Here is a 72,089-nt window from a genome sequence, read left to right as displayed (position 1 = left end):
ACTCCTACAGTTGATAAAGACCTTTAGTAATGTGGCAGGATACAAGATCAACTCCAAAAAATCGGTAGCCCTCCTATACACAAAGGATAAAGAAGCAGAGAGGGAAATCAAAGAAACATCACCTTTCATGATAGCCACAAATAGCATAAAGTATCTTGGGGTAACTCTAACCAAGGAAGTGAATGACCTATTTGATAAGAACTTTAAGTCTTTGAAGAAAGAAATTGAGGAGGATACCAGAAAATGGAAAGACCTCCCCTGCTCTTGGATTGGGAGAATCAACATAGTAAAAATGGCAATTCTACCAAAAGCAATCTATAGATTCAATGCAATTCCCATCAAAATCCCATCAAACTTCTTTACAGACCTGGAGAGAACAATAATCAAGTTTATATGGAAAAACAAAAAACCCAGGATAGCCAAAACAATCTTATACAATAAAGGAACTTCTGGAGGCATTACCATCCCTGACTTCAAACTCTATTACAGAGCAACAGTATTGAAAACAGCTTGGTATTGGCATAACAACAGAGAAGTAGACCTATGGAATCGAATAGAAGGCCTAGGTATTAAACCACAAACGTATGAACACCTGATTTTTGACAAGGGAGCTAAAGCTATACAATGGAAGAAGGATAGCATCTTTAACAAATGGTGCTGGCATAACTGGATGTCAACCTGTAGAAGAATGAAAATAGATCCATATCTATCACTATGCACAAAACTCAGGTCCAAATGGATTAAAGACATCAACATTAATCCGACCACTTTGAAACTGATAGGAGAGAAAGTAGGAAGTAGTCTACAAGACATAGGCACAGGAGACCACTTCCTAAGCAGATCCCCAGGAGCGCAGACAATAAGAGAAACAATAAATAAATGGGACCTACTGAAACTGAGAAGCTTCTGTAAAGCAAAGGACACTGTCAGTAAGACAAAAAGGCTACCTTCTCACTGGGAGAAGATCTTCACAAACCCCTCACCAGCAAAGGTCTGATCTCCAAAATATACAAACAACTCAAGAAACTAGACACTAAAACTCTAATTAACCCAATTAAAAAATGGGGTACTGAACTGAACAGAGAATTCACAACAGATGAACTTTGAATGGCTAAAAAGCACTTACGGTCATGCTCAATCTCCTATGGGATCAGGGAAATGCAAATCAAAACAACTTTGAGGTATCACCTTACACCTGTCAGAATAGCCAAACTCAAAAACACCAATGATAGCCTATGCTGGAGAGGATGTGGAATGAGGGGAACACTCATCCATTCTTGGTGGGAATGCAAACTTGTGCAGCCACTGTGGAAATCAGTGTGGCGGTTTCTCAGGAAACTGGGTGTCAGCCTCCCTCAGGACATAGCAATTACACTCTTGGGAATATACCCAAGAGATGCCCAATCATACTACAAAAGCATTTGTTCAACTATGTTCATAGCAGCACTATTTGTAATAGCCAGAACCTGGAAACAACCTAGGTGCCCCTCAATAGAAGAATGGTTAAAAAAGGTGTGGAACATATATACATTAGAGTTTTACTCAGCGGTAAAAAACAATGACATCTTGAATTTTGCATGCAAATGGATGGAAATAGAAAACGCTTTACTGAGTGAGGTAAGCCAGACCCAAAAAGAGGAATATGGTATGTATTCACTCATAAGTGGATTCTAACCGTAATTAAAGGAGTTTGAGCCTATTATTTGTGATCCTAGAGAAGCTAAATAAGAAGGTGAACCTGACGAAAATCATGTAGCTATCCTCCTGGAGATTGGAAATAGACAAGAGTGCCAGGTAACCTCGGGTGCATGGGGGGTGGGTTGGGGGGCTGTTGGAAGGGGAGAGGGTTAGAGAGAAGGGAGTAGGGGAGGAATGGGGAAAGATCGGGGGACTGGGATAGGGGGGAGGGAGAATGGATAGATATGGGATCAGGGAAGTATATACCTCAACTAAGGGAGTCATTTTGATGGTTTACAAGAGACTTGAGTATAAAGGGGATCCCAGGTCCAAGGAGAGATCCCCAAATTGTTCTCTGGATAGAGGAGAGGGTGCCTGTACCGGCCTTGGCCCACAACCATACTGATGAACATTTTGCTCCCTAGGTCCAAAGGAGAGGCAGAAGGAAGGAGAACGTGAACAAAGAGGGCAAGAGCAGAGGAAACCTTCATCCGACGTTGGATGGCGATACAGACGGAGACCCATATTGGAGCACCGGACGGAACCCTCCACGGTCCAAATGAGGAGCAGAAGGATGAAGAAAATGAAAAAAGAAATCAGGACTGCGACGGGCGCCATCACCCACTGATACAAGGAGACTGATCTAATGAGAGTTCACCAAGGCCAGCTGGACTGGAACTGAATGAGCACATGATCTAACCAGATTCTCTGAATGTGGCCGGATTCCCTGGATGTGGCGGGCCCGGAGTCTTTCTGAAAAGCCATTGACAATGACACTGGGACTTGTTTCCTCTGCATATACTGGATTTTTGGGATCCAGTCTGTTTGGATACTCACCTTCCTCGACCTGGAGGGAGGGGGGAGGAACTTGAACTTCCCACAGGACAGGAAACCCTGACTACTCTTAGGGATGGAGAGGGAGGAGGAGAGGGAGTGGGGGAAGTGGGAGGGTGTTGGGAGGAGGGGCGGAAATGGAAACTTTTATAATTTAATAAACTTTAAAAAAAAATTCTGTTTTCTGAGTATTTCAGACCTTTAAATCATGACTTGCTGCAGTTGTGGCTACCCACAGAGGACTGCAAATGCACACATGCATGCATGCATGTACACACACACACACACACACACAGATACACATGCATTTTCACACTCACTCACACACATGTACCACAAGAAGGAAGAAGAAGATGAACTAGCTAACAAGAATAGAGGCGTCAATGGAGTGAGAGAGGATATAGGAGAATGAATTGAACAAATGTGAATAAATTATGAAACTGACAAAAATAAAAAAAAACAGCAAAAAAGAAATTATCCTGGTACAACTTCTGCCTTGAACTTAAGTGAAAAATTTTCTCCATATTTAGCTAGACAGCTGCATCCGTACCTAAGAAATCTATGCCTTCAAATGCTGTACATTCAAAATCTAGAAAGTAAAATGTATTTTTCCTTACAATTGTATTTTTAATTAATATCACCACATATTTAACCAAAGTTATTAACATGTTTGCATTGTGCATGGGAATGGATAGTATAATTATTTATCTTCAAGAATATCATGTACTCTGACTACATTCACATTTCAAAGTCTTCTGTCCTCCCTTTTCCCTCCTGTTAGTGCCCTTTTTCCCAAATAGTTCCTTCTTCTATGTCTGCATCATATGGATGGATTAATGCTTGTGTTGCAATAATTGTTTTGAGGTTTACCACCATAATCTGGCTTATATGATTTCTATTAATACTAAAATTAAATATTCCCATTGAAAATCACTTTTTTGTTGCCTCTACTGATGGACAATTTTTGGTAAACACTGAAAATTCAATGAAAAATAAGGTCAACTAATATTACATAAAATTAAATTAATATTTTGACTATTTTGCGTCTTCCCTCAATATTATTTGTTAGCAAAGCTACTTTAAAAATCAGTGTGAAGGGAATCTTCAGCATCCTCATGTATATGACGTACATTTGTATTGCTCATAGAATCTTGTGAAATTTTTTAATAAGGCAGTAAAAGATCTATAATAAAAGATGGTAGAAGATGTAATAAACAAAATCACTGTGAATTTTGACTTCAAGTTAAATCATAAATACACAATAATTTGGGACTAAAGACTGGTCTAACTACAAACAAATTTTTAAAATTTGATGAGAAAACGTAAGAGAATGTTCTCTTATCTTTAGAGTACGTTTCTTATAATATATTATGTTACTGATCAAAAAACTACCTTAGAATTACTCTACTGGGAGGATTTTGTGTGGTTTCAATGACCATAAACATACGTGGAATCATGGTAAAATCACAACAGTCAGATATTCATTTTCCAACGCTGTATATTTTGAGGTGAGAATATTGAAAATCTCTTTCAACTATGTTGAAATATATAATTAACTGTTCTCACTTTCTTCATTTTACTTTGCCATTGTGTGTGAGAATGTGTTTCTCATCCGATCTAACTAGATTTGATACAGTGACTGACAAACTTCTTGTCCCCCTCTCATTCTACCCTTTCTATGTGTTGGTAACCATTCTTCTAACTTCTGGGATGAACTTTTCTAAGTGTTAGATATGAGTGAGAGCTAGAAGTTTAACCTTCTATGCCTGACTGTTTTCTCATAGTTTCTCCAGTGTCATCATATTTTTATTTTCTAATGATCAGATTTCGTTTTTCTAGGCTATATTGAAGAAAATTCAGATACAATAAAGTAGAGCAAAGTTCCAAAGGATCCTCAGAAAAAGTATCCTGGGAGAAATGACAATGAAGTTGAAATTAAGATTTAGAGGATGAAGATTATCTCACTTCATTTTGCAGGATTTGTAAGTTCAGGATTAGTTAACATGGCTGAGCAGGGTGGCATGGCACCGTTCTGTTACATGTTGTACAAATCATTTTCTCTGTAATCCAAGGGACATCTCATTTGTGAACCTAGGTGGCCTCCTGAGCATTGTACTAGCACAAAGGAACCACGGCTACTGGCTCTCCAGAGTGCCTCCTGTGTGATGCAACAGCATCCTCACTGCATTATAGGTTACAGGACAGTGTCTCATATAGAAAGGATAAAGGCAAATGAGAAATATTGAACACAGAGGAATGGCATTTAACCTTTATATTTGAAGGATAACAAACAGATGTCTGAACAGGTTGATTTGCTAGTTATGAAGTAATTATTACTAAATATCTTCTTGTTCGAGAAAGAATTATGTTATTTTCTGTAATGGGTCACGCTCTGTTATGTTACTCGTGATACAAATTGCAAAGACTATTCCAAGAAGACAGTTGAAGAAAAAGAAGTTTGGACAGTAACTGTGGATAAGCTTCCATGTAAGCATGGACAAAGGCTTTAGGTAAAAATTGAAACAATCTATGGACTGCTTATGAAAATATGCACCATGTTAAGCGCTTCTGGTCTAGCCTAAGAACTGACTGTCCATCTACTGGATTACTGTAAGTACTTTCTTGTGCTCAAAGTCTAAAGAATGAGATGACATAGGATGGGAAAAGTGGAAAACTAACAGGACTAGAGTTAGCAACTATTGATGAAACATTGAAGTTAAATGAATCCAGGTGACAGGGATCCTTTTAAGGCATCTACTATTCATGACTAGGTGACTAGTGATGCACCAAACAAACTATCAGCAAATATGTACACCTAAGAACCTAGGAAAAGGTGTCTTAGAGGAAATGGCTTTGCTTCTTTTCTCTTGAGACAGAAATACACATTGTCATCATGGAGCTGAACTTATAGGAGACAATGATATGGTTGTAATTATTGCACATATTTACCAAGGTCAGACGTGTTATTTTTATCAGTAAGGTTTCTTTGCTAAACTATAAGAAAAAAAAGTGTGCTAATTTGCCTCTCATGGCCATAGCTGTGCTTAAAGTACTGCCCTGTTATGTACAAACTGTCAGTTGTATGCTTGATTACCTAGTACCAGACAAAGAGGTTAATCCTGTTTATTAAAAGATAAAGAAGAACATAATTTTACAATCATCTCTTTCCCTGAACATATTAAATCTCAAATTTAAGCCATCGATACTAAATTTTCAAGTCCTCAAAATGAAACTCAAGCACATTGTCAGTTCACTTTTTCAACATGTAATGTGATAGAAATAGCAAAATTTTCCAAACAGAAAAGTTTTTATTCATGTCATATAGCTATGCCATGTGCCTCAGTCATTACACTGTAAAGACAGTTGATGTTCTGATGGTAGCTCATTATCAATAACCCTACTGATCACACATCCTCTTCCTCTCTCCCTAGGAGGGCAACTTTAATGCAACCATTCTACTTCTGCCTCTCTTCTTGTGTTTTTAGTATTTCTGTGTCTTAAAATCAACCACCCCTGCACTTGGAAAATTTTACAAAATGAAAGGCCACCCAGTCCTAAAATAGAAAATGAAGAAGACATTTAAACATGTATATTTCCTCTTGAAAAAGGAAATATGTATAAATTTGACTTTGATGGGTGTTAAAACATATCATGTCTATGACATTGTTTGCTCTTACTATAACTTATTTGAATGCTCAACAGTTTAGTTATGGCTGTTTAGTTATAACAAGATTAACATCAGTGCTTTAAATGATGTTATATCAAAATATCTTCTAAAGGTTGGAGTATTGGCATATTTTATATTTAAGTCTTTATAGATTATTTTAGCTTCTCAAAAATCATTGGCATAAACTATATATATATATATATGCCTTATTAAGTTCATTTTCTGAAGAAAATGATAAATATGTCATGAGGCTTAATTAAATATTCAATTGGCAAAACTCCCCAATTAACAAATGTAATGTATTTAATATTTTCTTTTGCAGAAAATGTTGCTGGTGCTCCATGAGATGGGTTAGTTTATCTGAACCTTTTCTAGAATTTTGGAGATGTAGGTTTCTAGATTCCACACACAAGAACCTTAGAAGAAATGCTTTGCAATCCTATCTCTGCATTTTGGAGATTATCCTAGTTATTGTTAATTGACCTTAAAACATCCCTAGGTTTAGCATGGTAAACAATACCACACATCACTACATTTCATTTTTCTACTTGGTTGGTATTCCTGGCTTGGAAAATTTTCATTGCTTCATCAGCATTCCCGTCTGCTTCCTGCTTGTCCTGACCTTGCTGGGGAACACCATAATCCTTGCTACTGTCAAGCTAGAACCAAGCCTCCACCAGCCTATGTATTTCTTCCTTTGCATGCTGGCAATGACTGATATGCTTCTTACGTGCTCCACGGCCCTGAAAATGCTTGATATTTTCTGGTTTGATGAACATTGGATTGAGTTTGATATATGTCTAACACAAATGTATTTTATCCACACACTTTGCATTTTTGAATCAGCCATCTTGGTGGCCATGGCTTTTGATCGCTTTGTGGCCATTTGCATCCCACTGCATTATTCGACCATCCTTACATCTTCTATGGTTATTAAACTGGGCTTAGTTGGGTTGAGCCGAGCTCTGTTCATGGTTTTGCCATGTCCTCTTCTAATTAAGAGGCTGCCCTACTATACAAACTATGTTATCCACCATGCCTACTGCGAGCACATGGCTGTGGTGAAGTTGGCCAGTGCTAACACTCTCATTAACAGAGCATACGGAATTTCAGTGGCTCTTTCGGTGATAGTGTTAGATCTGTTGCTTATAGCCACATCCTATGTAAAAATTCTCCAAGCAGTGTTCCGTCTCTCTTCCCAGAATGCCCGCTGTAAAGCCCTGGGCACCTGTGCTGCACATGTCTGCACCATTCTTGCCTTCTATACACCTGCACTGTTTAGCTTCCTAACTCATCGCATTGGCAAGAATGTATCTCCAAGTGTCCACATCATCTTGTCAAGCCTATACCTTCTAGTGCCCCCTACAGTCAATCCCTTGGTGTATGGTATCAAGACAAAACAGATTCGGGACCGAGTGCTTAGCCTCTTCTCACACTTAAAAATTACAGAGTACTAATTTTTTTAAATAATATTTGTGAAGGAAGAATGTGTCATGAAATAATAAGGCATTAACTTTTAATGACGAATCAATTCCACACCAGTTAGGTTTTAAAGGGGTATTTATTTTGGGGAATAAAACTTACATACACATAAACCGTCAGGAAAGGAGCCTAGTCGCTGGAGCAGGAGCTGGAATCAAGCGCAGGAACCAAGAGGCCAAGCCGAGGCTTGCTGCTCTTTTTTTTAAAGAGAAATATGCCATGCTCCAGTGGGCTGGTATTTCAGTGGCTATTGGTTGATGGAGTGGAAGGCGCTCCCGCAGCACTGTGGGCTCGTACTTCAGTGACCATTGGCTGAAGAAGCAGAAGATACTCCAGCAGCACCTCCCCCTTTTGTTTAAGTAAGAGAGTTCTAAGCCTACTATGAAATTATATACAGTAAGTACAAACCTACAAAATTATATATAATAAGTACAAATATCCTATTCTAACTAGCTAAAGTCTTGTATAATAAATAACTTGGCCAAGTCATGAGAGGAAAGTAGCTATATTTATCTAATCTTCAACCCCATAGAAGATCCGAGAAGGGAAGTAATGTTACCTGAGTAATTAGGAAGTACAAAAGAAGAACTTCCAAAACATGCAACAAATCACAGAGACAACTGGCTACCTGGGTGATCACCAAAGACCTGTTTGCAGCGTTGAAGCAACCAACTTTGACTAAGGCCTAGAATAACTGACAGATTATTTTTAACAGGCAAGAGATTTTTCAAAACCATCTTACCCTGTCTTGGCAAGATTTAACAGTTCTATTTATCCATTTCCGGATTTTATCCATTTCCGAATTTTATCCATTTCCGGATTTTAACAGGCAAGAGATTTTTCAAAACCGTCTTACCCTGTCTTGGCAAGATTTAACAGTTCTATTTATCCATTTCCGGATTTTATCCATTTCCGAATTTTATCCATTTCCGGATTTTAACAGGCAAGAGATTTTTCAAAACCGTCTTACCCTGTCTTGGTAGGATTTGACAGTTCTGCTTATCCATTTCCAGATATCGTGTATTTGTCAGTAGTTGAGGTATGGGCAGTTCCTTGCCCAGAGGCTGGTTTTGTCAAGAAGACAAGCTCCAAGTGGAATGTCTTTGGTGCTCAACAATCTCTCAGGAATAGGTCGGTGTTGCCAGGAGTGATTGTGTCTCACTACACAGAACTCTAAGATTAGATCAAATTCCATTTTCTACAGCTCTTCGAAGAGGTTTAAGAAGATTTATACAGATATAATCTCTATGTATCTAAAGAACCTGATTAGTCTAACCATAAATATGACAGACATAGATGACTATTGATCTACAATTCTTAACACGTATCTAACTTAAATACTAAGAGAATAAACAACTGTGCAATAAATGAGGACAATGACCTCCAAATGTAAACAATAAATAACAATACATAAACAATATATGAGTATCTTAATCAGAGGTAGAAATGTACACTGCAATATGGTATACATATATCAATACAATATATATCAATACATAAAAATGTTTTAAACAGGTAGAAGCATGCATACATACAATATTCAATATAATTTAACTTTGTATCCATATACAAAAATCTATGCCTATGTAATTATCTATAAGCAATAACTCACAAATATCATTATTATCTATCCAATTTTCCCTCTTTTTTTTTCAGAAAGATTCCTGAGCTTATAAAATTCCTTTCCCAACTCTCAACCATATACTAATTATAATCAATCCTTAAATATTGTTCCTAAACCTGAGGACAAACTTTGCTGAGAGAGGGGACATGGTCCTCTAGAATTATTTCCAGCAGTCATGGGGGTAAGGTTCTTTCTGAAGGATCCTGTGAATGTAAAATGATGGTTAAATTTCAAGATCAATGTCTTTTAAAATTGCAAACAGTCTCTGAGTATTTTGTGGAGGTCTGGCCAGAATGTTGTACAAGATGTGCACCATTTCAGCTAACCAAGTTGGAATCATCTGTGCAGCTGATACCCGAAACAGGACTTGTAGTAGCACTATCAGTATCATGACGTCATATCAACTAAGTGTAGTTGTTGTTATGAGGGTCCCATCTTCTTCCTGGAAACTTCAAATACCAGTGCAGAAAAAACTCATTGTTCATTGTGGAAAACTTAAATATTAATTATATAGACATATACAAACATATATTCAATGAAAGGTATGATATACATATTCTATGAAAAGTATGATAGATATGAAGAAAAGCAAAGATGTTTTCTAAACTCATATTTCTTTCTATCTCATATCTTGGCTCTTGACATAGGACAGAAACTCCAGAAACTCTGGGTTTTTCTCTTAACAACAGGCTTGGAATTAGAGAGGGACCGAGCCAAGAGTCCAACTCCAAAACCAGCTCTATAAATTCAGAAATATGATTCAGTATATTCCAGAGCTTCATACTCACAGAAGCTATTCAGTTTTCTTGATAATCCATACTGGGTAGTTGGACCAATCTGTCAGTATTTTTCCATCTGTCAGTATTCAAACATCCAGGGTCCCTTGAATTTTTCAAAGAGGAGTGCTTTCCTGTGGAGACAAGAACAGAACCCTGCCCCTGTTCCAAGGTTTTCTTACCACCTGTATGGTCATCATCATTGTAGACGCTGTAATTTCTCCTTTCCAAGAGGTTTCTTTTCTTCAAATCTAACCTTTATTAATTTTGATGGTATCCACAATTTTTCTTCTCCTGTGGAAACAAGAGCAAAACCCCTTCCCCAACGTAGCACATTTCCTGGCTTCCATTGAGAGGTCAGCACATCCTTGATATAAACTGGTTGATTTAGTTCAGCAGACTTTTCCATTATCCAATGTCTTTCTGCCGCTGTTGTTCCCTTTTCATTAGCATTAAGAAAATTCAAGGTTAATACGGCATTATGTAATCTATTTCTGGGAGCATTTTCCACCCTTTTCTGTTTATTTAACATATCCTTTATAGTTCGATTTGATCTTTCTATGACTGCTTGACCTGTAGGATTGTATGGTATACCTGCAACATGTCTAATATTATAATAAGCAAAAAATCGTTTCCTTTTCCTAGAGACATAAGCTGGACCATTATCTGTTTTTATTTGTGCAGGTATACCCATAATGGCCATAACTTCTAATAAATGTGTGATTACTGAGTCAGCTTTTTCTGAGTTTAAAGCAGTTGCCCACTGGAAGCCTGAAAAGTGTCAATGGTGTGATGTACATATTTTAATTTTCCAAATTCTGCAAAGTGAAACACATCCATCTGCGAGATTTCATTCCTTTGAGTACCCTTCGGGTTAGTCCCTGCAGGTAGTGGTGTTTGGTTATATAAAGAGCAAGTAGGGCATCTCTTTGCAATCTCCTCAGCTTGTTGTCAGGTAATGGAAAACTCTTTCTTTAAACCTTTGTTATTGACGTGATGTTTTTTATGAAATTCTGAGGCCTGCAACATGCTTCCAATCAATAATTGATCAATTTCTGCATTACCTTGTGCTAGAGGACCTGGCAGACCCGTATAGGACCGGATGTGTGTTATGTACATTGAACAAAGCCTATTCCTGATTATGTCTTGTACCTGGATAAACAATGAAGTCAACTCTGTATCATCTGGTATAAATTCAGGAGTTTCAATATGCAAGATAACTCTTTCTGCATACTGTGAATCTGTAACAATATTAAGAGGTTCTTTAAAATCCCTTAGCACCATAAGAATGGCATATAATTCTGCCTTCAGGACAGAAGTATAAGGGCTTTGTTCCACCTTACTCAATTCATCTGATTTGTAACCAGTCTTCCCTGATTTATTAGCATCAGTATAAAATGTACAGGCTCCAGTTATTGGAGCATCATGTACAATTCAAGGAAGAATCCAAGAAGTTCGCTTTATAAGGTTAAGTCTACCCCTTTTTGGATAGTTGCTATTAATTTCTCCCCAAAAATTAGCACAAGCCCTTTGCCATGGTTCATTGTCTTCCCATAACTTTTTTATTTCATCAGTAGTGAAAGGCACTATAATATCTGCTGGGTCTATACCTGCTAGTTGACAAAGTCTCAGTTTACCTTTTATAATTAATTCAGAGACCTTTTCTACATAAGTTTTTAATTTTTTACTTGGTTTGTGTGGTAAAAAGATCCATTCTAAAATAGTATCTTCCCTCTGCATTAAAATTCCCGTAGGAGAAATTCTGGAAGGCAATATGACTAGAATACAACTAAGATTTGGATCCACCCTATCTATATGTGCCTCCTGAAATTTTTCCTCAACCATGGTCAGTTCCTTTTCTGCTTCAGCTGTAATTCTCTGGGGCTATTCAAATCTTTGTCACCATCTAAGGTTTTGTTTAAATGAATTATTAGATCAGGTGTTATCCCAACAGCTGGTCGTAGACTGGAAATGTTTCCTAACAATCTCTGAAAATCATTAAGAGTCTGTAACCGGTCTCTTCTAATTTGTGCTTTTTGTGTCCTAATTTTCTGTAAACCTATTCTGTAACCTAGGTAATTAACAGAATCTCCTCTTTGAATCTTTTCAGGAGCAATTTGTAATCCCCATTTAGGCAAAATTATCTTTACTTCCTCAAACATTCTTTCTAAAGTATCTATGTTTGAATCGGATAGCAAAATGTCATCTATGTAATGGTATATTATAGATTTAGGGAATTGCTTACGTATTATTTCCAATGGCTGACTTACAAAGTATTGACACAGGCTGGGGCTATTGAGCATTCCCTGTGGGAGGACAGTCCACTGGTATCTCCTAGTAGGGTGGGAGTTATTATAAGTAGGCACTGTGAAGGCAAATTTTTCTCTATCCTTTTCTTGTAATGGTATGGTAAAGAAGCAACTCTTCAAGTCAATAACTATAAGAGGCCATCCTTTGGGTAACAGAGAAGACAGAGGAAGTCCAGACTGTAGAGGGCCCATAGGCTGAATTACCTTGTTGACAGCCCTTAGATCTGTCACCATTCTCCATTTGCCAGATTTCTTTTTTACCACAAACACAGGAGAATTCCAAGGGCTAGTGGACTCTTCAATATGTCGAGCATCTAATTGCTCCTGTACCAATTGTTCTAAAGCCTGCAATTTATCTTCAGCTAAAGGCCATTGTTTAACCCATATTGGCTTTTCAGTTAGCCATTTTAAAGGTAGGGCTGTTGTAGGTACACAGGTCTTTTTCCCTTTTCTTCCTGGCGATTCGCAGGGCAATTTGACCTCTGGCTCCCTGGAGATTCTGCACTAGCACTGGTTTGAGGGTATAGTTTAGAAAGAACTTGGCTCTCTTTTGTTATGGTGATTCCACCTGTAAACAAGGTTCCAGCTGCGGGCCCTATACACCTGCCGTGCCTGGCTCCCCCAGCTGATTCTGCCTGAGGTGCTGAGCACCTGTCATCCTATTCCACTGCTCCTGATGGGAGGGGGCCCTGCCCTTTTGAACCCTCTTGCCCACTGGTATAAATACCTGACTTGAGTTTAATAAAGTGGCCATTTACTCTTTGGTAAGTGAGCAGGTCTCTTTGTGTGTGTCTATTTAAACCCTTAGGACAATCGTCCATTCTCGTGGACCCGAGTTCGGGAAAGCGCACGCCTGAATCAGGCCTGGGTATCCACAGAAAAGTGCGGAGGCTAACAGGCTGTAGGTACCTCTAAAGGTTTGTTAGTTGTTTTATGTTCTTGTACAGCCAGAATGGCTGGTGACCTTTGTGCATAATACTTTATTACATCCTTCCCAGAATCATGACTTCCTGAGACTGCAGGAATGTTAATCTGGGTATTCCACTGTTGTAGCAGGTCACGGCCCCATAAATTTATTGCAATATCAGCTACATATGGCCTTAACTTTCCTCTTTGACCCTCTGGCCCAATACAGTGAACCCATCTCGTGCTCTGTTTAACATGAGATATGGTTTCAATTCCTAGTAATTGAAATCTGCCTCTTGAAGAGGGCAATTTGGATGCCAAGATTCTGGAGTGATGATACTCACATTTGCTCCTGTATCTATCAAGCCAACAATCACAATTCCATTTATACATACTCTCAGCTTTGGTCTCTGATCATTTATAGAAGTTTGCCAAAATACACGTTTCTTATTTCCTAATTGAATTTCTGACTTATCCTCCAAATTTTCATCATTTAGAACCTTATGATCTTCTACAGAAGCTTCTAGAGTTTTTAATTTTCCTGGTGTGACTTGTTCTCCATGGTTACTGGGAATGGCTGGGCCACTTTTGGCTTGGGGGCCTGCAAGAGGCCCCTCAGGAGTTTCCTAATGGTATTGGGTTGCCTTGTCTGTCTTTTGTTGATCTGCATTCATTCATCCAAAGTCTTCCTTTACCACACCTTCTACATATACCTGAAGGCCAAGGTTTCCTATTCCTGCCATTCCCAGATGAAGTGTTATTCCTAGAAATATCTTGCCTGCAATCCCTTTTTAGATGTCCAAATTTACCACAATTAAAACATTTGGCGGGTTGATGTCCCCTCATCGCTTTAGAAATCGCTTCTCCTACCCAAGATACGTCATCGTAATTAAAGATCTGAAAATTCATAGTATGCTGGATCCATTCATCCATAGGTGCTGATCTAGACCTTAAAGGCCCAATTATCTTTTTGCAGTCTAAGTTTGCATTTTCAAAAACCAATGATTCAAGAATTAGTTGTCTAGCTTCTGGGTCTGTTATTCCTGTGTTCATAGCCTTAATTAATCTTTGTAAAAAGTCAGTATAGGGTTCTCCCTGTCCCTGCCTAACCCTAGTATATGACTCTACCTTTCTTCCTGGCTCTGGTAATCTACCCCAGGCATTTAAAGCTGCCTTGTGACATAGAGACAATACTTCATCATCATAAAGAGCTTGGACCTGTGGATCAGCATGAGCTCCTATGCCCAGAATTTGATCCTGTGAAACCTCCACACCTTTTGCTCTTCCTTGCTCTTCCATATGTTTGAATTCTTCCTTGAAATAAACTCCAAACATCAAGGAAGGTCCATCTTCAAGGGCCGCTGAAGCTAACTGTGAGAAGTCATGGGGAATAGCCCTGATATTAGAAGCCCAAGTCCTTATCATTTCCTTAACAAATGTAGAGTGCAAGTCATAATTAACAACAGCTTGCTTAATTTCCTTTAGGTCATTCATACCTACTGGTGTCCATCTAGATTCTTTGGCTCCCTTTGAGCCTTTAGAAGTTGATGCTTTGTCAGAATAAATTACAGGGTATGTTGCTAAAACCCTGGGTAAGTTAGTTCTAACAGGTTGTGGTGACATTGTTTCCTGCCCTTGTGCCTTCTCACCCGGATCATCAATTCCAATAATTTTTTCAATCATTTCAAATCTTTGTATCATCGTCTCTCTTAAATCCTGAATCTCCTGACCTGCATGTGTTTCTAGTGATTTCACTAAGGTATTAATTTTTTGGTCCCCATTCTGCACTTGTGACTCCAAGGTCTTAATGGTTCCTTTTAAAGATAGTATGTCCTCCTTGAACTGCCCCTGGATATCATGTAAATTGCCATCCTGGAGGTATATTCTGTCTGTTACCTTATCAAAACTCTGTGATAACTTTTCAAAGTCAAATTCAACAGCTGGGATCCTTTCAGGTAATTTCCTAGTATTCTTTGATAAGGAGTCAATTTTGCCCATCATAGTATTAATCCTATCAATTAATGCCACATATTTCCACAATTATATAACATTAAGAAGGAAACTAAAACCTAATAACCAGTAAATCGAGGTACCTCCATAGGCATATAGGCCACTTTTGATTTCTACCAAAGTGGCAGCAAAAGCTGCAGCTAGAGTCCCATTGAAAAAGAAACCTGCCATTTTACCTGTCAGCCACCAGATGGGGATGTCTCCGAGTTGCAACTGGAACCACTGTAGGCCTCACAACAAATCCTGTTTTAAAATCTGCTCTGCTATTTGTTCAAAAAAACTGGGGAAAATGAGTCAATTGAGAGGTCAGATGTACACAGAGAGAAAATCCAAAGGCCAGGCACAGAGCACAAAAGGTCAGAGAGCTTCTAGTGGCCAATAAACAAGGCAGCCTGGCCTACCCTGGCCAGGCTCTCCTGCCCTGCTGCTCTGTTCAGCCCGATGCAGAGAATCATGACACAGCCACTGCGCTGCTGCTAAAGAGGCCTAGTGCTTTGGGCCCCATGTCCCTGTGCTGGGATTAAGGGTCAAGCTGCTTGCAGAGCTCCCAATCAGTTATGGCAGATGGCAGGGGTTTCAAACAGCTTGCTGGAACTTCAAAAGGAGCTTGTGCTGTGAGCTCTTTGACTCACATTGCAAGGAAAATTTTAAAAATCCATGCAGAACAGGGCAAAGTAGGCCGGCAGAGACTGTCCGAACCTGTGTATCCTGGAAGGCGTGGAGGTTATGGCTGAGGGAGGGCTCGTGCCAAGCTGAGCAGGCCAAGCCGAGCTGGCAGGCAGACAAGCCAGAGGCTGGCAGCTGAGTGGGGTGGGTGGTTCTTAAACCAAACGCTGGGCGCCAAATAATGGCGAATCAATCCCACACCAGTTAGGTTTTAAAGGGGTATTTATTTTGGGGGGTAAAACTTACATACACATAAACCATCAGGAAAGGAGCCTAGTCGCTGGAGCAGGATCCGGACCCAAGTGCTGGGACCCAAGAGGCCAAGCCGAGGCTTGCTCGGCTCTTTTTTTAAAGAGATATATACCACGCCCCAGTGACCTGGTATTTCAGTGGCTATTGGCTGATGGAGAGGAAGGCGCTCCCGCAGCACTGTGGGCTCGTGCTTCAGCAACTATTGGCTGAAGCAGCAGAAGGTACTCCCGCAGCATTCTTGCCTTCTATACACCTGCACTGTTTAGCTTCCTAACTCATCGCATTGGCAAGAATGTATCTCCAAGTGTCCACATCATCTTGTCAAGTCTATAACTTCTAGTGTCTCCTACAGTCAATCCCTTGGTGTATGGTATCAAGACAAAACAGATTCGGGATCGAGTGCTTAGCCTCTTCTCACACTTAAAAATTACCGAGTACTAAATTTTTTAAATAATATTTGTGAAGGAAGAATGTGTCATGAAATAATGAGGCATTAACTTTTGCTATAATGATCTTATATAATGCTATTTCTCCTTATGTTATATTCATAGTAGAGATTTATGGTGTGTGTGATAATTATCTATTAATTTTCTCATTTTAATTTCACATAAACCACGTGTAATTTATTTTTATTCAGTATCTTCACTTTACACAGTCCTGGTTCAGATTATGCACGTATTCCACACCATTATATATTTCACTGTAAATTTCTCTGACTATAGATTTAATTTTATATAGTATACTATTTATTTATTTAGTGATAAATTACAGGGCAAACATAGATGCAATGATTTCAGTTTTAGTTTCATTTATAAGAAATTGAGGGGCCTGGAGAGATGGCTCAGCAGTTAAGAGCACTGACTCTTCCTCCAGAGGTCCTGAGTTCAATTCCCAGCAACCACATGGTGGCTCACAACCATCTATAATGAAATCTGGTGCCCTCTTTTGGGGTACAAGTACACATGTACACAGAATATTGTATATGTAATAAATAATAATAATAATAATAATAAAGAAACTGAATACTATCACTGTAGTCCTTACTTCAGAATAATTTACAGCAGCTGTACTAGATCAGGACAGTAAATTAACAATTTATGTCCTTTAGTACACTCAAGCATCACCAATCTTTGTTTAGTGCCATCTGAACTTTTTAAAGCATTTTATCTTATTTATGTCTTTGTGAAAAAAACTAAAAATTGATCATGTCTCTTCCTTTCACCAGAGAAGTAAGTTTAGCTGGCAAATTTTTTCTTCAACATCTGCAAAGTCAGTAAATACAGACAACATGAACTTAATTGAAATAAGAACATTTGAAGCAGGTATGTCGTGCTGTAGAAGAATTTTAAACATAAACGTTCTGAGATATGGAATTTAAAGGAGGTGAATGAAATACCTGAGTACAGGTGAAGAAAGTATACCATTTAAGTCTCATATTCTTCTAAGTCTCCAAATATTTAATATATACCTAGATTGTCAAGAAAAGTATTCAGACTAATATAATATATGTTACCAAATGAATGAGAGAAGTGAAAAGCTGCAATACTATAAAGGATGTGGTAGAAGTAGAGGCCACTAAAGGTACACACAGTTCCTGGGAGAAAAAACTGCTGTTTGAAAGTGTGATGAGTGTGCAGAAAATTCTAAAGCACCACAGTTATTTTTAAAGACATAAGAGATATAATACTAAAACTCTATGCAATTCTCAATTAAACACAAGAGAAATCACAAAAAAGAAAAAGAATAAGTAATGAATCAAAGTTATTGTCTCAATAAACAAAGAAAAATCTGCAAGTCTGGGTAAAACATGAGAACAGAGCATACAGAATTTAAATTTTTTCCCTCTTTTAAATTGGCTATTGATTTTCAGTGTGCATTTTAAATTATTTATATTAAAAAAGATGAACAGTACTTGTATCCCAACTAGAAAATTAGAGATTTTGTCTACTAAAAATTGAAGCCATTTCAATGAGCTTCAGAAATTTTCCTCTTTTGCCAACTGAGTCTTTCTGAAACTCAGCCATTGACATAATACAATAACAAAGCAGATAGTCTGTCTTCATCATAAATTGCGATTAGATCAATTTTGAGTTAAATGTCTATATGTAAGATATATTTAATGTATACACATATTCATATGTGCATGCAAAAACAGATAATGAACATAAGCCCATGAGTGGGCAAGAGAGCAAGGATGGATGGATGTGAGGATTTGGAGGGCAAAAAGAAGAGGGGAAAATGATGTGATTATATTATGACCTAAAAAATAAGTAACATACATTTATTTATTATATATAGTTATATATGTATATAAAATTACTTTGTTTTCCTTTTTTTCCCTCCCTCCAACCATTTCATGTAACCTATATCTTCATTTCTTCCCTTCTTCTGGCTTCCTCCTGCATGTTGTCATTCACACACACACACATGTACACACACATACACACATATACACATATTGATATCCCTAAATATGTAATTGACCTTGCTCAGTCTTTATAGTGCGTAATTTCAGGGTTGATGAGTTCATAATGACTGATGAATTGAGGGGCTGTTTTCTGGCCAAGCTATTTTCTTCCCTTCTCAGCATTTTTTAGTTTCCTGTAGGTTTTTGTCTAGGCTTAGTACCCCAGGAGATGTATTCTCTTCAGTATTTGCATGTCTGCTTGTGTTGTGCCTGTTCAGATCTTGCTCAGGTAGCCATATTATTGGACTCCATGAATATAGTTTTCATGAGATTTCTAGAAGATGTGATTTCACAGCCAATATTCTGTTCTTCTGGCTCTTTTTTAAAATTAAATTAATTTTTTTCCTTTTACTTACCAACACCAGTACCCTTCTCCTCTACTCCTACCTTGCATTCTCACCACCTCCATCCTCTCCACCACTCCTCAGAAGGGTTAAGGCCTTCCTAGGGGAATCAACAAAGTCTGGTACACCAAGTAGAGGCAGGACCAAGCACCATTCCCCCTGTACCAAGGCCAAACAGGGTATCCCACCACAGGGAATAGGCTTCAAAATGACAGTTTATACACCTAGGATAAGTACTGGTTCCACTGCCATGCCCCTTACCCAAACAGATCAAGCCACATTCCTGCCACCCACATTCAGAGGGCCTCACTGAGTCCCATGCAGGCTCTCTAGGGACACTACAGAGTCCCTGAGCTCCCACTAGCTCTATCCACTTGGTGTGGGAGAATTGTCTGTATTCTGTCAATCATATTTTAATAAAACACTGATTGGCCAGGCAGGCAGTATAGGCGGGAAAGCCAGACAGGAAGTAGGGGTGGAGCAAAGAGACTGGGAGTTTTCTGGGACACAGGAAGCTCTCTCGCCACTCCTGCGCAGACCACCGAAGAGGTAACATGTAAGCTGCCCAGCTGGAAAAGGTACTGAGCCATTATGGCTAACATAGATAATGATAATGGATTAATATAAGTTACAAGGACTAATAAGTAGCCTGACCTAATGAGCCAATCAGTTTATAACCTTATGGAGTCCTGTGTGTAATTTCTCTTTGGGATTTGCCGGCTGTTGGGGTACCGGGCGGGATGGAAACCCCAACAAGCCGGCCCTCATACAACATCCACTCTCTCTGTGGTTTTCCTCATCATGATCTTGACTGCTCTTGCTCATAGGATCCCTCCTTCCTTTCCTCATTCGAACTCCAGGAGCTCAGTCTAGTGCTTGGCTATGGATCTCTGCAATTGCTTCCATCAGTTACTGGACATAGGTTCTATGATGACAATTAGGAGAGTCACTAATCTGATTATAAAGAAATTCAGACACCCTCCCTACTACTACTAGAAATCTTAGCGGGGATCATCCTTTGGATTGCTGAGTCATTATGGGGTTAGGGAGAAACCTCTGGGTTTTAAAATCTTCCTTCCACAATATTTTATGAGTCTTAGGTATGGGAGTAGTGCAGTGGATGGATCAACTGGGACTGGGCACCCACAATCATTTATTTTCTCCTTTTTGACTGGTTGTTATTTTTTGTATTGTTTTATATTTGTTGCAGAGAAGATTCTTTGTGATGAGAGTTACACTGATCTATAGGTAGAAGCATAAACATTAGAATGAGGTTACAATTATGCTAGTTTAATACAATGGTGGCTGTAAATTCTCGTTTACAATCCATGACCTTAAAAGCTCCAGATAATTATCTGTCTTTGAGAGACCAGACAGGATTTCCTTCTTGCAAATCCAATTAAAACAAAACAAAACAAAGCAAAACTGTTCATTGTTACCAAGAAAAGACTGCCACTATGGCACTTTTAGAGTAATTGTACCATGTTGGTCATTGTTGTAAGTTATATTATCATTTAATATCTTTTTTCTTGCCTTATTGCTCTGGCTAAGAATTCAAACACTGTATTAAATATTTTGGTGCCCACAGATTCCAAAGGAGGGCCTTAGATGCCCTGTAGCTAGGAGTTACAGATAGTAGTGGACTTCACAATGTGGAATTAAGTAGGATATTGTGTCCTTTACAAGAGAGGCAAACAGTCTTAACTGCTGACGCATCTCACTAGTCCCTTAACAGAATTGTTTGACAACTTCTTAGATGAATAATATGAATCATTATATCCATCCAACTCCTTCTGTGTTTCCCTACTCTGTATGAACTTTATGACCTCCTCTTTTTAAATTATTATTAAGTACACATTTGAATACAATATTTTTAATGAAGACATACATTGTTTTTCCATCTTTTGACATCTGTAGAAAAATGAAAACTCTTATATTAAGAGAATTAAAATTGTAAAGACAAATTGGATTCTTTCATAGTGGCTGGAATGTTCTCTGCATGCTATCGGAGGATAAAAGAATTCAACAGTTTCATCAAGCTGTGAGCCCTGTTATCTATACTACCAACTGCCCTGGCAAAATAAGCACACAGGTACAACAAACTCTATGGAAGTAACAAAAAGTTTATGACTAGATTTAATGTCTACTTTCACAAGGCACAACTCATACCAGGTACCATTAACTGGAGTCAAAACTGGTAGTTAGCTAGGTCAGGGTCCTAGGGGAGAATCTAATATTGTATTACTGCTTAATAAAGAATTGAGCATTCCATCTCAAAGTTCTTATCTTTCTAATCATTTGCTAGTTTATCTCTCACCCCGCATCAGAGATTCTTCTTTTTAGAGTAACTGGAAATTAATATAGAGACCTACAATTGACCAATGTACAGAAAGAAAAGACTGTAGAGGGGACATTGGTATCAAACTCTCCACTCAAGCTCACAGATCATCATGGGAGAGAGTGTGGAAAGATTGTAAGAGCCAGAGGTAATAATCATCAGTGAGGAACGTATTTGCTGAAATAACAAAGGCACTGCACACGCAACCTCAAAGCAGCTCAGACTGCATGCACAGTACCTGCACAGGTTCAAGCCAGCCAAAAGATCAGCCTGGATCTGGGAAGAGCTTTTGGCATCTTAACACAATCTGAGGAGCTACTGCCAGTGATGGTTGCTGAAGGAGGGAGAATCTAATTTCTTCAGAGACTCAACACAGGAGACTTACTCACGTTCCAGTTTGATAGTCCCACTCCATGCACTCACACAAATCCAACTGGACTCAGTGGCCTTCAAAGATGAGCAAAAGAAGTTGGGAGCTAAAGTTAGAGGGGAGTAAACTGGGGGTGGATTTGATCAAAGCAGATTGTTTTTGCATGAAAATCTCAAACAAGACCAGTTTGTTCTGCCAAACACTGTGTGGGCTCTCACTAGAGATTGTAAAGTGATACAATATCAAACAATACTGATTCCTTCTCTCTCTCATCAGCCACCACTTACAAATAGCTCCTCAGTTAGGGGTGGTACTAGTGCCCATCTCCTCCCTCATACAGAGATTTGGCCTGGCTTGGGTCTTCATGGTTCTAGTGTATGCTGTCCCAACCGCTATAAGTTCATATAGGCAGCTGTTTGTGTGTATTCAATTACACTGTTTCATTGCAGTCATGCATCACCTGAGTCTTGAGAGGAGGGGTAAATCATAGATGTTCTATTTAGGGGAAAACATTCTCAAGCCTCTTACTGTCTGCACCTTAGTTGTGTGTCAGTGTCAGTTATTGACTGTTATAGAAGCCTCTCTGATGATTGCTGAGAGATACACTAATCTATGGACAATTGGTTCAATGTCATGTCCATGCTGCAAAATAATAGTAATGAGTCCTTCCCTAGGGACTATGATCTGTCTAGACATAAGTTTTTGGCACAATAAAAGTGCCAGCTATGGATTACATCTTGGGGGAAAAGATTTTAAAATCCAATCAGAATGTTGCTTGTTTACTCCCATGATGTTTGTTCCAACTGTACCAGTGGGCATGTCTGCCGGAGCAGTCCTGTAGATTCAGCTTTCACTGCGGGGTAAGGCTGATGGTACTTTCTTTCTGTGGTGGTGTGCATGGCTCCTTCCAGCACCATAAAAGCTATCTAGTAATAGGGATGAGATAATCCTAAACCTGCAGTGACGGCTTGGTGGTTAAGAGTGCTTGCTGCCCTGTACAGTACATGAGTTTGTTTCCCTGTACACATGTTGGATGACTCACAGTGCCTATAACTGAAGCTCCAGGTGATTTGCCCCTCTGCTCTGGGCGCTATTAGAGCCACACTTGAAGTGCATACTCACAGATACATACACATAAATAAAGATAAAATAACTTCATGGAAACACTGTTCTCACTAATACTTCTCAGAGATTAAAACTGATTAATTTTGGCACCCAACCAGGAACAAAGTACTTACTATATACCTTCTGAGATTGAAAATATTACACATAATTTTTATTATATCAGGCATGGGCATACTTTTCTGGACCTTGACTGTGTACTGTTGTAGTAAATTCTTGATTTCAACATGGAAACACACACCAAAAAATTTAAAACATAAGTCCCAAATTTTAAAATGCATCTCTGATTTCTTATTGTTCTCAGATTATAAAATAATAAAATGCTCTCTTGCCCCAGTTCAGACCTACTTTTTCACCATCAGGCAGCTCACATCGTGGGGCAGTAGGCTCTGAGACAAGGGCACAGTGGTTGCTTTACTCCTTGGCTAGTTTTATGTTGCCGTTCATGTTACTCTGACTGATCCTGGACGGTCTGAACTGGGGGAAGAGAGCAGACACAGAAGCGACCTCAACATCACAGGATCCAACACTCAGTTTCCTGCAGAGCCACACTTGGTGTGAACTCCAAGGCATGTTCACACTAAAATAAAAATAACCTTACATGGGAGGGAACTGGGAGGAGGGGAGGGAGTGGGAATTTGGATTGGAATTTTTTTAAAGTAATAAAATAAAAAAAATAACCTCACAAACATTTTAACCCTTGTTTTCAACTACTTTATATTAATGATTCTCAGAATGATTTTTAGATGTAATTTCTAAAAAAGATCAAGTAAAGATTTGTCTTTAAAATAAAGCTTTATTTAAAATACAAAAAATAAAATAATAAAATGAAATTTATTTAATTTGCACTTGTTTTCAATTATTTCTTATTGTGCATCAATAAAATTTTTATACTAATTGCTAAAATAATCTTTTTAAAACAAAATAATGTGGAATAGTTTTTGGATTCCAGTAAATAATTTACATTTAAATCCAACTTTAATTTTATTTGATTTATTGATGACTAAGCTACTCTGTAATTTACTGGAAAGATGATGTCTGGCACCATTTATGGTGAAATTAAAGCATTTGAGGGAAAATTGTTCATCATTTAATATAGTGAAGCTGTTCAGCGTCTCTCCTGTAGATATCCTTGAAGGCAATAATCCAATAAGGAGGTGCATATATTTAAAACAAAATAATTGTTTAGTGTTTCCTATTTTAATTATAAATAAATCACATTAAAGAGTACAAAATTACTTTCCATAAAAGCATGTTATTATATTCCTATATATAAGGAACTTTGAAATTATATTTCCATTGTGAATAATAAAGCCTGAAGAAACTTAAAAGTTGGCAATTCTCCTTAGTTTTCTTTTACTTTTTAAGTTTCTGAGGTGATAATATAATTACAACATTTCTTCCTAAACAGTTCTATTGCGGGGCGCCATCCTGTCCAGCAGGAAAGAACCCCACCAAAAACGAGAATTCCTTCTCTGGTCACATCTTTATTTGGAGCATTCCCTTGAGGAAAATTGGGGGAAGGGACGATAGAACAGGGACGAGAGAAAGCTTAGAGAGAGAGCGTTGGGCCCCGAGGCAGCTGCTTTTAAACGGTGGAGCGGCTTGAACGCTGTCCTGATTGGTTAATGCCATCCTGCTGGTCTGAGCATGTGCAGGCAAGGGTGCAGGCAGGGTTGCTCAGCCCCACGTGGCTACCTCCAAACTGCAGGACCACCTGTGCCTCCAGGTGGCTCCCAACATCTCCCCCTAATTATTGTCTTTAAGAGCGATAAGGCAAAACTATTTTCCAATCTGGTCCCCACCTAGACGCAGCATGCCAAGGATATCTCTGCTCCCACCCATCTCCAAGGAGGGAGAAAGGCAGAATAGAGTCAGTCAGAAAATTGTTAAGAGATGCACAGGGTGTTGCTCAAGGCGATAACGTGAAACAGCTGCTCTTGACACCGCCCAGAAGGTCATCTCTGCTGTCTCCGCATGAATCTTCCACAGCAGGACACTCAGCATCCACTGGGTCATCTTCTTTATCTCTCTGGTCGGTCTCGCTGGCATCCAGATGTATGTCAGCATTCCTAGAAAAACATAAACAAAACTCTCCTCCCAAATTAACATTTAAGAGTACTAAAAACTCTCAGTGTAAAAATTCAGCACAATCAGTACTGGAAGTAGGCTGGTTTTGAACTTAGAGATCTGCAGGTCTCTGTTTCAAAAAGCAAATCTTGTTTGCCTGTACCAGCAAAATTTTGAATTAAAAATTAAGTGTATAGAATGCAAGAGAAATCCTTTCTCTGGGGGAAGCTGTCACTGGTAGTGTAGTCCCCCTCTATTGTTTAAAAACCAAAGCAGTTGTCACTGGGAATTGAACTCATGACCTTTGGAAGAGCAGGCAATGCTCTTAACCATTGAGCCATCTCTCCAGCTCCCCTATTCAGATGGAAAAACCTCTAGGTAGCATTGTTTATCTCACCAGGTGCCTCAGGCAAAAGGTCCGCCTTTCTTTGTTACCTAGGATACGGTAACCAGGTAAACATGCCTTTATTATGATAATCACGACCAGTTCTTTAAGGGAGAATGGGCGTAGCATCGATCATCTTACTACTTCCTGCTGACAAAGGGGCGATGTTTGGGGGATAAATGTTTTCATCTGACTAATCTTTTGGCGACAAATGTTTTTATCTGACTGAATTTTTGGCGACCTTGGCTGAGGGCGGCAGCAGCGGACAGCGGCAGCTGCCATAGCTCCGCCTCTGAAGCCCCTTATGGCGCGCTCCGCATGGCCCCGCCCCGGGCCGTGCGCGGGCTCGCCGTTTCACCTCAGGCAATGAACTCGCACCGCCGGCTGTGAGTCTTTTTCAAGCTCCGGCGAGGGGGGGCATCCGCCCACCCGTGGAGGGCCCGGTCTGCCCGCGCGCGGAGCCCCGTTCTCTGGGAACTCATCTCCGCCCGCCCATGATGCTATGGAAACACAGTTTTTCCGCAGAGCCGATTCAGCTCCTCTCTGCCTTCTATGGCGCCGCTGCTCACCACACAGCTTCCGCCTCAGTCAGGCGAGTCCGCTCAGGTGCTGAAAAGGTCCTCCAAAAACCATAGCCCCGCCAGAAGGCCGGGACATATAGCCTCTGATGACACACGGACTTTAGCCCGCCCGTCGCCATGGTGACCTGGCTGTTCGTAGACCTCCAGCAAACTCCCCGCCAGCAACTGGTTGCGTCTCCCTCCTGAGTAGCTGGGATCACAGGTGTGCACCACCGTGCCTGGCCCACTTCCGTGTTTCTAATCAGGCATTACCGCTCAAAGGCGGGCCGGCTGCCGCCAGCACTCTCAGCACGATCAAGCAGCTTGTCTTTCTCAGTCAAAAATTAAAGTTTTTTGTACGTGAGAGCCAGAGACTGAGCTCTCTTATCAAAATTAGGCGAAAATCACCTCCAAAAGCTCTGTGGCTCTTTAAGAACAGGGAAGGCAGTGATCAAGCTCGCCTCCCTACGAGACTGTTGCCTCCAGTCTCTAACAGCGAGTACGCAGGTGGACGGAGAGGGAGCGGAAGCCGCGGTCTCCCGTACCCCTTCGTCCTCATAGTCCCGCCTTAGTTACCTCGCCTTTTTGCTGCTGTTCACATTCCTCCTGCACTGAACTTAAGGGATTTTTCTTCCCCGTTGCTTTCTGTACCTTCTTTCAGATACCTTAACTTTGATTTTTTTTTGTATTTTCTTTTCTATTTTAGGCCTATCCTTTGAAATTCCTTTTTACATTTCTTTTCCTCCCCTTTCTGGGGATTTCAACCGACGTCACTCACCGCTCCATGTTCTCAGAGTTCTGAAATTCAAGGCTCTCTGTGCTGGTGTCTGATCTTGGCTTTTTCTCCCGGGCTTTCTCAGGGTCCCCCGGCGTAGTTGTCAGGGTCCCTCAGCGTCCGGGGTTTCGAGCACCAGTTGCGGGGCGCCATCCTGTCCAGCAGGAAAGAACCCCACCAAAAACGAGAATTCCTTCTCTGGTCACATCTTTATTTGGAGCATTCCCTTGAGGAAAATTGGGGGAAGGGACGATAGAACAGGGACGAGAGAAAGCTTAGAGAGAGAGCGTTGGGCCCCGAGGCAGCTGCTTTTAAACGGTGGAGCGGCTTGAACGCTGTCCTGATTGGTTAATGCCATCCTGCTGGTCTGAGCATGTGCAGGCAAGGGTGCAGGCAGGGTTGCTCAGCCCCACGTGGCTACCTCCAAACTGCAGGACCACCTGTGCCTCCAGGTGGCTCCCAACATTCTATAAGATTATCAGTTGCACATCCATCATCTCATGACATCACATAGCATCAATTTTCTTTCTTATTGTTAATTTATCTTATAAGCATTTTGTGCCTTTGTGAACACTGCTGCATGAGGTTAACAGATACACATGCAGGTTAAGCACTCATGTACACAAAAGAAAACTAATTCAATCTTTGAAAAAAGAAGAAGTTCTGCTATACTGTTTTACATCAGAATAAAAAAACATAACAAGGTACCATATGATTCACAAAGCTCAACAACAGGATTTGAGGATCTTCAATTGGAGAGATGATAAATGTTGAGTAGGCATGTGTAAACAGATTATAAACTTTTCCAATTTATAAATGTATCAAAACATCAAATTGTCCCACCTAACAGTGATAATTGGTAGATATATCTATATCAGTTTGAATAAATTTAATTTAAATGTTGAAAACTGAAGTCCCTTTGCAGTAGCAAATCTGCAGAAAAATCTAAGATCTATGGCATTAGCATTTGCTCTACTTGAAGAATCTGGAGAGTGGAATTGTTTCATGTCTGGCTTCAATAACAGAATAATATCTCCAGGCTGCATGTTTTTCAAATAACTCTAGACATCAGCACATAACTTTCATGAGTCTCATCTCTCCATCATCCATTTCTAGTTCAATAATAATGAATAACATACACACACACACATGGACATCCGTGAAAGTTCCCATTCCTCTTATGTGAATTTCAGTCACAATTATAGTGCATAGTGAACTGTGAATGTTATTATCACATCTGGCATCTTCCCACTACTGAAAACATACTTCTTAAGAATCTCTCTGTGGTATTTGTAAACCATTTGCGTATCTGATCAGTGAGGAGGTCCTAAGGCAGAAAGGGACAATTCCATGCATGGTTTCTGAGTAGGTACCCATGGGAGAGTTCACCATGACTGTTACTGCACTTAAAATGACTGAAAGCATCTCAGACTGACACAAACCATCTGTTAACTGACAGCCTCTTTACCCTTCATCATTATCCATGAGTTTATTAAAAGTCAAATGCTTTCTTTTTACCCCTATTCAAATCAGTTTTTTGTGTATTATATTATTTCCGTTAGCATCAACACAGTAGGTTTTATTTAGGCAGTTACATATGTATGTCATATCACATGACAGTCACCACCCCAAACACACATGCCTTCTGTCAGCCTCCTCCCCTTTCCTGTTTCCATTGTTTCATAATATTGAATTTGTTGTATTTTACTCTTGGATTATTTCATTTTTTGACAGTAAGATGCAAACAGTCATTTTAGTTTTTATGTATATGCTAACTAAAGCAATAAGTAATAAGGCTATGATTGATGTCTTAATTTATTTTCTGAGTCTTACCATTGCATACAATGTGTCACAAAACAAGTGTAGAATGAACTGGTTATCCATCCCACTTTCATTATACTGTCAATAAGATGTGTTATCAATTCCCATTTATGTAAATCAGAAAAAGCAATCTGATATGTCTTTTAAAGATTGCTTTTATGGAAGTTGAAATTAGAATAGTGGTCACCAGAGGCTGCCGAAAGTATAAAGGGAGGAAAATGTGAACAAATATCTCCATGGGATCAGTGTTACAACTGGACAAGGATATAGCTCAGATATCTCATTACACAGGAGGATAAATCTAGTCAACAATGGTGAGTTGTTTATTTGAAAAAAACTAGAAGAGATATTTGAAATGCTCTCTCCAGAAAAAAGATAACTGTTTGAGATAAGGAAAGTGGTAATTATCCTCTTTGACCAATTTATCCATACATATATTAAAGCTTCGTAGTGTATCCTATAATTATTATGTGTTATTAAGTCAAAATGATGAAAATATAATTGAGCAATATGCATATTTCAATTATATGTATTTCTGCATTGACATAGTACTATTATATCTTTAGCATAAAGGAAAATTATTTGATACATTGTGCTGTGGGACAATGGTCTTGTACCCTGTAAAGATTTGTCACTTGTATGCTGATTGGCCAGTAGTCAGGCAGGATGTAGATGGGGCTATCAGAACAGTAGAATTCTGGGAAGAGGAAAAGCTCAGTTTGTATTTGTCACCCAGATGCAGAGGAAGCAATGCCTCACTGATAAAGGTATCAAGCCATGTGACTAACACAGACAAGAATTATGGAATAATTTAAGATATAATAATTACATAATAAGAATACCTGAGCTAAAAGGCCAACCAGTTTATATTTAATATAGGCTTAATATGTGTTTCTTTGTGACTTAACTGCTTTGGGACAGGGCAGGACAGAAACCTTTGTCAACAGTAATGAGCAAACATTTTTGTTTAAATGACAATATTTCTAAGATATGCAAATATTAATTCTTAGGTTATTTTGATATTTCACCTGCAACTATAAAACATATTTTTAAAGTACATCCACTGATATTTCAGATTCTATACCAAAATTACATTCAGTCCTCATTCTTCTGATTCTTCTACTTGTTCTATAATTCACATTAGCATGACATTTGCAGTTTGTCAGTTTGCTGCGTAGGCTCTACCTTGCATACATTGATGAGAAATTCAGAAAGTGAAGTATATACAATGAAATAGGCATGAGACCATATTTGAACAACTATTACAGCTCTCATGGATTTGACTTTCAAGTTATCTACCTCTCAATTGAAAAGAAGTGAAAATAAAAGCTGGGCAAGGCACATATCTAATGTAACCTCCCTGACACCCATCATGTAGATTGTGAGCATGGTGGGCAGTGTGGAAGCAGACAGGCCCAGGTCCTTCACTGCTAGCATGGATAGGAAGTAGTACATAAGCTGGTGCAGGGAGGGCTCTGACTTTACAACCCACAGGATCAAGCTATTCCCTGCAAGAGAGGCAATGGACACGATGCACAGAATGGAGAGCCAGACATACACAGCCTCAAGGCCCGGGAGGCCAGTCAGAAAGAAGGAGGTGCTGGAATGGTTGGAGTGGGCCATGACATTTGCCTGGGAAGACTCCAAAATCAAGTGTAATCTCAGGATCTGAGTCCAGAGAGTTGTTAGAACTTCTGAGAGCTGGGATCTAACGGAGACTCTTCAAAATGTTGCTCTCACAACCAAGGCTTCTAATTTATCTCACCATTTCTTTTAGTTCATAATTAGGGAGTTCTTTAAGAAGGTGAATTTGTTTAATTGTTAGAAGAAAGTTTTTGTATGTAGTAAGAGTGCACAATGTAAATATATTTAATGCTTAAATTGGAATTTGGCATATATCTTTAAAAAAGAGCTAAAGGATATTGGTTCCAAGTCTGCACTACAATTATTGGGAATTGAGATAACTACTATATCAAACCTGGTATAGAATTCAAGGCTCCTTTCTGTTAATTTCTTCACATTCCATCCTTTTCCAAACAAATAAACATGATAAATTCTGTCATTTTTCTTCCACATTTGAAAACATATTGGTACAATTCATTACATATGAGTTAAATTCACTTAAAGAACTTTTTTGAAACTATTCTATGTGCATTATTCAAATTATTTTCATACCTATTTTGGTTTTTTGGTTGCAAAATATGTTGCTGCCTTATGCATGTACACTGTGTATGTTTCTGGTGCTATCACACCAGAACAGAGTATTGAATCTTCTGAAAGATGGTTTGAAGCCATCATGTAGGTGCTCGAAATCAAATCCTGGTTTTCTGAAAATGCATCAAGTGCTCTAAACCATTGAACAATCTCCCAGCAAGTAAGTACTGGGGCAGGATGAATAAAGTGTGTGTGGAGAGCGATGGAGGGAGAGAGCATGTGGAGAAACAGTTGGAATTGAGGGCACTTGGGGGTGGAAATATAGTGCAGTGGAAACTTCCTGGAATCTTTGAGGGTGACCTTAGTGAGGACTCCTAGTAATAGAGGATACAGAGTATGAACTGGCCATTATTTGTAGCTGTCAGGGCTTCCAATTATATGACTGGGTTATACTTTGGTTGACCTATTAGCTGAGGAGGTCCCGTGGAGATCCCTAAACAACCCGGACTGATGCTAGAATAGAAGGTCACTCTCTAAAAATGGTATCAGGGCCTCATTGCCTAGGAAAACTTCTACAGAGCTCATTGAATATAGAGAGGTTGAGCCTGAGTCTCCTTGAAGACTTCATCCTTATGTTCTAGTCTCTTTGGCCAGAGAAGGTTCTCTGGAGGCTAGAGAGAAACCCAGAGATGAAACCAGTCACAAGTGAATATTTTCAGTAAAGAAATATGCCTACTTATAAAAAACTCCATTATCTCTTAACACTTGTGGACACTTTTACAGGATGGATAGAAGCGTTTCTGGCCTCCAGGGAAACAGCATATGTGGTGGCTCAGGTACTCCTGGACTACATCATTCCTCGGTTTGGTGTCCCATGAACCATCCAGACAGACAATGGGCCAGCCTTCACTTCCGGGGTCATGGAGCTCGTGTCAGGAGCTCTCAACATCTGGAAATTCCACACCCCCTTCCATCCACAATCCTCAGGAAAGGTGGAGAGAGCCAATGGACTCATTAAACAACAGCTAATCAAGCTCTCCATTGAATTCAGGTTATGTTGGCCCTCCCTTCTCCCCATTGCCCTTACTTGCCTCAGGGCCACCCCACATTGAGACCTGAGCCCTTTTGAGCTGCTTTTTGATAGGTCCTTTCTGCTTAACCATCACCTCCCAACCCAAACTGTCCCATTGGTGGGGTACCTACCCTATCTCTCCCTTTTAAGGAGTCTCTTCTTTTTCCACACGCTGACAGTTGTCTCCCTGCCCCCACACCAGTGGACCCTAATGCCCCTAAACCTTCCCTGCACTCTCACATGATAATCTTCACCACCCCCTTGGCTGCCAAGTTCTTGGGATACTCATACTGGTACCATCTCTCCAGGCTCAAGCGGGCACCTACACAGGACACTTGGTCTGTCCAGCAGACAGGACCTTTCACCCTCTGGTTTTCTAGGATGCCACAATGAAGGGCCTACCTGCTCCTTGTCCTGACACACTCATCTTTGGTGATAACAATATTTTGTTCCTAATCACCTGCTTCTCACCTCCCCCAAGGAACAGATGAAGCCTGGTGTCTCCGAGATGACAGTACATGGGATGCCTTTCCAGCCACACCTCTCACTGAGCGTGGACCCACCAACACCCAGTTCTCCCCTTCCCCATGTCGTTCAATGTCCGCAAAAAGTAGCCAGAGTCGAATCAACACCCCCTTTTCCTTAGAGAGCCTAAATTGCCACATCCACGGCTGTCACGCCGGTGTAGCAGAAATGCTGACTGGACGGACTGAGGCTGGAGGATTAGGGGTCTGTGCTCCATGGAGTTTATGCCCTGGGCTGTTCCCTGGCAATCAGCTGTGGTACTGATGCCACCTGAATTGCCATCTGCATTGACTCGACCCTCGCTGTCACTGGCACCACTGAAGCTGTTTCTTTCTTATTCTTTTGTTCTATTCTCGTATTTTGCCAACAGACCATGCTGTTCCAATGAATGAAACTGCTGAAAGTCTTTAAAGAAGTAGCTAGTTCTGGGAATTGGGGGTCATCGTTAGAATAATTCCTTAATGATGTGGGGCAGAAGGAGTTAGTCTTACTGGGAGAAACCTTAGAAGCCTTCTGCAGAGAAACAGTTACAGCAGCCCCCACTAGGCATCTGCCTGGGAAGACACGTACAGCTACAATTAGAAAGCAGATGGTGGTCGCCCCCATGCTGACCCCAAAGTCTGGTAATTACCTTGATCCATTCCCATACACAGAAGGCCTATAAGGCCTTTCCTGTGGGCAGAAGAGGCCTAAACTGATAACAACATCCGAGTCTGGGAATCAGGAAGAGAGTTGAGATCAATGGTGTAAAACAGTCTCAGAGAAGTATGACATCATGTCTTTGAGCAACAACCACAACTAGCGTTTAGAATAGACAATGGACACATAAATTTGCTGTTCTTGTTAAATGACAGTGCTGTTCCTTTTCTTTGTTTCTATTCTATGATCTGATGACGTATGCCTTTGCCAAGTTCCTTGATTGTAAAAGTATAAAAGCCTTAGGCTAATTAAAGTGAAGACACAGCAACATATTCAACCACATCGAGTGTGTTTGCTTGTCATTTCCTTCGCCGTATCCCAAAATCTCCTGTCCCTTCGTCCTGTTTTCCCTCGGTCTGAGTGTCTCCACGAGAGACAGTCCGTGGCACTAAATGTTAGTCAAAATATCACCTCTGCTTCCTGTTACCCCTTATACAAACAGCCAGGAATGTAAGTCCCAAGTCCAGGTCTCTGGCCACCATCTTTGGAGGCCATGTCCCTGTGCCCACCAAGCCTTGACTCTTCCCCGGAGGACGGTCAAGACAGCCCGCCAAAATCTTGACCATTCTCCAGTCAATTTAAACTGCTTCGTTCCCATGTGGTCTCCCCCCCCCACACTTTCACTTCCCCCCGCCATGGTGGTTGCATTAGTGGTTTCCTGGTTCCCCTGTCAGGGGCACCCGAGAGCACAGTTTAAGACTGTGGGAGAATGGCAGGGTTGTGAGGGATAATAGCTGTGGCATGGTGAGGAGAGAGTGATATAATTGTACTTCAATGAAAGACATTAAAATTTAAAATAAAATAAAATAAAATAAAAATAAAATAAGAGGTTCTATACATAGGTGTTTTACAGGGAGCTTTTTGGTGCCTGGAGGAGCATCCCCCAGCAGGGCAGGGCTCAAAGGAGGTTCAGGAATTGGTGCTTGCTAAGACATTTTTATCTGAGGGGGTTAAGGAAAAAAGTAACTCACACATTTCACACACCTGCTCAGTGAATTCCTTCAGACCATTTCTTTATTCTTCTTTTGTGTTCTCAATTCTCTATTTTCCTGGTGATTTCCTTCTCTCATTCTCGATGTTTAAGTTTTAACTCTATTCTTGATGCTTCCTGTCTAACTCTCTCATTCCTGATGTTTTTCTTCTAACCCGTTTTAACTCTTTCTTTTATTCTTTCCCTTATAGCTTATATATCCCAGCAAAATCTTTCAGGCATTATAAAAATTACAATGTGATTACATTATGTTTTTCAAATGAAAGATTACCATGAACATGTAAAAAACAACATATTCTCTAAATCTCTTACATGAATAAACATTTATATATTACAGATGAAAAATAAATTATCCCAAGAACCCACACACATTCATACCCAAGGAAATTGTTGTAGTATTAACTGTGAAGGCAAGCAAAACATTCTTCTCAGTCAGGTTTTTTACTGGCAGGTTGCATTTTGCAGTTGCAAAAAAAAAAGGATCAGTTACTTTATTGTTTATCTTGAGAGGTAATCTTATAAAGAATCTTAAAGGAATCACAAACCTAATTTTTATATATGAAGAAGAATCAGCTCTATTTTAAAACTTTAAGATGCACACCTACTTGTAAGTAGTTTTTATATCAGGCAATTGAGGGCAGAAGTGAGTATAAGGAATTGATCTTCACTTTTGGTCATCAACTGATTCTAGCAACAAAAGTGCATCATCAGCTAGCAGTAACTGAATTCCTTTGTTCTTGTTCCCTGACCTTAAAGAGTTCCTCACTCAGCTATGTGCCTTTTCTAAAACTTTAGATTTTCTTATTAGGTTTTTTCAAAGCTATTATCAAAACATCTGATCTAATCTTCAGTTATTATAAGGCTTTATTTCAGCTAACGAAGAACACTGCAACCTGTGACTGCGTCTTTCTGCATTAAGATTAAAGGAATTCAAGACAACCTGGCTCTTGAGACTCAGTTGTTTTTCTTAATCATTAACTTGAGCTTTGCAGTTCCTTAGGTGAAACTCACAGGGCCTGGCTGTGTATATATTTTTATTCATCAAAGCTCTGTATAGACTTACTTTATTATTATCAATTAGACAGTACAGTTTAGGAAGGAATCATCTTCATAATAATCCACAGGTAAGAATGGCCAGTGGAACAGGATGTTTCCATGAGATAAACACACTCATGCAGTGAAGATTTCTCAATACCCATTCATACCACACCAGATACCAGAGACAGACAGCAGCAGCAAACATGTAAAGGCACAGCAGCAGCGACAGACATCCTGGAGTCTGTGGTTTCAGGAACTTGCCAACCTGAGATTCACCTATCTGGGAGTTTCCTCCTTCAATTTACCACCTGCTACTCCTCTGACAGGGCCACTGGCAGGAGATTATTACATATGCTCATTGGCTTTTATTATTTGATTGCTTAAATTGCTTATCTGGTGTGTATTTATGAATTCATTCATTTCTGTTATTCTTGAAACTGGGATAATTAGTAATTCCTGGGTTCACAAAGGTATTATCTTATTCTGTCTATGTAGAACTGACATAGAAAGATACACACAGTATAAAAGCATTTGACTTACTGTAGGACACTGATTTCCCGTGATTACTGTAGTATACTGATACAGTCTCCAAAGGTACTTAGAATTCCTGTAAACTTCCTATTTATAACACAACAATAACTTTGGGAATAATATATTATGTAGTTTTACTTATTTTAAAACATTTTGCATATACTTTTATTTAAATTTTCATGCCTTGTACTTTGGTTATACTTTCCCCTCTCCCATCTCCTCCAAGATCCTCCCCACCTTCTCACCCACACAACATTATGTTCTTTCTCTTTTTAATTCTATTCAGTGTTTTTATTGAATGGTAAAGGTTACATGGCTACATCCAAACAGACTGTTTGCGGATTTTTATTTAAGCCTATGGTTTGTCTTGAATTCCCTGGTCTTTGCTCTTCCATAGACTTGAATCACTTTGATCGGAAACAAAGCCCTACTACTCGAATCCTTATCTCTTTGGTCTTTATTCCATACACAATGGGGTTCATGGTTGGGGGTATCAGTAGATAGAGATTTGCCAGGAGGATGAGGGTGTGCCTAGCCACATGATGTCCAAAGCGATGAGTGAAGAAAGAGAAAAAGGCCAGTGTGTAGAATATCAAAATAACACAGATGTGAGCTCCGCAGGTGCCAAAGGCTTTTGTCCGGGCTTCCCTGGATGGCAGCTGTAGGACTGCTTTCAAGATTAGCCAGTAGGACAAGGAAATGAAGACAAAGTCCAGCCCCGTAGTGAGGAGAGCCGCAGAGAGCCCGTAAACGCTATTTAAGGTAATGCTATTGCAGGCCAACTTGGCAATGCCCATGTTCTCACAGTACGTGTGGAGGATAATGGTGCTCCGGCAGAAGTCTAGGCGGAGAATAAGGAGAACCCCAGGAGTGACAACAGCCACACTCCGAGCTCCCAGGGCCAGCCCAACCTTGAGAATGAGTGGGCCTGTAAGCAGGGTTGTATAATGCAGCGGTGTGCAGATAGCCACATAGCGGTCAAAAGCCATGGCAAGTAAGACTGCAGATTCAGACAGGAACAGAGCGTGGACAAAAAACATTTGTGTGAGGCAGGCAGGGAGGGCGACTGCCAAGGGGCCCTGCCAAAAAATGAGCAGCATTTGGGGCACTGTGACAGTACAGAGAAGAACATCGTTGAATGCCAACATGGCCAGGAAGAGATACATGGGTTCATGAAGGCTCTGGTCCAAGGCCACCACTGCCACAACCAACACATTGCCTAACACAGCCAAGAGGTACATGAAGCTGAAGGGGATGGAGATCCAAATCTGGATATCTTCTAAGCCTGGCACACCAGTGAGGAGGAAGAAAGTGACTTGAGTATGTGTAGTGTTCAGTTCTATAAAAGAGATTATTTAGAGTATATATATATATACATACATATAAACACACACATATATACATACTTGAAGTGCTTTGAAGCTAGTGAAATTCTAATTATTTTGGTTTAATGAAGAAAATGGAATAAAGACCATGAATAAGATCATCTTCATATGGAATGCTTTTCTGACAGTTATTTGAAAACTGTGTGGATGAGAAAGAGCAGAACTCCCTATTTTCTTTGACTGATGGTGTTTGTTACCATCAATTAATTTATTTTGTGGTTTCTGAACTTCTGTTCCAAATGCCTAGATTTGTTACATAATAACCACAAGACCCACGGTTTTCTTCCTTTCTTCCTAAGTAAAGGTTGGAGAGAGCTTTCCATTTGTTAAACCGTCATCTGGAATAACATAAGCAGCAGTGGTTTGCAAATTCTTTCAGATTCTAATTCTTTTTTTAAAAAATAAATTATACTATCCTCCCCGCTGTGCATGTGTGTGTGTGTGTGGGGGGGGTACCTGCATGTTCGTAGGTGAGAGGGGCATGCATGGTCTAGAGTGCATGAAAAGGTCAGAAGACAACTTGCAGGGCCCCATTAGACCTTGGGGACTGAATTCGCATTCTCAATCTCAGCCTTAAGTCATTTTATTTGCCAACCATCACACGTGTCCAACAGGAAAATCCCTAATTCCTATTGGAAGACCATGAAATTTGCATTGTTGGCCTAATTTTTCTAGTACCAAGAGGAGTACTTTGATTCACTAGTCTCTCATACAAATTGCTGAAGACAATAATTGAATAAACATGAAATTTAAAGAGCAATGAAAAAGTTAAAATTTTTATACTTAAATTAATACTACTTCGGAAGAATCAAGACATAGAATCAGATAGAGATTCAGACCATTGTTGATTTTCATTCAAAAAATGAAAATGCAGAAAAGTGTTAATGTTCATCACTGTTCAACACCAAACACTGGCCGGGCTTTCCAAGGAGCAGAGAATTTCTATTTTTCAACAAACCCAAAGAACTGGGTGAAAATTTACCAATATTTTATATCCATGGGTCTTGATTTTAGACTTTTTAAAATAATAATTATACCATTGTCCTTGTTCCCTCCCTCCAAACCCTCACACTCACATCCTCTGCTGTCTATTAGAATCAGGACCCTATTCCTTAACTATTTAGAACACTTAGTAATATTTTAAAATTAAGATGTGATATATATAAAAATGACTCATACAGATTGTGCATTTTCTGCTCTTATAAAACATTCACTTAAGTTGTAAATTTTATAGTACTGATCATCAATTTCAGCAAAGTCACAGAATACGTTTATCAACAGGTTTTGACTTCAACTATGAGAAAACATAAGTTGAGGATAATGGATAAGTTTCTATTTGAAAAGTAATCTACTATAATTTCTAGTATACACAGGCTCAATTTTCCATCCTGGAACCTCACACAAAGTCTCCAGGAAATCTGTGTTAAAATACAGCCATCACACTCCCCATTAAATAAATAAAAATTAGAATAGTTAGTGCTTAAAATATAATTAGGTCCATGGTTTTATCAAACACCTGAAATTGAAAATTTGCATTCTCTAAGATTGTTTTATAGCAACTACAGTGAGAACATCAGACATTTAAATAGAAGGCAAACCACATCTCAGTCTAGGAATTGGTAATATAATAGAAATAATAAATGATAAACAAATACAATCAATTATGAGTGCTTTGGTCTAATAAGCCTTTTCCTAAACCTTAAAAAACAAACTTTTCATTCAATAAAATATAAAGTTATCAACACTTTACTATCATTGCTTATCACAGTTTCATGCGGGCATAAACCTGGACACCTAATTATATGCAAATCTTGTTTGCAGATTCAGGGATGATACTTTAAGAATCTATAATTTTAGTCATTGATAGATTTTGATTTACCTTGTGGATTCATAGCTTCTCTGAGTCAGTAAGAATGGTAATGTTTTAACCCTTCTCTTAACAACTCTTGTTGTGATATCCATAAAGCTTCTGTGAAGTAGCCATGTCCTTCTGGTATGAGTACAGTGTATGGTATACATGCACTTCTCTGTGTTTCTCACAGATATTTCTAGCATTAACCTAGGCAATAGCTTCTCCCTGGGTTGAGAGATCTTTTGAGAATTATTTTACTGAGTAACTATTTCCACAGCTGAGACCATAGTTGGAATCTGACTAACTGACTTGGTCATGCCATTCACACCAGTTAATTAATATTTTCCTTTTTTGAACTGTATTTGATTTTTTAACCAATAATGTATATCTTTTAAACATATGTGCACACTGTTATAAATTCAATGTCCAATTCTCATATGATTCTATAAATATACAAAACTTCCTTTTTTATGTCTCCTATGAAACATAAACACTCTTTTGTCAAAACTAAACTCTTCGGTTGTTTATTTTATTTCAATAAAATACAAAATGCCTCTTAGTTTGATTTTTATCAGTGTTGTTGAGGAAAATATACAATGTTGTATTTGGAGGACTTCCACTTTATTGTGATTTGAAAATTAGTAGAAGGCTGGGTCGGCTGTTACATATCTTTAATCCCAGCCCTGGGAGGCTGAGACAGGTGGATTTCTATGAGTTTGAGATGATCCTGTTCTACATAGTGAGTTTCAGTCCATCCAGCACAACAGAGTGAGATTCTGTCAATAAACAAATAAATAAATAGCATTACGTTATTCCATATTGAACAGTTGTATGTTTGTGTAAAAAGTCATAAAAATTAAAGAAAAGAAATTTCCATATGGGAATGAGAAACTGAAGGTGGGATGCTACAGAGAATTTGTCAATCAAAATTCACATCTGCCAATAGTCTACATGTGATTCTCTTCTTTAAGCAACATGATCTCACTCCATGTCATGAGCCATCTTTACATTTAAAACACTTAAACATTTTAAACTTTTGCTCATGTGAGCATACCTACACTAACTAAATAATCTGTTACTTATGGATATATGTATATGCATAATTAAGGATTATACATTATTTGTTAATATGACTCATCTTATTGAGAAAAATGTTTCCATAGTTTTACAAGTTTAAACTCATTAATAAAATTAATCTTGGCAAATAAAGTTAGCTACAATAAAAAAATTCTATTCAATTTATATGATTTTCATTTTGTTGTTATGGATGAAAATCTTTATTTTGGTACATAAAGCTTCTAGGTAAAATACAAAGTTCATAACATGCATTTTAATAGAATTTTTCTATTTGAAAAGGTAATTTTTTTTGTTTGTTTGGTTGGTTTTTTTCGAGACAAGATTTCTCTGTAGCTTTGGTACCTGTCCTGGAACTAGCTCTTGTAGACCAGGCTGACCTCAAACTCACAGAGATCCTCCTGGCCTCTGACTCCCGAGTGCTGGGATTAAAGGCATATGCCACAACTGCCTGGCTGCAGAAGGTAATGTTTAATGAATAGACTTTTAATCATCAAAGCTCTAAGAATGGGTGGCTTATGCCCTTATCCCTAAAGCTGACATCAATATCACCTTTGCTGATGTCAGGGAGAGGGTCATAAAGATTTCAGGAGTCAGAAGATGGATAAAAAATCTGCAAAACTCTGTTTTCTGAATATGTCATACCTTTAAAATCATGAACATACTGCACTGTGATTATCTACACAGGCTTGCAAACACACACACATGCAAGCAGATCCTTGTGTGCACACACACACAACATCAAGGTAGAAGAAGATGGAGGCCCAAATGGAGAGAGAGAATTAGGAGAGATTATTAAATAATGAATATGAATACAATACAGAGAATACAATATGAAACTGACAAAAATAAACAAAAACATTATCAGAAAAAGACAAGAAATCCTCCTTGCACAGCTTCTGCCTAGAATTCAAATAAATACCCTTTCCATGCATAGCTAGACACTTGCATACTACAGTTCAGTATGCCTTCAAAAGCTCTACATCCGACATCCAGAAAGTACAATGTGATTTTTTCCTTATAATTTTATTCTTGATATATATCTTCACGTATTTTGAAACAAATGTCATTAGCATACGCACATTGTGCATGGGAAACAGTGGTATAGTTATATTTACATACAATTATGTTATTCAATCTGACTACAATTACATGCCAAAATCCTCTCCTGCCCCTTCTCTTCCTTCCCCCAAGTATCTTTCTTCCCAAAGAGCTCCCTTTTCGATGTCTACATCATAGGGATGCAACTCTGCTTGTTGCAATATTTGCTTTGAGGTGTACCAATTAACCTAGGTTTATATAAATCCTATTAATATTAAGATTAATGTTTCACATTGAAAATTAACATTTTTTGCCTCTAATTATGAAACACTTTTTTGAAAAACACCAAAAGATAAATGGGAAGTAATATCAATTAATCTTCGATAAAATTAAATATCTATCTACTTTTCATAATATTTTGGTTATTTTACATCTTTCCTCAATACTGTTTGCTAGTAAAGCCCTTTAAAACATCCATGTGAAGAAATTTCTACCATCCACATGTATATGACTTCATTTGTATGGCTAATAGAATCTTACACATTTTTTTTAATTTTAATTGATTTTATTGAGCTATATATTTTTTTCTGCTCACCTACCTTCCTCTCCCCTCCCCTTCTACCCTATTCCATGGTCCACATGATCCCATGTAGATTAGATCCATGTATTTCTCTGTTAGGGTGCTCATTATTGTCTAGGTTCTCTGGGATTGTGAATTGTAGGCTGGTTTTCTTTGTTTTATGTCTAAAAGCCAGTTATAAGTGAGTACATATGATATTTGTCTTTCTGGAACTGGGTTACTTCACTCAATATCATGTTTTCTAGATCCATCTATTTGCTTGCAAATTTCAAGATGTCATTATTTTTTTCTGTTGTGTAGTACTCCATTGAGTAAATGTACCACATCTTCCTATCCATTCTTAAAGTGGTATTTAGGATACTTCCAGGTTCTGGCTATGACAAACAACACTGTTATGAACATAGCTGAGCATATGTTTTTGTGGCATGCTTGAGCATCCTTTGGATATATACACAAAAGTGGTATTACTGGGTCTTGAGGAAGGTTGTTTCCAAATTTTCTGAGAAATGGCCATGCTGATATCCAAAGGAGTTATACCAGTTTGCATTCCCACCAGCAATGCAGAAGTGTTCCCTTTACCCCACAACTTCTCCAGCATAAGTTTCATTAGTGTTTTTTGATTTTGGCCATTCTTTCAGGATTAAGATGGAATCTCAGAGTTTTTTTGATTTGCATTTCTCTGAGGACTAAGGATGTTTAACATTTTCTTTAGTGTCTTTCAGCCATTTTAGATTCCTCTATTGAGAGTTGACTGTACTCTATTTTTTATTGGATTATTTGTTCTTTTGATGACCAATTTCTTAAGTTCTTTGTATTTTGGAGATCAGACCTCTGTCTGATGTGGGCTTAGTGAAGATCTTTTTCCATTCTGTAGGCTGTCATTTTGTCTTATTGACTGTGTTCTTTGCTTTATAGAAGCTTTTCAGTTTCAGGAGGTCCCATTTATTAACTGTTTCTCTCAGTGTCTGTGCTGCTGGGGTTATATTTAGGAAGTGGTTCCCTGTGCCAATGTGTTCAAGTATACTTCCAACTCTCTCTTCTATAAGGTTCAGTATGGCTTGGCTTTATGTTGAGGTCTTTGATCCATTTTGACCTGAGTTTTGTGCATGGCGAGAGATATGGGTCTGTTTTTATTCTTCTACATGTTAATATCCAGTTATGCCAGCACCACTTGTTAAAATATGCTTTCTTTTTTTCATTTGATATTTTTGGCTTCTTTGGCAAAAATCACATGTTCAAAGGTGTGTGGATTATGTAGGTGTTTACTGCTACAAACTTTCCTCTTAGCACTGCTTTCATTGTGTCCCATAAATTTGGGTATGTTGTGTGGTAATTTTCATTGAATTTTAGGAAGTCTTTAATTTCTCCCTTTATTTCTTCCTTTACCAATTGTTGATTCAGGTGATCATTGTTTAATTTCCATGTGTTTGCGGGTTTTCTGGAATTAGTATTGAATCTGAATTCTAGTTTTAAGCCATGGTGATCTGATAAGATACATGGGGTTATTCCATTTTTTTTTTTTGTATTTGTTGAGGTTTGTTTTGTTACTGAGTGTGTGGTCAATTTTTGAGAAGGTTCCATGAGGTGTTAAGAAGAAGGTATATTCTTTTATGTTTGGATGGAATATTCTATAGATATCTGTTAAGTCCTTTTGAGTCATAACATCTGTTAGCTCCCTTATTTCTCTGTTCATTTTTTTGTCTGACTGACATGTCCAGTGGTGAGAGGGGAGTGTTAAAGTCTCCCACTATTAGTGTGTGAGGTCTAAAGTATGATTTCAGCTTTAGAAGTGTTTCTTTTACATATGTGTAACATGAGGGGACCTGTTTGTTGTAACATGAGGGCCGGCTTGTTGAGGGTTTCTGTACCACCCTGCTCCCCAGCTATTTAGTCCCAGAGAAAAATCACACAAGAGATCTCTATAAGTTATAATGCTGATTGGCCCATTAGGTCAGGCTACTTATTAGCTCTTATAACTTTTGTTACCCCATTATCCTTATCTGTGTTAGCCACAGGGCTCAGTACCTTTCTCAGCTGGGCAGATTACATGCAGCCTCTTCAGTGGTCTGTGCAGGAATGACGGAAGAGCTTCCTTCTTCCCAGAAGACATACTCCTGTTCTCATTGCCCTGCCTCTCCTTCCTGTCTGGTTGACCCGCCTATACTTCCTACCTGGCCAATCAGCATTTTATTAAAATACATGATTGACAGAATACAGACAATTCTCCCGCACCACATATGAGGGTACCCTCGTATTTGGGGCATAGATGTTCAGTATTGAGATTTTCCTCTTGATGGATTTTTTTCTCCTGTGGCCAATATGAAATATCCTTCTTTGTCTTTTTAATTGAGTTTAGTTTGAAGTCTATTTTATTAGATATTAGGATAGCTACACTCGCTTGTTTTTTAGGTCCATTTGATTGGAATATTTTTTTCCCAACCTCTGAGATTATGTCTGTCTTTGAGGTTGAAGTGTGTTTCTTGTATGCAGAAGAAGGATGGATTCTGGTTTTTTATCCAATCTGTTAGCCTGTGCCTTTTTATAGGTGAGTTGAGTCTATTTATATTAAGGGATATTAATGACCAGTGATTGCTACCTCTTGTTAATTTAGTTTTTATTGTTGGTGATGTTAATTTGTATGTTTTCCCCTTCTTTAGGATTTGCTGCTATGAGACTGTCTGTGTTTTTGTTGATGTAGCCAACTTCCTTGGGTTGAAGTTTTGCTTCTAGTATTTTGTGTAGGACTGGGTTTGTGGATAGGTATTTTAAATCTGGTTTTATCATGGAATATTTTGTTTTGTCCTTCTATGGTGATTGAAAGTTTTGCTGGGTATCTTAGTCTGGAATGGCACCCATGGTCTCTTAATGTCGGCATAACACTTGACCATGACCTTCTGGCTTACATTGTCTCCAATGAAAAGTCAGGTGTAATTCTGAAAGGTAGATTTGCCTTTTTATATGTAACTTGGCCTTTTCCTTTGCAGCTCTTAATTTTCTTTCTTTATTCTGTATGTTTAATATTTTGATTATTATGTGGCAAAAGGACTTTTTTGGAACCAGTCTATTTGGTGTTCTGTAAGCTCCTTATATCTTCATAGGCATGTCTTTCTTTAGGTTGGGAAAGTTTATTCTATGATTTTGTTAAACATATTTTCTGTGTTTTTGAGTTTAACTTTTTTTTCCTTCTCTACCTATTATTCTTATGTTTGGCTTTTTCATGGTATGCCATATTTCCTGAATATTTTGGGTTAAACTTTTGTTAGATTTAATGTTTTCTTTGACTAATGAGTCTATTTCTTCTATTGTATCTTCAGTGCTTGAGATTCTCTCTTCCATTTGTTGTATTCTGCTGTTAATGCTTGCACTTGTGGTTTCTGTTCAGTTTCTCATGATTTTTGTTTCTATTATTCCCTTGGCTTGTATTTTCTTTATTGTCTCTATTTCAGTTTTCAAGTCTTGATAGTTTATTTCATATGTTTGATTGCTTTTTCTTAGTTTTCTTTAAGGGATTTGTTGATGTCTTCCACTTTTTTGTCTTTTCCTCCATTTCTTTGAGGGAATTTCTCATTTTCTCTTTAAGAATTTTGTAACATGAGGAGCCTGCTTGCTTGGGTTTCTCTCCTGCCTGATATCCCATAGCTGGCAAGCCCCAAAGAAAATCACACAGAGATCTTCATAAGTTATAAAACTGATTGGCCCATTAGCTCAGGTTTCTTGTTTACTCTTGTAGCTTATATTAACCCATTGTTCTTATCTATGTTAGCCATATGGCTCAGTACCTTTCTCAGCTGGGCAGATTACACTTTGCTTCTTCTGTGGTCTGGGGAGGACTGAGAGGTATCATCTTCCTCCTTCCCAGAATTCTCCTGTTCTCATTGCATCACCTCTACTTCCTGTCTGGTTTTCCCACCTATACTTCCTGCCTGGCCAATCAGCATTTATTTAAAACATGATTGACAGAATACAGACAATTCTCCTGCACCAGAGTTTCAAACATTCTCCTGAAGTCATTTTTTTAGATCATTTTCTTGTGCTTCGTCTATATTTCATTGTTCAATTCTTGCTGTTGTAAGGTCTTTAGGTTTTACTGGCATCATGTTGCTCTTTACAATGCTGTGTTTGTTCTTACCTTTCCTACTCATCTTTTCCTCTAATAGGTGTGTTTGGGGCTGTCAGTGATTCTGTTGATTAATCTTTTAGGTGCCAGTGAATCCAAGGCTCAGATAGTTGTTCCTTGTGGTACTGTAAATGCCACCATTCTAGTTACCCCTTTGGTCACTCTGTGTTCCTGGAGGTGCTCCCAGGCTTTGCTCCAGTCCCTTGGAGTTTGCTCTCTCAAGTCTGCTCCAGCCTAGGTTGTTAGCTTTGATGTGTTTTTGTAAATCCTGTTCTGGATCTGCTCCTGCAGAGGTACCTGGCTTGGAGTTTGTCCTGCAAAGGTCTCTGGCTTCCGTCAGAACTCCCAGGCTTGGGTGCTCTCAGACCCACAGAGGATCTGGCTCAGATTTACTCCCTCAGAGGTCTCAGACTCATGCTCAGACCCGGCCCCACAGAGGTTTCTTTTCCTTCCTATTCCCTTTGATAAATCAGACCAACGCTGGGACCCACAGAGGTCCTGACTCAAGCCTATTCCCTTGGAAGTCCCAGAAACACACCCATATCAGCAGGGGACTGGCTCAAACCTAGTTCCTCAGAAGTCCTAGACTCATGCCCAGTACATGAGGACACAGGGGTCCTGGCTTAGGTCTACTCCCTTGAAGGTCCCAGATTCACATCTGGACCCTCAGTGGTCTCTGCCTCGTTCAGCGGTTGCTTCCCTGTACCTGTTCCTGTGGCATTCCCTGTCTCAGGTCTGCTCTGGCCCAGGTTTCTGGCTCCTAGAATAAATTTCTTAAAATATATTAAGTTATTGATCAAAATACTACCTTAGAATTATTTTACTGGGAGGATTTTGTGTGATTTCAATGAGCATAAACACACGTGGAATCATGATAAAAACCAGGACAATTAGATATCCATTTTTCCAACACTGTATATTTTGTGGTGAGAATATTGAAAACCTCTTTCAACTATGTTGAAATATATAATACACTGTTCTTACTTTATTCATTTTACTGTGCCATTGTGCATGAGAATGTGTTTCTCATTCTATCTAACGAGATTTGATACAGTGATTGACAAACTTCTTTTCTCCTTCTACCCTTTCTATGTGCTGATGACCATTCTTCTAACTTCTTCTGAGATCAACTTTTCTAAGTGTTAGATGTGAGTGAGAGATGAAGTTTATCCTTCTTTGCCTGGCTGTTTTCACATAGTTTTTCCAGGGTCATCATTGATGGGGAATCTCCTTCAGCCAATGACCTTTAAGAGGCTGGACCAGGTTGGGGTGTGACCTTTTGAGTATCTGAAGAAAACTGCCAGTCTGCCCAGCTCTCTCTCTCTCTCTCTCTCTCTCTCTCTCTCTCTCTCTCTCTCTCTTTTCTCCCACATTTAGCAACTTCGGTGGACTTTCCATTCTTGTTATCTGAGTTTTCCACTTAAAGAAAAATATTGGAATAACTTGGAGTTAGCTTGGGATTATTTGAGTCATGCCCCCCTCCTTTTACACATTCAGACACATAACATCTTTCTTTTATTCTAATGATGAGATTTCATTCTTGTAAGTTATACTGAAGAAAATTCAGATACAGCAAAGAATAGCAAAGCTCCAAAGTTTCCTCAGAAAAAGCATCCCAGGGAAATGTCAAAGAAGTTGAAATTAAGTCATAGAGGATGAAGATTTCCTCGTTTTATCTTAAAAATTTTGTATGTACAGGATTAGTTAACATGGCTTGGCGGGGGACATGGTACAGCTCTATGTTATATGCTTTTTTAATTATTTTCTCTGTGATCTTGGGTATTCCAAGGGACATCTCCTCTGTGAATCTGAGTGGCCTCAGGAGCATTGGACTATCAAAAAGAAACCATAGCTACTGAATTTACAGAGTGCTGCTTTCATGATGCAACACAACACCCTGCATCATAGGTCATAAGACAGTGTTCCATATAGAGAAGATAAAAGCAAGTGAGACACAGACACTGAAGACAAAGAAATGGCACCATATGTTATATATTTGAAAGATAATGAATAGGTATCTGAACAGATTAATTTGCTAATTATGAAGTAATTATTTCCAAACATCTTATTGTTCATGAGAGAATTATGTTATTTTCTGTTATGGAGTGATTTCCTAATATGTTACTTGTGACACAAACTGGAAAGAATGTTCCAAGAAGATAACTGAAGAAAAAGAAGTTTGGACAATAACTGTGAGTAAGCTTTCATGTAAACGTGGACAAAGGCTTTAGGAAAAAGTTGAAAATATCTATGAAATGCTTATGAAAATATACATCATGCTAAGAGCTTCTGGTCTACCCTAAGAACTGAGTTTCTTAAGTTCTTCTTGTGTTCAAAATCTGCTGAATAAAACTGACATAGGATGGAAAAAAGGTAGAAAACTAACATTACTAAAGCTAGCCACTATAGATGAAACATCAGAGTTAAGTGTATCCAGATGACAAAGACCCATTTAAGGCCTCTGCTATTTATGACTGGGTGACGAGTAATGCACCAAATAAATTATCAGCAAATACTCACACGTTAGAAACCTAGGAAAGTGTCTTAGAGAAAATGGCTTTCCTTCTTTTCTCTTGAGACAGAAAATACACATAGTCATCATGGAGCTGAACTTACAGGAGACAATGATAAGCTTTGTAATTATTGCACATATTTATCAAGTATTACTTTTATCAGTATGGTTTCTTTGCTAGACTATGAGGGAAACAATGGTGTGCTAATTTGCCTTTCATGGTCACAGTTGTGCTTAAAAGTTATATCCAAATTATCAGTTGTATGTTTGATTATCTAGCACCAGCTGTCATTAGTAATAGGTTAATCTTATTTAATAAAAGTTATAGAAGACTATAAGTTGAGCTATTTATATTCCAAGTCCTCAAAATGAACCATGAACCTTTTAATAGCTCACATTTCCAACAAGTAAGATGGTAGAAATAATAGTATTTCCCCAACAGAAAAGGTTTAGTTGATGTGAGATATATATATATATATATATATATATATATATATATATATATATATATATATATGCCATGTGTCTTAGCCACTACACAGGAAAGGTATCTTGTGATGTCCTGATGGTAGCTAACTATCAATAATCCTGTTGATAACTCCTACTTTTCCTATCAAAGAGTGCAACTTTAACTTGATCAATCTGCTTTTGCTTCTCTACTTTGTGATCCTTTAGGATTTCTGTGTACTAAAATCTATACATGGGACGTTTTTATCTTATACCAAGTGAATTGCTATCCAATGGTAAAATCGAAAATGAAGATAGGAAATATTTTTAAAATTAGTTTATTTTTCCAAATATGTATAAATTTGACATTGATGGGTGAAAATCACCCATTTTCTATGATATTCTTAGTCTTATATAAGACTAAGATTATATAAGATTATAATTTAATTGAATGTTCAAATATTTAGTTATGCTATTAAAGACTACAGAAGCATTTTAAAAGAAGACATATCAAAGTATTTCCCAATTGTTGAATCACTTTAATATTTTATGTTTAAGTCTCCATATTTTATTGCAATTTCTTAAAAACCATTGCCTTAAACACAATGCACATTATTTATCAACTTCACTTTTCATAAAAATGAGAAATTTGTAGTTTAATTAAATATTCAATTGGCAAAGTCAACAATTAACATATGTAATGAATGTAATATTTTCTTTTGCAGATAAAGGTGCTAAAGCTCCATAGATTGTGATAGTTTACCTGAGTCTTTTTAGAATTTTTGAGATCTAGGTTTGAAATTTTAGATTCTACACACAAGAACCTTGGAAGAAATGCTTTGCAATCCTACCTCTGCATTTTGGAGATTATCCTAGTTATTGTTAACTAACCTTAAACCATCCATAGTTTTAACATGGTAAACAATACCACACATCACTACATTTCATTTTTCTACTTGGTTGGTATTCCTGGCTTGGAAAATTTTCATTGCTTCATCAGCATTCCCGTCTGCTTCCTGCTTGTCCTGACCTTGCTGGGGAACACCATAATCCTTGCTACTGTCAAGCTAGAACCAAACCTCCACCAGCCTATGTATTTCTTCCTTTGCATGCTGGCGATGACTGATATGCTTCTTACGTGCTCCACAGCCCTGAAAATGCTTGATATTTTTTGGTTTGATGAACACTGGATTGAGTTTGATGTGTGTCTAACACAAATGTATTTTATCCACACACTTTGCAGTTTTGAATCAGCCATCTTGGTGGCCATGGCTTTTGATCGCTTTGTGGCCATTTGCATCCCACTGCATTATTCGACCATCCTTACATCTTCTATGGTTATTAAACTGGGCTTAGTTGGGTTGAGCCGAGCTCTGTTCATAGTTTTGCCATGTCCTTTTCTAATTAAGAGACTGCCCTATTATACAAACTATGTTATCCACCATGCCTACTGCGAGCACATGGCTGTGGTTAAGTTGGCCAGTGCTAACACTCTCATTAACAGAACATATGGCATCTCAGTGGCCCTTTTGGTGATAGTGTTGGATCTATGGCTCATAGCCACATCCTATGTAAAAATTCTCCAAGCAGTGTTCCGTCTTTCTTCTCAGAATGCCCGCTCTAAAGCCCTGGGCACCTGTGCTGCCCATGTCTGCACCATTCTTGCCTTCTACACACCTGCACTGTTTAGCTTCCTAACTCATCGCATTGGCAAGAATGTATCTCCAAGTATCCACATCATCTTGTCAAGCCTATACCTTCTAGTGCCCCCCACAGTCAATCCCTTGGTGTATGGTATCAAGACAAAACAGATTCGGGACCGAGTGCTGAGCCTCTATTCACACTTGAAAATTGTTAAATACTAAATTATTTTAACAACAATTGTGATGGGAGAATATGTCTTGTGACATAATGGGGCATTAACTACTTTTACTATGATGCTATTGTAAAATGCTACTTCTCTTTTACATTATTTTTCATAGAAGAGATTTATGGTGTGATGCAATATTTGTCTCTTAATTTTTACTTTTTAATTTTATGCAAAATCATGTCTAATATATCTATCATCCAGTATCTTCACTTTATACAGTCCTTGTTCAGATGATGTATGTTTTTCTCATCATTATATATCTTATATATATCTTATTGTAAATTTCTCTATATATACATTTTAAGTATATATATATTATATTATATTACACTGTCTGCATATTTAGTGCCATATTTTGTGGAAAATGAATGTCATAATTTCAGTTTTAGCTTTATACATAGAAGGTTGAATACTGTCACTGTAGTCCTTACTTCAGAATAATTCACAGCAGCTGTACAGATCAGGACAATGAGTGAACAACTTATATCCTTTAGTACACTAAAGCATCACCAATCTTTGTCTAGTGCCATCTGAACTTTTAAAACCATTTTATCTTATTTATGTCTTTGTGAAAAAACTGAAAGTTGATCATGTCTCTTCCTTTCACCAGAGAAGTAAGTTTAGCTGGCAAATTGCTTCCTCAACGTCTGCAGAGTCAGTAAATATAGACAACATGAACTTAATTGAAACAAGAACATTTGAAGCAGGTATGTGGTGCTGTAAAAGAATTTTAAACATAAACCTTCTGAGATATGGAACTTAAAGAAGGTGAGTGAAATACCTGAGTACAGGTGAAGAAAGTATACCATTTAAGTCTCGTATTCTTCTAAGTCTCAAAATATTTAATATATACCTTAGTATTCAGACTAAGATACTATATGTTACCAAATGAATGAGAGAAGTGAGAAGCTGCAATACTATAAAGGATGTGGTAGAAGGAGAGGCCGCTAAAGGTACACGCAGTTCCTGGGAGAAAAAACTGCTGTTTGAAAGAGTGATGAGTGTGTGGACAATTCTAAAGCACCTCTAGTTTCTTTTAGATACATAAGATATAATACTAAAACTCTATAAAATCTCAATTAAATACAAGAGAAGTCACAAAAAAGAATAAATAATGACTCAAAATTACTGTCTTTGTTTATCAAGAAAATATTTGTATATGTGCATAAAAAGAGAACAGATAACATATTGTACACAAAATTTAATTCTTTCTGTGGAAAATCTGATATTCTTTCCAACATGCATTTTAAATTATTACTTTAAAAATATGAACTGTACTTATGTCCCAACTAGAAAATTAGAGATTTTTGTCTACAAGTAAATAAAGTCATTTCTATGAGCTTCAAAAATTTTCCTCTTTTCCCAACTAAGGTTTTCTGAAACTGAGTCATTAACATAATATAATAACAAAGGAGAGGTTCTGCTTTCACCATAAATTATGATTAGGTAAATTTAAGTTTGATGCCATATGGTGAATTCCCTGAATAACTTTTAATTGTAATTATAGTTATCAAAACATTCTATAGTTATACACATATGCATATATGTATGTAAAAACAGATAATGTACATGAGCCCATGAGTAGGCAAGAGAGCAAGGATGTCTGGATGTGAGGATTTTGAGGGAAGAAATCAGAGGAAAAAATTATGTAATTGCATTATGACCTCAAAAATTAAAATAAGTAACTTACATATGTCATTTGTTTTATTATATATACATATATTTATGCATAAAAGGATAAATGAAGTAATATTATATTATGCTGTATATAATTATTGCATTTCCCTTTTATCCTTTCCTCCTTCCAACCACTCCCATATAACCTCTATGTCCCTTTCTTCCCTTCTTCTGGCTTCTTCTTAAACTCTCTCTCTCTCTCTCTCTTTCTCTCTTTCTCTCTTTCTCTCTTTCTCTCATACATGTACACACACACACACACATACATATTCACTCATATGCATTTATAATCCTAAATATATAAATATACCCTTTTAAGACTGTAGAGGTATGATTTCATGGTTGATCACTTGATATTGGTTAATGAATCCAGAGGCTGTTTCCTGGGCAAGTTGTTTCCTTCCCTTCTCAGAATTCCTTAGTTTCCTGTAGGTTTTTTTCTAGGCTTTGTGCCCCATGAGATGTATTCTCTTCCATATTTGTAAGTCTGCTTGTGTTGTCCCTGTTCAGATCTTGTTCAGGCTCCCACATTGTGGAGACATCATAGGTATAGTTTCCATGACATTTCTAGGACATGTGGTCTTACAGTCAGTATTCCTTTCCTCTGGCTCTTAAAATCTTCCTTCCATAATGTTTCTTGAGTCTTGGATACAGGATTTGTGTTGTGTGAATAGATCAACTGGGACTGTGCTGGGTACCCACAACCACTTATTTCCTCTGTTTTGATTGGTTGTTATTTTCTGTATTGTTTTCTATCTGTTGCAGAGAAGATTCTTTATGATGAGAGTTACACTGATCTATGGGTAGAAGCATAAAATGTAGAATGAGGTTAGGAATTATGCTAGTTTAATTCACTGGTGGCTGTAAGTTCTCTTTTATTATTCATCACCTTAAAAGCCCCAGATAATTGTCTGAGTTTCAGGTACCAGACAGGATTTTCTTCTTGCCAAATCCAATTAAAAAGCTGTTGAATATCACCAAGAAAAGACTGCCAGCATGGCACTTTTTGAGTAATTGTACCATGATAGTCATTGTTGTAATTCATGTTAATTTAATCATTTTCTTTTTCTTGCCTTAATTCTCAGGCTGAGAAATTAAGCACTATATTAAATAAAAGTAACGAGAGTATAAACCTTTGTCTAGTTAATTATTTTGGGGGAAATGCTTTTGTTTTTCTACATTTACTACAAATATTGACTATTTTAATCTTATGTATATTTTTATATTCTATTAATTCTTTGATAATTCCATCAATTGAATTTTGATCATAATATCATAATATAATCCCCTTAGCTTTTAAATTAATTAAATTCACCACTTCCTACCTTCATACCCCTCATAAAATCATAACTGGTCAAAGTACTGGTTAAAAAAGGTGGTCAAGGAGAGTTAGTAACCTGGAGTGCTCAGCCACAAGTGGGACATCTTTACCGTACCCTGCTCCCTGTCTCATGGAGTGTAACTATGAAGGAAACGGCAAGAGAGAGAGATCTGTAAGACTGGAGCCAAAGGAGGTCTTCTGAGCAATGACAGGACCACTGCACTCACTAGTTCATCGAAACTGTAGTTGTCTAAACTGCACAAGATCAAGCCAGGCAGCAATGTCTAGTCTTTAATATGCTGGTACTCTAGATTCATCTGAACTTAATATTTGTCTATTTTTACTATGTATATTTGTGCCTTTCTTTACTTATTTGCACATATGCCTATGAAGACCAGAAAGGAGCCTATGACACCCTGGAGCTGGAGTTCCAGATAATAGTGGGTTTGACAACATGGGAGTTTATCTTGTGTCCTTTGCAATATTGGCAGTTTTAACTGCTGACTCATCTCACTAGTCCCTTAACAGACCTTCTTCTTATTAATTTAATTTTTGAGAATTTTGTATATGAGTAATAAACATTATTCTATACATCCAACTCCTCCTAAGTTTTCCCTACTCTATCTAAAATTTATAACCTCTTCTTTAATTATTATTATGTACACATATTTGTATATAATTTTTATTGAAAACATACTAAATTGTGTCAAATCATTTTGCTTACATCTTTTGATCTGCAGAAAAATGAAAACCCTTATGTTAAAGGAAATAAGAATATAAAAGGCAAATTGTCATGTGATCTTTTATGCTTAGAATCTAGATCCATCCCAAATGACATTCATGGTATTGGAAGGTCTTCTGCATGTTTTGGGGGTCAAAAAGTAGTCAATAATGTCACCAAGCTGTGAACAATGTTAGATATCTAACTGCCCTGACAACAAACTCTATGGAAGTAACCAAAAGCTTTATGACTAGATTTAATGCCTACTTTCACAAGGCAGAACTCATACCAGGTACCATTAACTGGAGCCAAAACTAGTAGTTAGCTAGGTCAGGATTCTAGGAGAGAACCTAATACTGTATTACTGCTTAATAAATTATTATGCATTCCATCTCAAAGTTCTTATCTTTCTAATCATTGGTTAGTTCATCTCTCACCCCTCATCAGAGAAGCTTCTTTTTAGAGTAAACAGATGGCAATTATATAAAGACCTACAACTGACCAATGTACAGAGAGAAAAGACTGTAGAGGGGACATTGGTGTCAAACTCCCCACTCGAACTCATGGATCATCATGGGAGATGACTGTAAGAACCAGAGGTACTAATCACCAGTGTGGAGCCTAGCAGCAGTGAGGCAGTAATCACCAGTGTGGAGCCTAGCAGCAGTGAGGTACTAACCACCAGTGTGGAGCCTAGCTGCAGAGAGGCAGTAATCACCAGTGTGGAGCCTAGCTGCAGTGAGGCAGTAATCACCAGTGTGGAGCCTAGCTGCAGTGAGACAGTAATCACCAGTGTGAAGCCTAGCTGCAGTGAGGCAGTAATCACCAGTGTGGAGCCTAGCTGCAGTGAGGCAGTAATCACCAGTGTGGAGCCTAGCTGCAGTGAGACAGTAATCACCAGTGTGAAGCCTAGCTGCAGTGAGGCAGTAATCACCAGTGTGGAGCCTAGCTGCAGTGAGGCAGTAATCACCAGTGTGGAGCCCAGCTGCAGTGAGGCAGTAATCACCAGTGTGGAGCCCAGCTGCAGTGAGGCAGTAATCACCAGTGTGGAGCCTAGCTGCAGTGAGGCAGTAATCACCAGTGTGGAGCCCAGCTGCAGTGAGGTCACTGCACACATGGCATCATAGCAGCTCATAGCACACATGACTACATGCACAAGACCTACACAGAATCAAGGCAGTCAAAATACAAAGCATGGATCTGGGAAGAGCTTTTGACATATTAACACAATCTGAGGAACTATTGCCAATGAGGAGTTTGTTTAAGACTCAGTCTAAGAGAAGCTGGTCATGGTCCAATTTGATATTCCTACCTCATGCATACATGTAACCCCAAGTGAACTCATTGGGCTTAATGACAGGCACATGAAGTTCAGGTCTAAAATTAGAGGAGAGTAATTGGGAGTTAGAATTTACCGAGACTAATTATGTCTGTATGAAAATCTCAAACAAAATGTACTACAATAAATGTCTAAAAATGTTATTAGACAGTAAGTCAAATTGAACACATATTCTTCTTTTTTAAAAATAATGAACTTGTAAAGTTCATTAAATTTACACTTGTTTTTATTTATTTCTTAATGTGCATCAATAAAATTTTTATACTACCCACTAAAATGAACTTTCCTAAACAGATAATGTGTAACATTTTTGAATTTTCAATAAATAATTTATATTTAAATCCAACTTTACCCTTAATTGATTTATTGATAACTAAGTTATTCTGTAATTTATTTGGAAGAAGACATCTGTCACCATTTATGGTGAAATTAAGGCATTTGGGGAAAATAGAAATTGTTAGTCATTTTAATCTAGTAAAGTTGCTCAGCAGTTCTCCTGCAGATATTCCTGAAGGCAATAACCCAATCAGAAGATACATATATTTAAACAAAATAATTGTTTTGTCTTCTCTATTTTAATTATAAATAAACTGCATTAAAGAGTATAAAATGTTCTTCCCTTTAAAGCATTTTATTATATTCCAATATGTAAAGAACTTTGAGATTGTCTTTCTGTTGTGAATAATAAAATCTGAAGAAACTGAAAAGTTGACACTTCTCCTTAATTTTCTTTTACATTTTACATTCTGAGATGATAATATAATTATAACCTTTCTCCCCCCAAAATTACAGAAGTTGTTCATTCACTATCCCCTTTATCATTCTCTATTAGTTGATTGGAAATCAATAGTTTTCTTTTTACCTCTATTCAATACAGTCTTTTTGTTTTACATTATTTCAGTTAGAATCAAAACAGTGGGTGTTATAAAGGCATATGTATGTATGTATGTATGTGTATGTATATATTCATGTTATATATGTCTGTATATATAAAATGCATCACATTATGTTCACCACCCCAAACACATATCTCTTCTGTCAGCCTCCTCCCCTTTACTGCTTTCTTTGTCTCATAATATTGAGTTTGTTGCAGTTTACTCTTGGACTATTTCAGTTTTTGACAATGAGAAGCACACAGTCATTGTAGTGATCATGTTTATGGAAACAAGTAATAAGACTGCAACTGATGTTTTGATTTATTTTGTGAGTCTTGCAGTTGTATACCATGTGTCACAAAACAAGTATAGAATTATTGAACATCCTTCCCACCTTCATTATACTGTCAATAAAATGTGTCATCAATTCTTATTTCATAAATTAGAAAAAAACAAAATGACTTTTTAAGATTGTTTTCATAGATGTTGAGATTAGAATAGTGGTCACAAGAGGCTGAAGAATTTATAAAGACACAATAATGTGAAGAAATATTTCCATGGGATCAGAGTTACAATTGTACAAGGATATAGTTCAGATGTCTCATTACAAAGGAGGATAAATCTAGTCAACAATAGTGAGTTGTGTATTTGAAAAAAAAACTAGAAGAGAATATTTTGAATGTTTTCCCCAAGAAAAAGATAACTGTTTTAGATAAAGAAAGTGTTAATTATCTTCTTTGACCATTAGTCAATCCATAAAAATATTTAACCATCATAGTATATCCCATATTATTCTGTTATTAAATCAAAAAGATAAAAATACAATTGATCAAAATGCATAATTCAACTAAATGTTTTGCTGCAATGACATAGCATATAATGCCTTTTTTATAGGAAAATTACTTGATGTAATGGACAAACGTGTTCTATTTAAGTAATATATGTAAAATGCATTCTTAGACTATTTTATCATTATCACCTTTAACTATAAAACATATATTTTTGCATATCTACTGATATTTCAGGTCATGAACAAATACCAAAAGGATATTCAGTCCTCTTTCTTATGATACTTTTACTAGTTCCTTAATTTTCTTTAGCATGACATTTTGTCTTTCTCTGCTGTCTGCTGATCATCAGTTTGCTGCTTAGGTTCTACCTTGAATTCCCCTTAAGTTCTTTTCATAATTGTATATAAATGAGAAATTCAGAAAGTAAAGAATACACAATGAAATGGGCACCACACTGTATTACTACTGGAACAGCTCTCTGTATTTGACTTACAAGCTAGCTACTACTCAATTTATTATGTTGAAGACTGCTGAGACACTTGGCATTCTTTTCTTTTTTTCTTCTTTTGTTTTTGTTGAGACAAGGTTTCTCTGTGGCTTTGGAGATTGTTCTGGCACTAGCTCTGTAGACTAGGCTGGCCTCGAACACACAGAGATCTGCCTGCCTCTGCCTCCTGAATCATGGAATTAAAGGCATGTGCCACTACCACCTGGCGACTACTGAGAGTCTTTAAACATAAGCTTGCCTCTAAGGAGACTTGATTGAAATTGTTTCTATTCTTATATCATTAAAAAAATTGTTTTTTTCTCTGTGATAAAATAAAGTTTAAAAGAGTAGCTATATTATCTTTGAAATTTCTATTGAACAATAGAAAAAAATAGTAAAGTCCTAAAAATGTTTATAGTTTGACTTGTGGTCACCTAGCATTTAATCTTAAATTGTTGTGCACTTACAAAAAGTCTTTTTCAGCACATTATTTATCCATTCAATCTTTATTAAGCAAATATTAAACAAATGCCTAAAAAAAGCATTTATAGGAAAGGATGTACATTGAAGAGGCAAATAATTGTGCCAAAAATATTACGTCTAATTATATACTTTCAAAATGTTTCTCTCTCAAAAAATTATAAACCTGAGCAGTATTCTGCTTGCCACTTATTTTTCTTGAACTCTAGTAAAAAATAAATTTTATTCAGTAAAGATTCAGCTACAATAAAGTCTATCATATCAGTCATAATTAATACACAAAATGCAAACTGTAGCTCTATGTTTTGATACCCATGGGAGTAGATTCAGTGATCCTGGGTATCTCTAATGTTTGCTCCACCAGACCGGAAGATGCGCAGAATCCTCAGTCGGATCTGCTTAGTCTTTATGGTATAAACAACCGGATTAAGCACTGGAGGAATGAGAAAGTGAAGATAAGAGAGCAACACACGACTGCATGGGGAAGCCCGCTTGCCAAATCGGTGGATCATGGACAGGCCAATCATAGGTGTGTAGAAGAGCAGGACAGAACAGATGTGGGAGACACAAGTGTTGAGGGCTTTGAGGCGCTCAGTCTTGGAGGCAATTGACAACACTGTGTGGAGGATCAGCCCATAGGAGAGAACAATGAGCACAGAGTCCACACCCAGGGTGGAGAGAACCACAAACAGGCCATAGATACTGTTGATGTGGGTGTCAGCACAAGCCAGCTTCATAACATCTGGGTGCAGGCAGTAAGAGTGGGAAAGTTGGCGCTTCTGGCAGTAAGGCAGTTTTTTCAGCATGATGGGGGCAGGAATGTGGAGACCAATGCTGCGAACCACAATGACCAGGCCCAAGCCGGCAATCCGAGGGTTGGTGAGGATGGTGCCATAGCGCAGAGGACTGCTGATGGCCACAACACGATCAAAGGCCATGGTCAGTAGCACAGAGGACTCCATGATGGAGAAAGTATGAATGAAGAAAAGCTGGGCAAGACACATGTCTAAAGTAACCTCCCTGACACCCATCATGTAGATTGTGAGCATGGTGGGCAGTGTGGAAGCAGACAGGCCCAGGTCCATCACTGCTAGCATGGATAGGAAGTAGTACATAGGCTGGTGCAGGGAGGGCTCTGACTTTACAACCCACAGGATCAAGCTATTCCCTGCAAGAGAAGCAATGGACACGATGCACAGGGGAATGGAGAGCCAGACATACACAGCCTCAAGGCCCGGGAGTCCAGTCAGAAAGAAGGAGGTGCTGGAATGGTTGGAGTGGGCCATGACATTTGCCTGGGAAGACTCCAAAATCAAGTGTAATCCCAGGACCTGAGTCCAGAGAGTTGTTAGAACTTCTGAGAGCTGGGATCTGATGGAGACTCTTCAAAATGTTGCTCTCACAACCAAGGCTTCTAATTTATTTTCTTTTAGTTCATAATTAGGGAGTTCTTTAAAGAGATGAATTTGTTTAATTGTTAGAAGAAAGTTTTTGTACAAATTAAGACCACATAATGTAAATATATTTAATGCTTAAATTGGAATTTAGCGTATGTCCTTATAATGGAGCTAAAGAATATTGGTTCCAAGTCTGTACTACAATTATTGCATTCAAACTACCTTCTAATATAGCTGTTATATCACACTTGGTCTAGATTTAAAGTCCTCCTTTCTGTTAATTTCTTCACATTCCTCTACTTTTCAAAAATGATAATTATGATGGATTTTGCCATTTTTTCTTTCACATATGAAAATATACTGGTAGAATTCATTATCCATGTCTTTCACTTAATCTACTTTGTGAAACAATTTTATATGCACGATTCACATTATTTTTAAATCTATTTTCTTGTATTTTATTTGCATAAATATTTTGCATGCCTGTATGCATGTACACCATGTGTGTTTCTGGTGCCTGCAAAAGTCTGAAGAGGGCCTTAGGTCCTCTGAAATATTGGGTATAATCTATCATATATGTGTTAAGAATCAAACCCTGGTCTTCTGCAAGAACAATAAGCACTCTACACCAATGAGAAATCTCCCAACCCTATCTTGGGGCAGGACAGATTGGGTGTGTGGGAGGATGGATGGAGGGAGAGAGTACATGGAGGGGTGGCTGGAATTGTTGGCATTTGGGTGTGTGAAAAATCTAGTGCCATGGAAACATCCTGGAATCTATGAGAGTAACCGTAGTGAGGACTCCTAGTAATAGAGGATACAGAGTCTGCATTGGCCATGATTTGTCGCCAAGCAAAGCTTCAGGCTGTGGTTACACTTCAGCTGAGTCATTGGCTGAGGAGGTCCTTTGGAGATCTCTAAACAACCTAGGCTTATGCTAGGACAGAAGGTCGCTCTCTGAGAACAGACAGTAGGGCCCCATTCCCTAGGAAAACTACCACAGAGCTCATGGTACATTGAGATGTCATGTTTGGTCTCCTTGGAGCCTTCATCCCTGTGCCCTAGTCTCTTAGGCCAGAGAACGTACTGTGCAGGCTAAGAAAAGAGAAACCTGGACACAAAACCCTGCACCTCCAGTCTGTCCTAAGACTGTGATGTGCTAGCACTTGTGGGAGTGGCCAACCAATATTTGACATCACTTCAAAGTCAGCCACAAGAAGCAGCTTCAGGTCTGTACTGCCTTGATGGCCAGAAAACTGACTGTGTAGTCCAGAGTCCTAGACTAGAACCAAATGTGACCGGCAAAGAAAGAAACAAAGAGAGGAAGAGAAGAAATAAAAAAAAAAGTCAGGAAATAAAACCTAGTGAAATGGTTCCCACTGATGTGGGCTATACTCCTAGGTTTGTGCCTTGTCTAGTAGTCAACAGGAAGTTTTCCTCTGGCAGTAGATGGAAGCAGATGCCAAGACTGACAGACAGACATTATGTGGAGAGAATCTGTGTTGGAGGTTTTCACTAGGTCCCTTACCTCAGAGATCGGGAACTCAGAAGAGAGGGAGCTAAGACTGTAGGAGTCAGAGGGGACAGTGAACACCAGGAGAACTTGGCCCACCATATCAGCTAGGGGGCTCATATGGATTCACACAGCAGCAAGCAGGGGCCTTCATGGGTCTGCACCTCTGCATTCATATTTTGGTTGTTTGTTAGCTTGGGGTTTTGGGGGACTCCTAACAGTGGGAATGGGTCTCTCTCTGACTCTTGCCTACTCTTGGGACTCTTTTCCTTCTCTTGGGTTGCCTTGTCCAGCCTCTTTATGGGGCTTTTTACCTTGTCCTAGTGTGTCTTGTTTTGTCCTGTTTGGATGTTACCACTTGGAGTTTCTTTTTTCTGAGGAGGAAACAGGGGGTGTATCTGGGTAAAAGAAAGGTGTGGAGGAAGCTGAGAGGACTGGGGAGAGGGAAAACTGTGGTCAGGTTATATTGTATAAGAGAAGAATCTGTTTTCCATTTATAAGAAAAAGAAAGAAGAAAGAATTGGATCTATAATTTCATCTTTTGGTCTGTCAAAGGAGGATCCTAGACTAGAAATAATTTTGAGTGACCTCCGGTTTTGAATTCTAATGAATATACTGTAATATTCACAAAACCTATTATTTTTAAATATTTATTTTTATTGTTTAATTTTGCATGTGTGTGCATGTGGTTTTGTGCTTATCAGGCTTAAATTCTCGTGAATTCTTTTGTGTTATTGTTCTTTTTCTTAAATTGTTTTCCTCTTATAACTTGCCTTCTTGTCCCTCAATTGGATGTTTGTGAATTCACACAGTAGTGAAGCTATGTCAGGTACTGCTTTAGATGCATAGATTAGAGCTCTAACATGTTCACATAAAGGTCAAAGAAGCACCACAAGCAATATTATTCTAATATGTGGAGAAAATAAAACGAAGGGGAACGAGAAGGAAGTATCATACTAGATTAAGAATTGGAGAACTTGGAAGAACCATTCACGGTGAGAGGACTCAGTTTACTGCAGTCAATTCAGTCCCTATAGGAAACTTCATGTCACCCAGCAGAATAAGTGCCAGCTCTCTAGTGTACTAAACGTGTGTCTGTTTGCTCTAGAAATGGAGATGCAGTACTGGTAGTTTTAGTATAAATGGCAACCTGTAAATCACGCAGTATTTTAGGTCTCTCTCAATTCCCAGTTAGGCAGTGTTTTCCTGGATTGAAGCCTTGCCCTTGGTTTCAGCAGTGCCTCTAGATGACTGTGCTGTATTTTACAGCCTGAACTGCCACCATCATTAGGTGTGGGATGAGAGTGGAGACAGCTAATGGCGATTGTCAAAGTCCCACCGACACAGATCTGGGAGAGAAATCAGAATACTCGCTGACACAGAAAGTGTGATCCATGGTTCAGAAAACACATTGATGTATTAAACTCAAACATCATTAATATTAATAATTAAGCACCAGAATTGTGATTATAATAAATAATTGTGCCAAGAGTTTCCCAAGCATTTGCCATGAAAAGAAGCAAGTTTTCACTCAGGTAATCTGCTAGGGTATTGGAAGCTAATGGAAGTGTGAAATAAGACATACATATTTGGGGAAACTGACCAGAATAAACTGGACATTCGAACACTTCTATAATGGAATAATTCTCATATTCAACCTGCAGAGTTTCTTTAAATTGGAGAGAAATAGTTTTTTAACAAGCTTAAAGGGTCTCCTCTTACCTCTAAATCACAGTTACATAGGCATAAGTACAATTTTGTTTTATTATATTTCAGAAAGAAATGGAACGTGAAAATAAACTGGCACCAGAATATTTTTCTGTTTCTGTATATATTAAGTTTGGATGCTGCCTAGAAAAAAAATGTGATTGTATATACTCATTTTCTTCTGTTTTAATTATTCTTACATACTTTGTAGAAGGAAACAATTTAAAAATAAGCAGAGGAATATTGTTGAGAATTTCTGGTGTTGGCTTCAACACAAAGACATGAGGATAAATTTGAAGATTGATAAAAATAGCACTTAATCATGAGGTATTTCTCTAAAAATGTCAAGAAGGTACTATGGGATTCCTTCTTTGGAGAAATTCTACATCTGGCTGGCTAAAAGAGTTTTAGTTATCCCAAGTAGGATAGGAATAGCAAAACCAGAAAGCCATGCTGGAATTTCCAACATGGCAACTTTACAATTAGAACAGTAAATCTTCCCCTTCCAAACTATAATAAGAAAATTATACAAACAAAATTTTCATGTCCAAAAATATTTTCATGTATATTACATATTAATATATATTTGCATATTTTGTACCATGTAGACTTTATCTTGATGCAAAGGCAAATTGGTATTGTATCACTTCTTATAGAATTAATATGTTTGTGTGTATAAATTTAAAAAGGAGAATGAATATTCTGTTGCATTCTGTAGTGTTAGAAATTAGATAATGATTGTTAATATTTGTCTTATTTTCTATGTTCTCACCTTAAAGGATACAAGGTGTCTTTCAAAGATGATTATTCAAAAATATGGAAAGAACTGCAGTCAACAGGGATCAGCATGGATTTATTCATTCAGATCATAGTTTTTTTTAACCTTTCACCTTAAAAGAAGAAAAAGAAATTAAACTACTTCCCAAATCAGCAACTCTACATAATAATTCTGTTTCTAAAAATCTTCCCAGTTTTAGTTCAGACCTGAGGAGGTACACATATTAAGACTTCTCCCTAGTTTTAGTTCAGATCTGCAGAGGTACACATATTAAGACTTCTGGATCTTCACAGCCATTAACATTATAATTCATTTAAGGTGAGGAATTATTGCTAGTGAGTTATCAATCTATCTAACAGCTTTGCATTTAATTGACTTTATTTGCTACAAAAGGACATTTGGAAAATTCAATAAGAACCTACCCATCAGCTCCACGAAACAAAGAAGTGAAAAGGTCCTTTTCTTTACTCTTAGCAGTCAATAGTTTACTTGATATTCCTAATTCAAATTTGGCCCTTTTATTTTTCAAAACCCATATGCAAACAAGGACAGAGAACTCATCTCTTTCTCAGGAGCCCGGTGGCAGGGAATGCTCAGTGAAGACTAATTCTACAGCAAATTAGTCAATGCAAATTAGTTATACCCTGATGAATACAACAGGGACCATGGGCCTGGTAGCAGCCAATGACTTTACCGTTGTCATTAAAAACAAGTCTTACATGTTCCAATGAGACACTATTGTGATTGTTAGTCAAGTGATTCTTCAGCAATCTGAGTTTTTATTGCTGCCAGAGACTCCTTAAAGAAGAACTAAAACCTGCCTCATCAAGACATGAACTAAAATTTATCTCTATTTGCTTGCATTATTTTTTAGTGACTCAATTTTTGAGCCTTTTTATGTCTTTAGAGATGTATATTTGGTTAATAGCAATCATCTGAGGTGAAACTGTGTTTGGAATTCAACACAAAACTTTTGCATAATTGCATATTTTATTTTAACCTCTGAGCCATTCCAATGAAATAGCAGAAAACATTAAGAAAATTGCATTGAGGAGTAAATGGCATTTTCTGTTTAAAAACTGAGAAAACTTGCAATTCTGAATCAATAGCTATGATTCTATTATTTACTAATAATATTGGAATATATAATATAACTATGCTTGGAAATCATTTTCTAAATATTTTTAAATAATTTATTAGGCAGCTAATTATTATCATTAAATCCAAACAAAAAAAGAGTTTTCTACCTTTGCATTAATAATAAAAGTTCCAGAAAATGAAATGCCCAAATTTGAAGAGTTAGCTCTGAAGTTGGACAGAAAGTAGAAAATTACTAAACCCAAAACAAGATAACTAATTGTGTTGCCCCAATAAAACTTTTCTAAATAATATATTTCACAATATAAGTATAAGAAAAAAGCAAAGATCTCAATCTTAGTCACAGGTGTACTTATTTGGCCACTCCATGATGTACATCAAGACCGAAATTTATGACATCACTGGAGCAGCAGCAGAAAGACTTTTCCTGGGGCAACCAATAGCTCTCTTGATTGGATTTGAGGACTTCTCCACATAAACGACCTGCAAACATGATCAACACCCATGAACTGGAAGATCTTAGACCCTAGGGAGGAAATCAGTGCTACTGTTTTTCTAAATAGTCATCTACTATATTGCCTTCTAAATATTTAATTTATATGCATGGATATATGCTGCTCTCAACTGTTGAGCTCATAAGCTCAATAACAGATATAGTTACCTGTCCAACAAGTGCACAAGACCAAGACAGTTTAAAATAAACAATATGATAGATATAAAATTATCTCAGCAGCTAAGTGCACTTGTTCATGTAGAGGACCTGCCTTTCGTTCCCAGCACTCAGATAGCAGCTCAAAACCCTTCAGAACTCCATATTTGAGTCTGCTCCCTTTCAGGCATACACATGGTGAATATACATACATGTATCCAAAACATACAAACAGCATAAAATTAAGTAAATATATAATTTGTTAAAATTCCATCATACAGTGGCTAGGGTCTCCTAAGGCCCTATCCATAGCTAAGGGGATATTAACAGCTAATGGTACTAAGGAAGGAGGATCACTTTCCTTTGCTGGAGTAACCACTAATAGCTTGTTCACCTCCTGGTTTGTGAGCACATACCACTGAGTGTACTGGCAGTATCAGTTGAACGTGATAGGTTAAATATTTATATGTATTCTGTCAAGGTCTCTATGAGTTCATATGTGTATCAACCCTATTATGTCTGGAAGACACTGTTTCCTGGCTCTCATTCATCACCTATTAGCTCTTAAAGTCTTTTCTGTATCTACTTGCACATAGATTTCTAAGATTTGGGGGTAGGGGTTTGATGATGACATCCCATTTAGGGATGAATGTGCCATTGCTTCTCATATTTACACATTGTCCAGTTGTGTATCTCTGTGATGATTATCATCTACTATAAGAAGAAGTTCCTCTGATGAGGGTTGTGAGATGTACACATAAGACTTGCACAAGTTCAAAACAGTCAAAGATTTCAGCACGGAGAAAGGGAAGTGTAAAGAAAGTCACAACCCTAACCAAGAGGCTATTTGCAATTGGTACCTTATTGGAAAGGGACAATGAAGTGACACTGGGTATATCAACCACACTCCAAGGTAGGGCTCTATGCTAAAGAATAGTTGGCCAAATGCTGTGTATTATTTGCCCCCCCACCGCAGGAGTGTGTGTGTGTGTGTGTGTGTGTGTGTGTGTGTGTGTGTGTGTGTATGAAAGAGAGAGAGAGAGAGAGAAGGAAGAGAAAGAAGAGAGAGAGAGAAGAGAGAGAAGGATTATGAGGTTTGATAGGAAGGGAGATGGAGAGAAGCTGGCAGGAGTTGGGAAAGGAAAATATAATCAAAATACACTGTATTAAAATTTTAATAATAAAAAGATTAAAATTAAACAAACTTAAAAAAATGAAGTTGGAGGGATCCATGGGGGGCTGGAGCAAAGGAGAGTGGGTATGGACATGTTCCATATATATGAACTTCTTAAATAAAGAAATAGAAATATGATATTTTTAACAGCAACAATGCACTAGAACAAAGGAATAGAGTTCTCATTTCAGAGCAACAACTGGATAGGAAGAAATTGCAGAAAAGCATGTCCAAAGAAATTGCTTAGATGTCCACTTGAGTCCTTACCAAGTTCTAACGTGAAAATTCACAGCAAAGATGCAATGATCGTCAACAGAGAGTGTCACTGGGAGAAACGAGTACGGAACGAGTGCAATGGAGACTGAAGTTCTTGCAACAATGGAAAACACCAAGATTAGAGTGCAGATATCTTTTTGAATATCTCAGATATCTGGATGATAATGCTATGTATGGTAAGGTTCAAAGTTAAAAATATAAAACTAGCAATAAAAGCATACATTACCTCATTATCAGAAGTCAATCTCATTGTATTTGGGAACCACAAGCTAAAGCATGAAAAGAATTGTACATTTTACCTGAGTTGGTAAATTTATATCTGATAAAAATTTAGATCTGCTGTTTCAAATCTATGAGTTATGGCCTGATGAAAAATACACTGCAAAAAATAGGATCCAGACTTCTTGCTGCTGCAGAAAATTGCATATATATATATATATATATATATATATATATATATATATGAAAATAAATAATTTTTTCTGAGACAGGGTCTCTCTATAGCTTTGGAGCCTGTCCTGGAACTCACACTGTAGACCAAGATGACCTTGAACTCACAGAGATCCTCCTGTCTCTGCCTCCAGAGCGAATGCTGGGATTAAAGGCATGCACCACCACCGCATGGCATAAGATGATATATTTGTAAAGCTGCATGAAAAAGACAGGAATTCTGAAACTTATAAATCTAACAATTAAATATTTTTCATCATTAAGGAAGTGCTGTAAGGTTAGACAATATATACATGATGTCTGTATATCTATGCTAATGTAAACTTAATGATATAATACTAAATATCCATAATGAAGAATTTATTTATATCATTAATTTATGTATCCATAAAGTGAAATATAATATTGTTCAAAAATAGAAGAAAATAATATACAAACCACATCTACTTAGTAAAAGAAACTAGGGCAAAATAAAAATAAAAACAAACCTTTTTATCGATTGTAAGGATGGGACAATATAACTCAAGAATTAATAATTTTATTTCTTTAAATATCCATAGCATACTTTGGGACATTTATTCAGTTACATTTTTCCTAGGTCACGTCCACTTTATAGTTATTATATCATCAAAAGTAAGATATAGTGTGATTGAAGATGTTTACCACTGTTTCTGAAAGTATAACTAAAGCCCTTCCGAGCTTAAGTTTTCAGAATTCTAGGATTTTATCAGGAAAAGACTTTTGACTTTGCAAACGTCAACTCTTTCATTTTGTTCACTTTTGCACATCAGTGTATATATACTCTTGAGACACAGCAGATTCTCTGGTAATAAGGCTTTAAAAAATAGTAAGAATTATGATTTTTCCCATGGATCAGTTATGGTTTTGATGTAAGGAGGAATTCACACTGTATTCCTGTTGATATGTCTGAAAAATTAGTTGACTGATGATCTGGCAAAAGCGACACTCTGCTGTATTGTTGGGGTGTGCTCAGTCAGTCAGCTTTTACCTAGGATTGAGGTGTTGTACAATGAAATTTCAGTGTTTCTTTCGATGTAGCATCTTTAAAATGCGAACCCGAATCTCTTTGGTTTTGACACTGTAGACAATTGGGTTGAGAACTGGAGGCATAAGAAAGTGGAGATAAGAGAGAAGCATATATACCAGAGCTGGTAGTTTCCTTTTCCCAAAGCGATGGATCATGGACAGACTCACGAGCGGGGTATAAAACAGAAGAACAGCACAGATGTGGGATATGCAGGTGTTGAAGGCTTTCAACCGTTCGGCATTAGAAGCAATGCTCAAGACTGTCTTCAAAATCAGCCCGTAGGAAAGGAGAATGAGCACAGCATCCATCCCCAGCGTAGAGAGCATGACAAAGAGCCCAAAGCCACTGTTGACGACTGTACTGGAACGGGACAGTCTTAGAACATCGGGATGAACGCAGTAAGAATGAGACAGAGCACTGACAGGCTGGAATGTCAGCCTTCCCAGGAGCACAGGCAAAGGCAGATGAAGCACAGCACTGCGGACCACCACGGCCAGTCCAATGGCTCCAATACGTCTTGTTGTAAGGATGGTAGCATAGCGCAAAGGTTCTCTGATGGCCACACAGCGGTCAAAAGCCATGGCCAAGAGCACAGCTGACTCAATGACTGAAAACGTGTGGATGAAGAAGAGTTGCATGAAACAGGTTGCAGTTCCTATCATTCTCTGGCCGAGGAGAAAAACAGCTACCATTGAAGGCAATGTGGAAGCTGAGAGGCCCAGATCGGCCATTGAGAGCATGGAAAGGAAAAGGTACATAGGTGTGTGGAGGCTGGACACAGACTTGACTATGTGCATTATGGTTATGTTGCCCAGCACAGAAAGAATGTAAATTAAACAGATGGGAATTGCTGTCCAATGATGAGAAGCCTCCAGTCCAGGAAGATCCATCAATACGAAAAAGAAGCTGCTGGCATTGCTATGCTTAGAAACAGCCATAACTCCGGAAAAAGGTTGCCCTGGAAAACTGTAATGGAAGCAAAGTGCTGTTTATTCTTAGCACTGTCTTTGCAAGCTGTCTTCAGTGGCATTGTTGTCTGACTGCAGAGTAGAGGTGCTCACACCGCTCTATCCCATTCTCTCAGTGGTTTCTACTCTCAAACAAGGCAGACTCACTTCTTTTTTTCCTATTGATTTTATTGAGCTCTACATTTTTCTCCACTCCCCTCATTTGCCCTCCCTTTCCTTTCAACTTTCTCCCATGGTCCCCATGCTTCTACATTTACTAAAGAGATCTTATCTCTTTCTACTTCCCAAGTAGATTAGATCCATGTATATCTGAACACGCCTGATCCTGTGGATCTCAGAAGCTAAGCACGGTGGGGCCTGGTTAGAACTTGCATAACAGACTCACTTCTTAACAACCATTTTATTTTAAGCAGCACATTGGAATCATTAACATGAAAAAAACCTCTCTTTTCACCTTGAAGGTTCTTCAACATTTGAAATTTAAGGACAAATCTGTGTTTAAGGCATAGGGCCCAAACACATGAGATACCTTATTTCTAATAGCAGAATACAGGCGTGATTTTAACGGAAGGAAGATATAGACAATTGTGCTGAATGAGTGTGTGGAGTATAAATTACAAGCTAAATTATATTATCAGATAAAACTTTTGTTCTGAACTGGCCCTAAGGCACTATGAATAAAAGAAATATCAAAAAATATATTTGAAAAAGTTTGACTTCACGTGCTCATTGGCTTAATTTAAATACTTCCTCAGTCATTATCCATGGTATTCATTGAAGTTTAGAATAGCTGGTGTGAATATGCAACACAGAGATATAAAAAATGCATATTTGTAAAAAAATGTATTTTGGTGGAATCAAAAATCAAAGCTCCTCTCTTGTAAATATCGATAATAACAGCAGGTAATATATACTTTCTACATTTGAAGGTCCAATAACTTGCTATCAATACAGAACATGTATAAACTAGACCAAGAAAGCACTGATTTAGATAGATTAAATGTATCAAGTAACAATTTTTACCCTTTCCTCCATGCTCGCAGATTCCAAGTTCTGTCAAGGACACTTATCAAAGAGGAGAATAGCCTGGAATCTGAAGATGTAAAATACAATTTGATTCAACCTTAATCAAATATCAAAACCATACATTAAATGTTATTTTCTCAACTGAACATCCTAAGTAATTTTCTTTAAAGATGGAGACTTTGAAATGTTTTTGAGAGCTACATTATGCAGCATGTTTGAATAATAGGGCAATTGTGATATTCTAATTTTTGTCTATCAGTTGATCCTAGTGGTGTGCCATATTGCAAGAAAAGTCATCTGTGTAACCAGCAATCCACTCACCAGCTGTTGACCTCAGGGATGCCTAGAGTAGCATTTCTATGAAGGTTAAATAATGATGCTCCATTTGAAGTAGCATATAAAATGAACACTAGACATGTTTGATAACAAATATAGGACAAATGATAGAAGAAGCAATAAGAGTTGTTCATAAAAAATCAAAGTTATAGCTGACTTATCCTACTGGGAAAAGAAGGGGACTAGTTTGTGTGACTACACCTCTGGAGAGGCTGAGGGGAGTTAGTTCCTAAGGATCATCTAAGATGCACTGAGAAAACTCTAAATATTGATGGCAGAAGAGATGGAAACAAAGAGGATGCTTTTATTGATCTGTCTCTGACAAAGGTTATCTGTGGTGTGCTAACCACAGAGTGCTTCCAAGAACAGAGAAAAATCACATCCTTTCCCCTTCGAAATTGTTTGCCAATACACTGAAATTTTTGCAAATGTGGAAAACTTGCAATTACAACCATTAAAACCAAAACACTTAAACTTTAGTAGCCCTGAGTGAATTTTAACATCCAATTTAACTTACTTGTCTAGTATTTTCATGAAGCATAATCAGATAGGCAAATATGACTTGTTAGAAATCAAAGTTCTATAGAACAGCTCCACAAATAAGTGTCAATGTGGCAAACACCCAACAGACGGGCTAGGTATACAGGGATGTCTATGTTCTGTCTTCACCTTTTAACAGATATTAGGAAAGAGAACTCAATGCTCTAAAACCCGTGAAATTAGTTGCAGAGTATAGATTCAACCCATGCTTATGAGTCAACCTAGGGACAGATATTAAACTGCACGAGGAACTGATCACACTGCAAACCCATGCTATCTCTATATAAGAAGCTTTCCAAAGTGTTATATATGAATGGACAGATAAATGCAGAGGGACGAAGTGTCAGCCAATCACCTACGATAGAAAAGCTGGAAAAGAATTATAATAAGAATGGTTAGTGTACTAAATTTCTTCAGTATAAGGTCATGTTCATTGCATTCAGATATGGCTCAATTCTAGAGGGTGATAAGGGCTTATGAAAGGCCACCCTTGGGCAGAATAAAGTATTTATGATTATAGGACTGACTTGTGAGGATTGTTAAAGCCAGGTTTTAAGAGACAAATGTTCTTTGGAGACCTAGTCATGATACTGAGCATGCAAGGACTCAGTAGATAGTTCCCAGTTTGCAAGTCTGTTCACCTATCTGTTCACAGTATTTCTTAATTTTGTGTGGGAGACGAAGAGGAAATTATTCCTCTTACATGAACTTTTGGCAAGAATATTTCCAGTCACAAATTGAGCAATGAAAGGCTATAGACTTCATTTGACATGTGCCAAAAACAAAAGAAGAGAAGTATGTTTTACCTTTCAAAGTCAATAATGCAGCATTGGATAAATTGACTTTTTAATATCCTTTATCACGAAAGTAAAACTAAATGCTTTAAAAAGGCAATTAATTAAATTGTGACATTTAGATAGTTACAGAATTCTATGTTCCTGTAAAGGCTTTTGTTCATGTTAGAAAAATGTTCTGAGCCATTAATTAAGATTTTAGTACCCAGATATTAATTTTGAGAAGGCATTTTAACCTGATTTTTGGTATACTGCATTGAACCAATATTATTTTTATTTCCAAGTTTTAAAGAAATGTGTA

At 38.0% G+C, this 72,089-nt stretch overlaps 5 protein-coding genes and 1 pseudogene across 5 annotated transcripts; 2 read left to right on the top strand and 4 right to left on the bottom strand.

The window, feature by feature from the left end:
• Positions 1-6,684: 6,684 nt before the first annotated feature.
• Positions 6,685-7,635, top strand: LOC125397362 (olfactory receptor 52K1-like). The gene has a single exon (XM_048429729.3). It carries the CDS (start codon positions 6,685-6,687, stop codon positions 7,633-7,635), a length of 951 nt encoding a protein of 316 aa, XP_048285686.1.
• Positions 7,636-25,650: 18,015 nt separating this feature from the next.
• Positions 25,651-25,828, bottom strand: LOC148121563 (Nuclear RNase P; annotated as a pseudogene).
• Positions 25,829-35,869: 10,041 nt separating this feature from the next.
• LOC125397255 (olfactory receptor 52D1-like) lies at positions 35,870-36,799 on the bottom strand. Its single transcript, XM_048429538.3, has one exon. The coding sequence runs from the start codon at positions 36,704-36,706 to the stop codon at positions 35,870-35,872; it is 837 nt and encodes a 278-aa protein (XP_048285495.2). The 5' UTR covers positions 36,707-36,799.
• A 12,588-nt stretch (positions 36,800-49,387) lies between these two features.
• Positions 49,388-50,338, top strand: LOC148121562 (olfactory receptor 52K1-like). The gene has a single exon (XM_087907705.1). The coding sequence runs from the start codon at positions 49,388-49,390 to the stop codon at positions 50,336-50,338; it is 951 nt and encodes a 316-aa protein (XP_087763831.1).
• Positions 50,339-58,360: 8,022 nt separating this feature from the next.
• LOC125397354 (olfactory receptor 51G2-like) lies at positions 58,361-59,320 on the bottom strand. The gene has a single exon (XM_048429718.3). The coding sequence runs from the start codon at positions 59,318-59,320 to the stop codon at positions 58,361-58,363; it is 960 nt and encodes a 319-aa protein (XP_048285675.3).
• Positions 59,321-68,114: 8,794 nt separating this feature from the next.
• Positions 68,115-69,062, bottom strand: LOC125397370 (olfactory receptor 51G2-like). Its single transcript, XM_048429738.1, has one exon. The coding sequence runs from the start codon at positions 69,060-69,062 to the stop codon at positions 68,115-68,117; it is 948 nt and encodes a 315-aa protein (XP_048285695.1).
• Between the last annotated feature and the right edge of the window lie 3,027 nt (positions 69,063-72,089).

This window comes from Myodes glareolus, chromosome 7 (genome assembly GCF_982192425.1).
Source record: "Myodes glareolus chromosome 7, mMyoGla1.1, whole genome shotgun sequence".
Taxonomy (NCBI): Eukaryota; Metazoa; Chordata; class Mammalia; order Rodentia; family Cricetidae; genus Myodes; species Myodes glareolus.
Note: the sequence above shows the minus strand (reverse complement) of the source record. Positions and strands in the feature narration are given on the sequence as shown.

What these genes read in the sequence shown, in the direction of transcription:
- LOC125397354 (XM_048429718.3), bottom strand. Translation starts at nt 59,320, where the DNA reads ATGGCCCACTCCAACCATTCCAGCACCTCCTTCTTTCTGACTGGACTC.
- LOC148121562 (XM_087907705.1), top strand. Translation starts at nt 49,388, where the DNA reads ATGGTAAACAATACCACACATCACTACATTTCATTTTTCTACTTGGTT.
- LOC125397255 (XM_048429538.3), bottom strand. Translation starts at nt 36,706, where the DNA reads ATGTACCTCTTGGCTGTGTTAGGCAATGTGTTGGTTGTGGCAGTGGTG.
- LOC125397362 (XM_048429729.3), top strand. Translation starts at nt 6,685, where the DNA reads ATGGTAAACAATACCACACATCACTACATTTCATTTTTCTACTTGGTT.
- LOC125397370 (XM_048429738.1), bottom strand. Translation starts at nt 69,062, where the DNA reads ATGGCTGTTTCTAAGCATAGCAATGCCAGCAGCTTCTTTTTCGTATTG.